The 72,089-nt window shown below is 35.2% G+C and overlaps 1 protein-coding gene across 11 annotated transcripts; it reads right to left on the reverse strand.

Annotated features, from left to right (window-relative positions):
• Positions 1–557: 557 nt before the first annotated feature.
• On the reverse strand, positions 558–56,009 carry SLC38A11 (solute carrier family 38 member 11). Of its 11 annotated transcripts, XM_081052717.1 has the most exons (13): positions 55,919–55,993; positions 55,617–55,754; positions 54,997–55,114; positions 53,143–53,217; positions 46,652–46,786; positions 45,565–45,630; positions 37,376–37,482; positions 35,223–35,302; positions 15,062–15,132; positions 14,060–14,221; positions 10,968–11,080; positions 7,902–8,033; positions 558–1,111 (listed from the first exon to the last, which is right to left on the reverse strand). In XM_081052717.1, the coding sequence occupies exons 2-13, from the start codon at positions 55,653–55,655 to the stop codon at positions 818–820; spliced, it is 1,392 nt and encodes a 463-aa protein (XP_080908843.1). In that variant the 5' UTR covers positions 55,656–55,754; positions 55,919–55,993; the 3' UTR covers positions 558–817. The 11 variants fall into 11 exon arrangements, with proteins under 11 accessions (XP_080908843.1, XP_080908851.1, XP_080908846.1 ...); XM_081052725.1 differs by lacking the exon at positions 14,060–14,221 and having other exon boundaries at positions 55,919–56,009; XM_081052720.1 differs by having other exon boundaries at positions 46,652–46,759; positions 55,617–55,966.
• Between the last annotated feature and the right edge of the window lie 16,080 nt (positions 56,010–72,089).

Raw genomic sequence — 72,089 nt, forward strand, 5'->3', positions numbered from 1 at the left:
TTCTGTAGCCCTTAATCTTCTTGCAATCTTGTAGTCTGAAAGTTCAGATTCCAATTGTATATTCCTGCCAGAACTTCAGATTCAACAGGTCCAAAACTGATGCAAAATGATCTCTCCGGTTTCTGACTCAGAACAACTTGTTGTCGTTTTTTTATTTTCCTCTTTTATAATTTATTTAATGGCACTACCATCATATTCCTACAGGATCACAAATTGGGAGGTAATTTTGATTCCTCCCACACCTTGCTCTATACAGTCAGTCTATTATTCATGCTCTTAACATGGGAGAGACTTCACTCATTTCTCCAGGGATTCACTTCCCTCTAAATAAAGGATGCTGCTGAAATTATAATGGAGAGCTTCACTTTGCTTTCAGAATATTGTCTCTAACAGTTTCCCTTCCCTTCAATTCCATAGACTTTAAAAGACAAACCTTGTGTGTGTTTTTTTCCATAAAGGACACACATACAAAATTCCAACCCATAATCATGTACTTATTTGAGAGTCCAATACTTTGGCTCACATATTGAATAAAAGAATAATGCTTTGAGAAGATGGCAGCAAATGCCAAAGGCTTTATGTTTCCTTTTGCAATTAAGATCAGTGCCATCATGAAAACAAAACATTTATTTTGTCTCATTTCAAGATAAAAATACATTCAACTTTTTTCCTCCTTATCTTTCAGATTGAACTAAAGAAAGCCAAGTCTTAATAAATGCCAAAGTAATAATTGTATAATATATACTAAAACATGTGTGAATGTTATCATGCGGTTTAGAACTCTATGACAACACACATATTTTTAAAAGCAGTCCACTCATTGAAAGATACTGAGGTTTAAAACTGAAAATGGAGTTGTCAATTGAAAATGAGAAACTGAGATGCTAGTGAGAGAGACATTGTCAGGAAAGCAGTAGAACATTTCCTGCCCGTGGGTGCAGTCTTGAGGATTTGTCACAGCCATCACGAACCCAACGACCATTACCACAGCACCAATGGGAAGCATGACACAGGACATAATCTTATCTGAGTGTGTCCTAGGTTCTTCAGAGAGTTTCAGATAACATGCTGATGGAATGATAAAAATTAGGGGAGTTGCACAGAGCACGCCCTGCGTATTAAAAATGAGAAACAAGATAATGTTATCAGATGGAACATTCCTTGGAGAGTTTTTAAAAAATTAACAAAATGTATTTGTCATTGCACATGTTAAAAGTTGCAAAGCCTTGGCTGAATCAAAGGAAAGAAAAATAATTCTAAGAAAAACTTACAAATACTTTTTTTTCATTTCTGATGGTATATTTACAAATGAGAAGCGTAAAACTATAAAATAAAATAAGACTAGAAAAATAATCAAAAAATAATACAGAAAATTAAAAAGATGGTAAAACTGACGCTGGCAAACTTGAAATTTCTCATATTTTCAGTTATATCACATTACCTTATGCTTTTCAAATTACTGTGTACCTACAATACTGTTCCAATCTGAGAGATTTATTTGTCATTGTGTACAAGAAGGAGCTATTGGTAGGTATATAAAGCATATTCTTTCCTCCTAAGTTTGTATGAAAGTAAGTGACTATCTGTATGAGAAAGGTAAAGTATAACCCTCAGGGCTCTGAACACAAAATAGCATTTCTGCGTCATCTTTCAAGCAAAACTAAATACGTTAAGTACTCTAAAAAAATGACAGCAGAACTAAACGACTGTGACTCATTCACCCTCCCTCACATTAGCTTATGGATAAGTCCAACCTGAGGGGGAATGTCAGATTGAAAATTATGGGAAGTGGCTTGTCTATTATAAAAATACCAAGAGTTACTAACTTCAAAAGGAAAGAAACTTTCTCATAGAGGAGGCCAAATTTGCATTAGAAACTTTGCAAATACAATAATGTTAAAATTTAATGCATTTTAGGTAATATATTTTTCTAATTATATTAAATGTTAATTATTAAACAAAATATAATATACATTATTAATAAAATATATTAAACATAATTTTATGACAAACAATATTCTCTTAAGTCATAAAATACAATTTTTTGGTAATACACTCAATAGAAAAAGTGATATTGGTTTAGAATTAAAAGCAAGCTTTCCATAAAAATACGTGTTTTGCTATATTTAAAAAAGTTATTACGGAAATTTGTACATATACAGAAATGTAAAAAGAAGAGTATAATGAAACCCTATAAACCTAACTCCTATGGTTTGAAAGCTTTTGACACATTATTTTGGTAATTTTAAATTTGAAAATTTTTTTCAAAAACATTTGAAAGCTTTTTGACACAAATTTTCATAATTTGGTAAAATCATAGAAAACTGATTTTGAAATTGGATGATGTAAAAGAACATATTATACCTTAATGATAGTTTTAAAAGCAATACTTTCTCAAGATCACCATTTACTAACATTACTGTTTTATACTAAGTACCATCCTCATGCCAGAAATATTACAACTATCATTCCAAAAATAGAATTTGTTCCTCTTTTACAAAAACAGCAACTGTACAGAGAAATGGTCATTAAGGGGGGCACGTTATAAAATCAGACTAGCCAGGCAGCATCTAACATCTAGGAACGCATAGGAGGGACCACATTTCATAGAAAATATTTCTATAGTTGGAAATATTTCTACAGTTGGAAATATAAGATTGAGAAAATACGAAGAGGTATCAAATTGCATTCTAGTTTAAAACATATACAATATAATTTTGCCATTCATAGCACCTAAATACAAATACCTACAATGGTACACAGGGTATAAAGGATACATTTTCATGTGGCTACAATGAAATGAATGATGGATTCCTTGGGTTCTATCGTGATACTTGGGCTCTACTGTGATGTTTTTTATGTTATGAGACATCCTGTAGAACACAGTCTGTGTTTATAATAATTATTACCCTGTGATTCCTTGGAAATAATTTTTGAAAACAGTGAAAAAGTAACGAAAACACAAATATACACATGTACATATATATGTATAGAGAAAGTCTTTTCTCTTTATAGGAACAAACTATAATTCATCCGGAATTGGAGAGTGTAAAAGTTCTATCAGGAGGAAACTGCTACCAGCTGCTGCTAAGAAGCTGTCATCTATCAGTCAGCATTTTGGGACCCTTCCAAACCTAACTTGCTGGGCAGTGGAAAGCAATAGGTGTTCTGTTTATATTATAATTCTTAGGAGTTGAGAAAGTAGCAATTAGTGTAAAATCTATATAGCTGATGTTTGTACTGGAAGAAGTCCAGTTGGGTATCTTGTCTCGATAGCAGTTATTTTCTTAGTATTTGAAAGCTCAGTCTTGCTAGAGGTTGTTGTTAGGACGCAAGATCAAGTGCAAAATGATAGAGAAGTTCCATCTACTATACTCCTTATAAAGAAGCCCAGCTCATTTGATCTATTTAATATAGCCTGGCTGGAGAATACATCACTGGCTATGGAATAACTTTTGAAATTGCTTGACACATAAATACTGTAACTGTTTTTTAAAGAGACAATAAAATATAGCCATATTTATAAAAGGACAGCACTGTCCTTTGATAATAACACTATTGATGCTAAGACATTTTGCTGTAAGAAAGTAACAGAAGGTGTTGAAGATTTTTATTGGCAACACAGGTTGAAAAAGTATCTGAATTCTCCTACCTGAACAGAAACCTCTCAAATGATGCAAGGAAGTTGAAATCTAGAGAATGCTAACATATCTTTTAAATTTCTACTTTGTACTCATGAAATGGATTCTTATAACTTAGAAAGAACCCCTCTCTAGCTCAGGAGGTCTTTGGCAGCATGGCCCATGACTTGCTCACCCTGATAACTATATCTCTACCTCGAGGCTCTCACTGGGTACCGGGCTTGCTTTGTTCCTTCCACCGTAAGCTGCACACAGTGCTTGTTGGGCTGGTTACTCTGGCCACAGGCACCAGCTGCTTCATCTTTTCTCCTTTGTTGCCAGCAGAACCCATAGGGCCCAATTACCGCAGATGGCCTCTTTACTCTAATAGCAACATCACGGCTGAGATGCTGGAGTCTTACTACCAAAAATGGGACATATACTTATTACATTTGCTTCTAAAATGAATCCTGTAAAACTCAGGGTGCATTTGCTTTGGAAAAATATGTCACTGTTGTCCACTGCCATGAAAACAATGAAATAAAAGGGAAGCTAAATTCTAAATGGGGTTTTGCTTTTGATTAAATAACTAATGTGACCCTGAACAATTTATCCTATATTATTTTATTATACTAAGTAACAGCATTTCCCTAACTTTGCAAATTGGAGGTCTGATTTTATTACACATCTCACCTGTGAAGATCATTATTCGACTCGGTACTGATTCAGAAGCCATAATAGAAAATAATTCCTAAAGTACTACAAATATTAACTAAGATAAAAGCTATTAGTTAAAAATTATAAATTTTGATGAAAAACTTTTAGTTTTATTTTATCTCACAGTATTTATTTTAACCCATTATTAAAGTCTATCCATATATATTAAGGATTACTCTTAACCTCACAGGTAAACTCCATGCTTAGATTTTTAATTTAAAAAATGGATAGAAGAAGAAACATACTTATTTTACATAATTTTAAGCCTTATATTTAGGAAACCTCAGACTAGCATAACGATTAAAAATGTGGTTACGGGGTCTGAAAGCCTGTGTTCAAATCTTGATTCTGCCACTTAGCACTAGTGTGACCGATATAATTACTTTGTGCCTCAGTTTCTTCATCTGTAAAATTAATACACATTAAGGGAGATAATGCATACAAAACACTTGGCAGAGAGTAAATACTCAATATATGTCAGCTCACATTGTCATTCTGAAGTGGAACACAACATGCTTTAGTTACTTCTAAAGGGTTGCATGATGTAGCCTGCATTAGTTACTAAAAGAAATGATCCTTGATCTGGCTCTATTAAATGGGATAAATGCCCACACAAAAGTGAGTTGAGTAAAGACCTGAATATGTTATTGGGTATACCAAAAGACTTGTTGATTGGAAAAAAACATGCGCTGATGTGGTCTGAAAGAGAAAGGAGATCCTAGATTATATTAATTCCTACAAAGTGCTTTAAAACTAGTGTAATTGTCTTGGGTCACTAGATCATAACAGACAATTTAGTACTCTTATTTAATATTTTAACAAATGTCTATATAACCAGGTTTCTAAAAATTGAAGGGTCTATAATCATGTTTTAAATTTTTTAAAAAAGTGCTCACAGCCAGCTCATATTTTGACTTTATAACAGATATTTGCCAAATATTCTTCTCTGATTACATTACCAGGATTCTGTCTTAACCACAAAAATTTTTCAACGTAAGAGAGAATATTTAATGGATTATATGCTTACAATTTTGTTGTGCAAGTGTCAGGGTGATTAGCAATTAACAGGTGATGGTCAAATTTAAAAACTAAATCATTCCTGAAAAACTTAACAAAACGTGGTTAAGCTATCAAGATGTGGTGAATGGTCAGGCAGCTCATAAACATTTTCTCTCATATCAAAACCTTACAATATTAAAAAAAACAACAAAAAAAAAACTTGTGAACTCAAATGAGACATTTCACAAAATAAGATAACATCTGGGAATCATTATGTTGATCATCTCCTCAGTATAGCTGAAGAATTACTTTTACTGTCAACACCAACAATTTTTTTGTAACATTTAATTTCCTGATGTTACACTGAAGAATGTCTCCTGTCCAGGAGCATTTGTGGAAATAGTTTCGGAACTGTGGTCCCAAGGGGCAAATCACCCATGAAATAATTTGAGCACTCTGTTCTTAGTACTGTGCCAGGAACAGTAGAGAATGGAGAAGCAGCTAAATTCATTCTTCAAAGAGCTTACAATTTGGCAGGGCAGGAAAATTTATGGAGAATTTAAACAGTACACGATATAGTACACGATACAAGATAACACCTAAATCAAGTTAGTGCATTACGGCAGCCATCATCCATTTACAAAGATCAAAGTGGAAACATGAGATGATTTTGAGCAAACCTACTAGCCTCAGGCTTATGAAAATTGGGAAATAGGTACAAGTTACCTTTGATATTTATCCATCTCTCCCATGAGCTTTGCTCCCAATGCTGGTTTAATAGATGATTCCCCCAGTCCTGAGTGCTTTGGGGAAGTTGCCTATGTCCCGCTGTCCCTGTTGCCTATGCTCTGCTACAAGAACAACTCTAATACTGTGCTCCTGACTGAATCTCCCACTGCCTTTGTCTGGAACTTCCAATCCAAATGGCGTCAGGAAGGAATAATGTCTTGGACACTGTCAATAATGCCTTCACCGATCCTTCAACTCTCAAGAGAATAAGTAAATAATGACTTGGGATCCCACCTGTAAAGCTGCCCTCCCTGTGGTTCATGACTAATACATGCTAAGTGCTGTGATTCTGAGTAGACATTCCATAAGGATTGCAGAAGGGGTTGCTTAATGGCTCTGAAGTGGTAGATCCACTTTTATTCATGTCTTACCAAATGGCATCATTATCCTAGTTCCATAAAGTAGAACCAAGGAGTCAATATTGATGTGTCCCTCTATCTCCCCAATTGAATCCTTCACCAAATCCTGTCAATCTTTTCTCAAAAATGTCTTTTGGGAATCCATCTACTTCCCTCTCTCTTCCTCATCACCTATACAGCAGCTGAACTTTTATGTTTATTTGTGAGTTTGTAAGATCCATGAAAGCATCAATCCTTTCTGATTTCCTCCCATTATTATATCTTTATTGTGTGGCACATAATAATCTCGCTCTCTTTTTTTGTTCAAATATATTTCAGCAACAACAACAAATATATATATATATATATATATATATATATATATATATAGTCAATGAATAAATGAATTAGAAGTTTCACTAGACCTTAAATCTTCATAAGATTTGGACAGAAACGAAAGGAAAATAGTAATTATAGGAAAGAAAAGCATGAGCCAAAGGATAAAAGAAAGAATTAACATGGCTTACTCATAGGACAAAAATAAGATTGACTAGAGCTGAGGGTAGATTTTGGGAAGTAAATGGTTAAGAAAAAAGCTTTCCATAGAAGGCATTAAGGTCAGGTTATAGAGGCAAAAGAGTTTATGCTTGCTCTGGTAGGAAAGTAGAGAATTTTAATCAGGATGGTGATAAATTGGAAGCGAAACTTAAATATGTGTTAGTTGAAGCAAAAAGCCAGTATTAATTCAGATGTGATATGATGAGGACCTAGATTTGGGAGATAGCAGTAGAGATTACAAGGGAAAGTTCTAGAGAGAGAAAACCTATTTTAAAGAAAGAGAATATGGGCATTGGTAAGTGAACGTCGAATGTGGATATCACTCTCTTCATTCACATATTTTAATGAATCGTTCTAGACTTATATTTACTTGGCAAAGGAAATTCCAGATGCATTTAAGTTATAGCTATTTTTAACAATATCTATATATTACAGAAAATAAAATATGAAAGAGTGCTTTAAACCAGGGTGTCTCAACTTCAGCACTTTTGTCATTTTGGATTGGATAATTTTTTGGTGTGGGGGCTGTCCTGTGCATTCTGAGATGCTTAGCAGCATCTCTGGCCTCTACCCACTAGATGCCAGTAGCACCTGCCTACCCAGTTATGACAACCAAAAATGTCTCTAGAAATTGCTGAATGTCCTCTGGGGAAGGAGGGAGAAATATTTCCCCATTGGAGAATCACTGCTCTAAGAGTATATAGTGCTATAAAGCACACATTATCATCATTACAAACATGTACTATCATATAACAAACATTTTTGATCCACTTCAGAAAGTGACACCTTTGTTAAGAAAAATACATCTTAATAAGAAATACAAATGTTATTTTTAAAGAGATATTTAGAAGGGAAGGAATACATCTTTAAACGTACTTACACTGAGTTCTAAAACTATTCCAAGGCAATCAATCAGCAATGACACAAGCGTGGCTGCAGTAATGATAACCACTGTTATGATTATGTGGAAAACTGATGAAAGATTCCCACCAAAAAACACATTGGCAATTACCTGCCAAATGAACAGATTATTTAGACAAAATTCTCAGACATGTGAAGGATTTAAGAGAGTACTTCACATTATAGCACTTAGGACTGTATAAAATACTACCAATAAGGAAATCAATCAAATTTTAAGCTATATGAATGCTTTACCTTTTCCAATGTACTTACACACAGACACATACACACATCAATAACAAGTATTCTTTGTTGAACTAGTAGACAGGCAGTACATGCCATATTAATGTGTGAATAAATATATTTCTCAAGTGTAAGAGACCTTGGGAAGTTACCTTATACTTCTTCCTTAAGTACAATAAGGTTACCACTAAGACAAACTACAGATGCTATTTAAATTATTTGAATGACCTGTAAGAAAGGAGTTACCACAATTTTCTTTAATAATGGATGTGTAATATTCTTTGCTAACAGGAAATTAGTTTTATGTAATCTAATTCTTATTTGATACAGGTAAAGTCTATTTTATCTTGTCTTTCTTCAACAAAAATGGAGAAAAGTTGATCTCCGTTTTCCATTGATACTCCGTTTAGGGAATCAATCAACAGTTACCTATTCTATGTTTCCTATTTTGTGATATGTTTTGCAAAGAGAAAATGTCTAGGAGATGATTCCTATGCTCGGAAATTAACATCCTAACTAGAGAGATCCAAACAAGCTAATGGAACAAATGGTGATCAATTTATGACAGGATAAAGATGATCAAATAGAATTTAGAACTAGAACGATCTTTACTTATCTAGATCTGTCTTCCTTATAGTAATCGGCTTTAAGGCATTCCTGAAATGTGCTTGTCCTAATCTGGTTTGAGGTGGAGCTTGAAATAGGGATAGGATTTAGAGCAGAATTATAGACCCAGGCAACAGTGTGAAAAAGAGCAGAGGCAAGAATAGGAAAGATACCTATGGAGGGCAAGGAGGAGACAGTTTGAGAAAGGTGATGACTGTCTGGAAAAAACCCATGAAGTAAGAGTAGGAAATGGTAGGAGAGGGTCAGAAGTTAGGGGACCTTAATGAAGCCAACTCTCCAAGCTGTGATGAGTAACATTCCCCTTAGACTGGACACCACAGTGACTGCTAATAATTTAATGAGGAATACTAGTAACTTTTACTTGTTTATGATTTTACAATTGGTGATGTTTTTCCAAATATTATCTTATTTAAAATTCATTCGTATAAATGCCTCTAAGATAGGACTGTAACAGTGGGAAATCACTCAGTGAGGCGGGCTAGTGAGTCTTATTTATTAGGGGTAGATAGGCTTTTCGGTAGTCTTGTATGTGGCTGCCTAAGTACCTATGAATAGAAATGGCTTTGATAGATTTATGCCAACATTTATTTTATTTATTTATTTACTTTTACTTACTTACTTACTTACTTACTTACTTACTTACTTACTTATGGTGTGCGGAAAGGAGAAAAAGAGAAGGGAAATAAATGGGTGAGGTACCAGGTTCCTCTGCCTAGTATTTGCTACCACGGCAGAGATCTTGATTTAGTTCTGTCTTTGTGTGGTGGGAGTAGAAAGGAAACACGAGTTCCAAGTACTGAAGACATAAGCTGTGCAGGTGGGGTGACTCAGACTGTCCACAGGCAGCTCACCAGAAACCACATGAGAATGCACCATCTGTTACTGCTGATCTAGAGGTCAGATTTGAACCTAAAGTACTGGGCAGAAGCTAAGAGAAAACCATTTCCTGCTTCCAACAATAGTTAGCAAAACTTTTAAAGGCTCCTAAATTTAAAAAAAAAATCTTCACAAAGGAGAGTTCAGTCTAGGTCTTCCTTACATTCAAGGTGGAGACCTGGCCTGTGAGTTATACGTTTGTAAGCGAGGACAAGCACTAATGTAGAGGACATACATAGTGCTGAACATTTCCTCATTCCATTTCCCTGTGCAGTTCCTTATGCCCATAAGGTAAGCACTGGTCTGCTTCTAGAAGCCTGCCGATTTAGTTGGTTAGTGTATTTAAAGCTCTGTAGGGGTTTCACTTCACACATTAGACCCATTCACATGGTGTACTGTGTAAATAGCCTCTAGCAATAGATCCTAAGACTAATCCTTTTTCAGCAAGATTCCTGAAAGAACCACTGTGAAGCAGGATCATGTTTCTCTGCTAACTGGTACAGTGGATTTTTAGCTGACTTGCATAAGGCACTCCTGACAAGCTATGTTATCCAATGTTACACAAAAAGGATTAGTTCTCTTTCACCTAATCTCTCTACAAATCCAGGAGGGCTATATAAACAACTTAACTTGGAATGGACTTTATAAGTGAAATATACATACATATATATATATAGTATTTATATATATATATGTATGTATATATATATACTATATATACGTATGTATATACTATCTACATTATTTTATATGGTATCTAAATATAAATAAGTATATATAAACAAATAAATGAAATATATCTGTAAAACTAATGGTTTAAACTTAATTTTGCTTTTCCATAGAAAATAAAATAGTTTTAAAAAATAACAAAACTCATCAGATTGCGTTCTATTGTGCCTTTAATCCATGTTGACTTAGAAAACATCTTAGAAAAAGACAACAGTTTAAAACATGTTTTAAACCTTAGTACTTAATTTCTCAGTAAGAATGGCTTTAAAAAAAACTTAGTTTAGCTTTTTAAAGGCTGGCATTCATTTTGGAATGTAGTTGTATAAATATTTATACTTATGCTAATATAAACTAAAGCACCAATTCTGATTTTCAAATCCAACTTTAAAAAAAATATCTTGGAAACACTGAATACAAATTTATCTTTAAACTGATTGAAAAGAAAATTTCATAAATTATATCACTTCTCATGCACTCAGGAATGTGCAGAATTGAATCATTTACAAATCTTCCTAAATAAATGTAGTAGACAGATCACCTAGGTAAAATGATGGAAAGGAATTATGCTTACCTCTCTAGTCACAAAGCACTCGATGGGGTATGTTAAAATGACAGTGACTCCATAACAAAACCTTCCAAATGTTACCAGGTCATCATTTCTGCAATAATTTTCGAATAAGTCTCCTAGAGAAGGATATAAAGTATATTTATTTAACAGATACTAGACATTTCATATAAATATCTAATAAATGAGACATTGGATACTTATTATGTAAGTGAAGCTACATAAACTTTATTTAATTAATACAATAGATTGCCAAGTCTAAATATAAGTTTTTGAATCCCATAACTATATAATTAGCGACTGATATTAGAACTAGTACATGTTCCACTTGAAGATGAATTCATCACTAATAGTTTTCCTTTTATTTTCACTGTTTGTTTTGGTAGACTTGCCTAAATTTGTATCAACTTCTGAAAAGTATTTTTTATCTATTGTCTTCTTACACCAGAATCAACTCCGTTCTTGTGCATTGGTTTTATAAACTTGCTTCTGGTCTTTGTTTCTGGTAAGTGATTTCATTATTTTAAAAAAGGTCTTTTAAAATAAACAAATTTCCTTTTGAAATGCTATTCATAGATCAAGGACAATCTTGAAAGGAAGAGTGGACCATTGCATCTGGGGAGCTGAATTTCCTGTGTATCACACTATAGGGTTTAATCACAAACTGAGGGCCACAGCAAGAAATTCCAAACATATATTATTTTTCATGATATCTGATAAACCCAAGTGTAAATGCACTGATTCAAAAATGTGAAAATAAGAAAGAGCATTATATTTCATTAGTTCCATACCAAACGATGGACCATACATATCTCAGACCAGTTCTTATTTAGAGACTGTGTTTTCTCAGACACCTACCATATGAAGACATACAGGGATCTAATAAGGGCACAAAAGTCATATCAGCAAAAAAAAGTTTCCCAATGTTGAAACAAAGGATATTTGGGTCTGTTTCTTTCCTAAATATAACATGCTTACATTTTAAAATTTTGGTTGCATTTTTCACTAGACTGAATAGAAAATTAGATCAAAGTCACAGACTACCACACTGTTTAAAAAGAAAACAAACAAGAATACTTTTGTACTTTCTTTTTTTCATTAAAAAGCTAAATGACTGCCTCTTCCTAAGACTTAAGAGACTCTTGTCTCCGCCCACCATCCACTAGAACAAATGTGTATTACTTTCTAGTGTCCCTTTGGGGCAGAAGGGGATTAAACCACAGCGCAGTAGTGGTAGAGACTTGTTTCAAGATTGATTGAAAAGGTTCCAGCACTCTAAGAAAAAAGGACGGAGGCTCCCCTTCACTAACCTCTACTGAAAAATGAGCCTGACACCTTTTCAAAAGTTACCGGGAATGTTAAGAACAATCTAGAGTGATTGCCTCCTCTCAAGCTGGAATTTATCCATTGAAAAGGAAAAAGAAAAGAAGCACACCCTTTGCACAAACAAGACTAGATTTGCCTAAGGTGAAATGGCCTAAAGAAACAATGTCAGCTAATTCTAGCTTGAGTCTAAGTGTATTTTAGGGAATTATAGCTGGGGGCTTGAGGGGGTGGGGGAGGGGGGAGGACCCAAACCAACTTGTCAGTTTTGTTATATAAAGATTTAATTATATCTGAGCAATTACCACTGATAAAAACACCAGGAAGGTGTGACTAAGGAAAGGGTTTATGTCTTACATAGAAGGCATTTAAAAATCAAGGTTTTGTACAGATCCTGGCAAACAGTGATACATGGCAATGCTTGAAACACAATTCTTATCAAGACTTTCAAGGTATTTCATTTTTGCACTCTAATAGTACCTGCTTGTACTTACTATGTTTTTTTACTGAATTGGAGTTATGCTAATTACTCTCTTTTGAAGCCATCTTTATTTCTTGAGAAATATTTGCCTATAATCATAGTCACCTGTAAAGTCTATTTGAATGAATGCACTATTCACCCAGATTTCAATGTCATCAGAAAACTAGGCCAAGAGGAACAGGAGGCTGAGACAGCTTTTATTGGGTCACACTTAACCATACTGGGGTAGGCAGCAGGGTAAAATAGAAAAGCAAATTTGACTGGAAGTCAGGATACTTGTTTTCTACTTCGTCACCAGCCAGCTTGGGCAAGTTAATTTCTCCTCTTTGTGTTTTAAGCAGGGAGTAAAGCTAGTTATTCCACTTACCATCTTAGGGTTGTTTGAAGGTCAAATGAGATAATAGACCTGCAAAAGCTGTGAGATGCATGAAGCAGGGCATTCAACAGTCAGAATGCCCCAAATATTACTTTACATAGATGAGTGAATGTAAGGGTCAAAGGAAAAGAAGAGACACAGTGGTTGGGTCTGAGTGAATACAAGAAAAGGGAAGGAAGTTCGATGTGGGGCAGTGGGAGGGGTGGGGGGAGAAGGCAGACAGAAGGGGCTGGTTTTGTGGGAAAGATGTTTTATGTTTAAGGCAAGAATGGGACAACTAAGTAGAAATGTCCTGCAGGCAAGAGGCTGGAGATAAAAAGGAAGGTCTGGACTAGCGTTAAAATAATGAAAATCTCCAGACAATTTGTGGAGAGGGGAAAAAAAGGCAACTTGCCTGAGCCAGTTAATGGGGGGGTGGGTGGGAGGAGTGGGGGGTAGGAGGGCATAGGTAGAGAGGAGGTAGGAAAAAGCAAAGATGAACTGCTCGGAGAGAAAAAATATCAACAGAAAGAATGATTGTATGGTAGTGCTCTTTTCTCTACCGGAGGAAAGAATGTTTAGAACTGTTAAGTGATTCAGAGAGGTCCAAGAGAATCAGAACCAAGAAGATTAGCAGCTTTGAAGACGGGGAGGATATTGTTGCAGTGGAGAAGTAGAGAGGGATGCCAGAATTCATGTGCTTTGAAGTGAAAGCATGGAAGGAGAGAGAATGAGCTACAGAAGTAAGCTTAGCAGTTTAAAAAGGAGAAAATTAGGAAACGGCAACAGCAGAGAGTCAGGAAAATAGAGGAGAAAATGGGTAGCAGAGATAGTGATACTTCGTAGTAGAATATTGGGTATAATTATATCTAAATTAAGAAAGGATGGCACCACACCATATGGATACCCAAATCTGGGAAGACTGCACCTCTCATTTACCTTGGGTGAAGCCAGTAAATGTCAAGTATCCACATGTAGCAAAGAGAATGCTGATAAATAGAGAAACCAAGGTGGACACATGGATGATACAGGACCACTTAGCTACTGTGGGTTCTTCCAAAGAACCATAAACTAAGAAGCAGTTATGGTGGCAAATAAATGCTGGGGGGAAAAAAACAAACAAAAAAAGAGCATTATTAAAGCAAACACTAGCATTCTCTTTACTTTTGAAAATCCATAGGTGTATGCTACTGTGTTTCCCTGAAAATAAGACCTAACCGGAAAATAATCCCTAGGATGATTTTTCAGGAGGACATCCCCTGAACAGAAGCCCTAATGAGTCTTTTGGAGCAAAAATTAATATAAGATCCGGTTTTATTTTCAGGGAAACACAGTACTTTGGAATGCTAACGAACTGAAGTTCGAATATACTAATTTACTGCATATGTCACAAAATCATCTTTCTAACTAACAGCTTTGGGAATGAGAAATTTCATTCACATTAGGCTGTGTAGTTTTTTTCATGTCACTCTTTATATAAAGCAGGCTTGTTCAATTTTCTCTCTCATTTTCCATTTCCCAATGGCCTTTCTAATCTTAAAGAGAAATCTAAACGACACAATATTTTCAGTCCAACGCTTCCTTTTCAATCTGGGATATAATGGATTAGTAATTTGTAATACTTTTTTTTAGTAATTTGTAATACTTTATGTGCAAGGTTTTGAAGTCCATAATATTGCTAGATTTTCAAGTTAAGAAACAAGATGACTTTAACGAGTTTTCTGCGTGAAAAAGAAACTTGTCCAAATTGAAGCAAATTTTAGTGAAGAGTGAGAAAAGTTTGAGCCTAATTTTATGTTGGCACAAACTGGATCATATGCTGCTAATAGGATGTCTAAAACTTAGGACATCTGTTCTCTAGACACAAATATAAACCACAGCACTTTCTCATTACACAGAAGAGTCCACATTGAGAAAGTGCCTTTGGAAACACACACTCACCAAATGACATAACACCAATAGCCTGAATGGCACTGGGTTTTGCAAATACCCAGGCATCTTCTGTTTTTGGTCTACAAGAGAAATGAGTTAATTTGATCAATGAGTAAACATATAAGCATAAGTAGATCAGAAAACAAGAAATGCCGTCACAATATAAATTGAATCCCTTTAAGTCAGAAATTACTAAGGGGTCTCCATTAATCTTATTAAATTGTGAATAAATTTTCCAGGAATATCAATGTTATCTGTTAATCCCCCATTACATGAGAAGACTCTATTTTTACCTATTTAAAATATTCATTACAACTTAATTTTGTGACTTCCCTTACTCATCAATTTAACATTTGTTATGCATTTATCATTTGAGATACTCACTGAGGGAGATAGGACAATTAATAATGCAGTATTCCTCCTCAACTAATCAATACTACCCTTTATTCCCCTTTTACTCATTTTTCTGGGCTCATTCTACCCAAGGAAATTCATAGTTGGCACTACAGTTTATTGAGGAAGGTAGACATGAATATGAATCAATGATGTACTTAATTAACTATGTTCTGGGAACTATCCTATGTTATCTCAATCTTCAAAATAACACTTAAGTACTATTATCACCCTTTAATACATTAGGAGAGTTAAGCTCTGGGTGGTGTCATAACTTGTAAAGCTTTCACAGACAGTAAGTAAAGACGTTGAGATTTGTCTCCTTGGCCTGTCCGTCCCAATATGTCTTCCATCCTGAACTCTCAGTGGCTTCAAATTTCCAGCTGTGGATATACTTCTCTCAAAAAGTTTTTCGAAACATACACACTTAAAATAACTTGAAGAAGCTTATTTCTTAGTGGAATTAAAATATTTGCCAGCCTGTCTTTGGCAGAGATTGGTTTCCCTGATTAACACACCCTCGAGTAACGGTGAAGAGCACAGGCTCCAGGTCAGACAGCCTGTGTTGGTTTTCGGTCCTCTTCCACTTATGAGCTGTGTGATCCTAGGTAAGTTACTTAACCTTTCTGTGCTTCAGTTTTGATATCTATAAAATGGGGATGACAATAATAGCACTTAACTGAGTTATTGTATGAGTTAAGTGATGCAAATCTTCTGAGAGCATAGCATATATTAAGTGTTCAATATGGTCACTCGTATTATCAGCTTCTGTATTAGTATTGTTTTTATTCACTGTCATTTAATAAAATATAGCAAAAAGTCTAAAAGTATCGCCAGCTTCCCTGAAAGGAAAAGACTGTTGCAAGACTGAAAGAATGCATGAAATTGGAAGAGGTGAACAGGGAAGAAAAGTCCTAGAAAAAGTATAAAGGCACTAGGTGTAAACCCATCTCTTTTATGTTTATGATTAACTCTCGATGTAAAGTAGACACAAAAAAGATCCATTTGTTTTGTCAAAGTTAGTGGGATTTATGCATTATGTCATTTCTTTCCACATTCGAAACGAGCAGTTACAGACAAAGGAACTAGCCTGCCGACAAGGGAGACGCCAGCTGTCACAAGCTTTGCTCCTCTTCCCTAGTTTGAGTGGGGCTGCTGCCACCTGCCGCCTCCACTGCTCTTACTGCAATGAACATGCACTGCTAGCAGTGTACCTTTGAAATCCCAATGTGAATGTAGGAAGGTACATAGGTACATATTTTATCCATGGTCCTTACATTTTTTTTTTTTGAAAAGGAAGTACTAACAATTGTAGAAACTTGGAGATCTTTAATTTTCTGTCTGTCTCAAAAGATCTACTTTCCCTGTAAAGGTATTGGCATGTGAAAAAAACTCATTTTTCTCTTTAGTATAGATTGTAGTGGTGTTGTACTTTTCAACTCTTACATTAGTAATGAAAACATAAGAGTTTGATTTTTATTTGTCTTCTTAAATTTTTAAAAAATTTCCTGGTACGGTTCCTTGAGTATATTCCTAGCAAAGATGGAGTGTGCAACAGTACCTAGAGATAATTTGGGGTTTTCTGTGTTCATGTTAATGATCCTGATTTTATAAGCTGGGAAGTATCCAAAAAGATGTCACAGACAGGCAAATAATGTGTACCCAAATCTAGGGAAAGAGTAGAAAGGGACAATGAATATAGCTTTGCTATATTTTATAAAATAGCTTATGATTGAATTCCAGAAACAACCATTTCCACAGGAAAAAAAAATAGAAAGTTCTTTGGTACATTTTGTGAGGCTCTGAAGACTTGATACCCAAAGAGGAAAGTGAAGTTATAGATTGTTGTGACTTTAGACTATAGATGCTGAAATAGAAAATGAAATATTATAAAATGCAATGAAGACAATGTATAAGACAACAACAAACAAACAACATCAAAAAAATACCCATGACCAAGAAGACTTTTTCCAATAAATGCAAGGGTAGTTCAATAACAGAAGAAACTATTAATGTAACTCATCACATTAATAGGTTAATGGAGAAAAAAGAATTACCATTTCAAAAATTGTATAAAAGCCTACAATGAACTATTTATTATGATAAGCATGTGAAGCAAGATGTTAATAAAATAGAACTTCCTTAACCTAACAAGAATATCCACCGAAACTTATAGCAAATGACATATTTAGGAGTGAAAAGTTAGAAACATTACAAATAAAGGCAGAAGCCAGATAAGGATGTTCATTATCATAGCTTTCAGAATACATTACCGGAATTCCTACCTAATAAAATAAGAAGTGATAAAATATGTATAACTAAAAAGTTATAAATGAATTGTACACAATATGATTATGTACACAGAAAATTCAGGGGAATCTACTGACAAGCTATTGGAGTATTCAGCAAGGTTACTGGATACAAACTCAACATACAAAAATTAATAGGATTATAGCACACAAATAGCAACCAATAAAATTGTTTTTTAAATGTCAGTGACAACAAAAATACTAAATATTTTTAAAGATGTCCATAATCTTTTTTTTTTAAATTTATTGGGTTGGCAATTGTTAGTGAAATTACATAGATTTCAGGTGTACAATTCCGTATAACATCATCTATAAATCTCATTGTGTGTTCACCACCCAGAGTCAGTTCTCCTTCCATCACCATATATTTGATCCCCTTACCCTCATCTCCCACCCCCCACGCCCCTTACCCTCTGGTAACCACTAAACCATTGTCTGTGTCTATGAGTTTTTGTTTCTCATTTGTTTGTCTTGTTCTTTTGTTGTTTTTGGTTTATATACCACATATCAGTGAAATCATATGGTTCTCTGCTTTTTCTCTCTGACTTATTTCACTTAGCATTATACTCTCAAGATCCATCCATGTTGTCACAAATGTTCCTATATCATCTTTCCTTAACGCTGAATAGTATTCCATTGTGTATATATACCACAACTTCTTTATCCATTCATCTATTGAAGGCCATTTTGGTTGTTTCCATGTTTTGGCCACCATAAACAAAGCTGCAATGAACATTGGAGCACACGTGTCTTTACGTATAAATGTTTTCAGATTTTTTGGGTAGATACCCAGGAGAGGGATTGCTGGGTCATATGATAACTCTATTCGTAATTTTTTGAGGAACCTCCACATTGCCTTCCATAATGGCTGCACCAGTCTGCATTCCCACCAACAGTGTATGAAGGTTCCTTTTTCTCCACAGCCTCTCCAACATTTGTTACTATTTGTCTTGTTGATGATAGCCATTCTGACTGGGATGAGCTGATATCTCATTGTGGTTTTCATTTGCATTTCTCTAATGATTAATGATGTTGAGCATTTTTTCATATGTCTATTTGCCATTTGTATGTCCTCTTTGGAGAAATGTCTCTTCAGGTCCTCTGTCCATTTTTCAATTGGGTTGTTTGTTTTGTTGTTGTTGAGTTTCATGAGTTCCTTGTATATTTTGGATATTAGCCCCTTATCGGAGGCACTGTTTGCAAAAATCTTCTCCCATTCAGTTGGTTGCCTCTTTATTTTGTCAATGGTTTCTTTTGCTGTGCAGAAGCTTTTAAGTTTCATATAATCCCATTCGTTTATTTTAGCTTTTACTTCCATTGCCTTTGGAGTCAAATTCAAAAATGCTCTTTGAACCCAAGGTCCATAAGTTTAGTACCTACGTTTTCTTCTATGCAGTTTATTGTGTCAGATCTCATGCTTAAGTCTTTGATCCATTTTGAATTAATTTTGGTACATGGTGACAGAGAGCAGTCCACATAATCTTAATGGAATGATATAATTTTATTGAAAGGTACAAATAATTAGAAAAATATACCATATTCACACACATGAATGGGAAGACTCAATCTCATGTAGATGTCAATTCTCCCCAAATTAAAATTTAAATTCAAAGAATAAAATATGATAATGAGAGTGAAAATAATTTTTAAAAAAACCCATAAAAGCAAAACCAAAAAGGTAAAGATTGATACACTTAATAAAATTAATTGAAGGTAAATGTAAAATGTTTGTATAATAAAACAATCCATATACCAAGTTGAAGATAAATGAAAAATTGGGAGATGAGATTTGTCATGCATATAAACTAGAAAAGGTTATTATCTAGTATACTAAACACTCCTGAAAATTAATAAGAAAAAGATATACCAATGAGCAATGGACAGCCATCAATTTACAGAAAAGGAAATGAGAATAGCTAATAAATATGGGACAAGTCCCTCCTTAATAATTAGAGAAATTAAAACGAACCCCAGAAAAAAAAGCATTTTATATCTCTAACTCAACAATAGCAATGTTGATAAATTCCTGGGAAAGGACAACTTGCAATTATTATAGAAGGAACTGTAAATTGTAAAACACTTTGGAGAAGAATTTGGCAATGTCTAGTAAAGCTGAACTTAGTCAAAGCTTGTACGCAAACACTTATATTTTTAGGTATATACCCTAGGCTAGGGAAATACACTTATGCACCAAGAAATATGGATAAAAATGTTCAGTGCTGCATTGCTTATATTAGCCAAATTTGGGAAATAATCTCAATGTCCAGCAATAGAATAGATAAATAAGTTCGTAAGTAAAATATGACATAATCATAAATTTGTGTGTTATAGAACAATTGAAAAGATTCACCCAGTGCTAACTGTAACAAAGTGGAAATATATGGATTGCAATATTAAGGGGAAAAATGGTTATGGATATTTTATAAACATACTATTCAATACTATATGTTGTTATCAATACATAAATGCATAATGTAAGTATAAAAACATGAACAGGAATGATTCAAACCAATTCAAACATAATATTATGTGTAAATATAGCTACTTTTATTGTTTAAATATAGTTACCTTTAGGGAAAGAGAAATGAATCGAATTTTAAATATAATAGTCTATTGCTCATAAAGATTGTAACCAAGTATAGAAAATTATTTCAAAAAAATCTAGGCCAATTTCCTGTTTCCTGAACTTTATGTAATTATACAATGTTTTGTACATAAACCTTCTCTGGATCTGAACTTAATTTTTAACTTTAAACTTCCATAAATATTCTATAACTGAAACTACATTCTTCCTGCTTTCCAATCACTTATTCAATTCATTCAATTTTCAGCAAATATTTGTTGAGTACTATTTATGTGGCAAGTACTCTTATAATCACTGGGAATACTGCAGAAAAAAGGACAGAAGAGGTCAGCTATCTTGGTTTATATTCTATATTGTAACCTAGAACAGCACCAAACAGCATTTTCTGTGATGATGAAAATCTTCTGTATCTATGCTGTCCAATATGGTTACCACTAAACACATGTGGCTTTTGAGCATTTGCAATTGCGACTAGTGTGACCGAGGAATTAATTTTACATTTTATTAAATTTTATCTAATTTAAATTTAAGGAGCCACACATGGCTAGTTGTTTCTATATTGTACGACACAGATCTACAAGGAGTCATGTCGGTAATTTTTGTTTCAAAAAACCTAATTACCTTCTAATAGTCGAAAAGAATTATGGAAATTGCCTAAGGAGGTTTAATTTTTCCTATAGTGTAGCTTATGCCATAAATTTCAGCTACTATTTACCTCTTAAACTTTCTGAGAGGCGAGTTGAAGAATGGGGGATTTGAGTATAACAATAAACAATAAGAATACTTTGTTAACTTACAAAGAACCATGGATATTAGAGAATTTTCGAAACAAACAAGAAAGCAAAAAAACAACAAACTAGGATAAACTGAAATTGTCATTATGAATAGGGACCAGGGGAAAAGACATAGTACACGGTAGTCATATTGAAATGAATCAACTAAATAAAAATTAATTTGTCCTTATGAAATGATTAAATGACGGGATGAGTGCTTTAAAAAAATTTGAAAGAATAATTCACCATAGATTACCTGTAAACAAGGCATGGCTTTCAAATGATTATTCAAATTCAAACATATTAATTAACATATAACTCTTTTGGAGTATTTCTTTTGTACAGAATGAGGTGAGTTTCCTTCTGAAGAAAACCCAAAACAAATACTGCTCTCCAATTTCTCTTTGTTTTAGATTCTGCTGCTACTGTTCATTCCTCTGAGGAACAGACACCAACTGCATTTATTGGTGTGTGTCTAGAGTTTGCAATGGAGGCCTGTAGTTCTGAAATTATTCCACCACAGTCAACTTCCTCTCTTCAGCATGTGTTCAAGTTACCTGCTGGGGCACAGACCAGCTCCTTACCCTCACATGTCTCGTACCTGCTTCTTTCATTTCATGAGATTATTTGCTGGCTACTGACCAAACTGTGCTTAATATTACCAATGAAGGTAATACACAATGAAGGACAACTAAAACAGTAATGAACTTAATTTCTATTGTGAAGAACAACCCTTCTTACTACTAAGAAAAACCAGGTGGAATATAGCAAGCTATCAAAAAAAATAATACGGGCTTTTAGGTCCGAGAGCCTTGGATTTAAATCTTAACTTTATGATATACTAGCAAGGTGACTTTGGGCAGATTGCTCTGTGGCACTGGTCTCAGTCTTCTCTGCTGAGAACAAAGACAATATTAATAATTCTATTTTACAAATCTGGCATATGGGTTAAAATGAATGAAAGACTGTGGCATACAGTGGATAATCAATGTTAGCTGAGACTTTCTTCCACTCTTCCTCACTTTCCTAATGTTATCATTAAAGTAAAAATAAATGTCTTAGTCTGGGTTTAAGGACCTTCAGGAACATGCCGTACACTCTTCATCATGTTACTCATATATGTTTAGAGAATGAAGGGACCTTGCGGAAGGCAAGCTCTCTTACTTAAAATAAGTGAATGATTAATTTTGATAATAGGCATACATGTAACCATATAGGCAGTCATTTGGTTGATAATGATGAAAAAGATGAAATGGCTCATTTATGCTTTAGGTATTCACAGTAAATATTCAGTGTTCTATCCCATACACCAATTTTCTGCACAACTGGATCTGCCAAATTTTTGCAAGTTCCAGCTGCATAAAGCCATTTGAGACAATCTCAGGGTATTTGAATCTGCTTACGTTATTGCAGGATTTATGTCTTAGCCCAGCCATCAGTCTCCCCAGCTAAGCTGTAGCTCTGTAGTGATATGATAAATTTTGCTACCGTGGTGTGGAGACTACCATCAATGAAAGATAATTAAATGTTTGACTAAAAGAAAGCACTCATTAAACCTTTAGATATTTGACATCTAAAACGGAAAGGCAAATTTCCTGATTATTTAATTACCAGATAACATCTTAGACTAATCACTGGAAAGGAAAAAAATATGTAAAATTAACCTTTTACGTTTTTAAGCTTCTATCTACACACATACACACACACACGCACACATATTAATTAAAGGTTACTTTTATTTTTTGTTATATAAATTTCCAATTATAGAAAGGATTTATTCTGTCAGTATTGCAAAGACAGAATTTCTTCCTTTTGTATTTTACAAGGAAAGATTATGAATGAATATATCATATTTTATCATTAATGTTGATAAAACATAAGTATAGTGATATTTAAGTTCATTTCTTGAATACTTAGTACTACCTTCTTATAGAGAGACAAAGCCTACCTACTTGATCAGGCTAACTAGTTTCACTTTCAGGAATTATTTGGAGGTACTGCATTTTGTTTTAATAAGGTGAAATGGCCTTGCACCACGTTATAAAATCTTGAGGTGTGTGTGTGTGTGTGTGTGTGTGTGTGTGTGTGTGTGTGTGTATTTAATAGTTTTGGAAGCAATAGATAATATATATCTCATGATTGTTACCAAATTAAAAACCCAAAAACTTTTACAGAGTGCATAAATAAAAATGAGAAATAAAGAAATATCCAGCAAAACAAGATAAAATCATAGTGTAGTCATTGTTTTTCACACGATATCTCTTCCCAAAGCTTTCAATTAAGTGATAATACAGATGGTACTTGTTCTTCCTTTCATTTCTTAATCTCCCCATCAAGTAATAGTGTAATAGAAGCTGTAAGCTGTAGAGAAGGGGATTAGATCCAGTAATTGGATAAATTCTGAGAGATAATTTTCTAACCATTTTCCTCCCGCACACTAATTCTCGTATATTTTATGGCATAGTGCAAGCCTCACAAAAAAATGAAATAACTTCCATAAGGAGGAAAATATATTTTAAATAAAATGTTTGTACTTAAATCCTCAGCAAATTAATAATTAAAAGTTAAACTTGGACATACAATCAACCATGGTGAATGGGCCACATGAATTTATCTTCTTTCTCTCACCTCAGCCCTCATTAAAATTCTCCTAAGAGAATTCAAAAGAGGGATAAATCCACAAGGGAGAAGACCATGGAGAAAGGGATAGTGGAGAAGACATTTTGTGAAAAGGAAACCAGATGCTTACCTGGTAACTGCAGAGAATGGAAGAAATTACAACCACACAGAGGGAGCAAATGATGAGAAAGAGCTGATTCACTTTGCAAATCCCTTGTGTGCGCAGGACTCAGAGACACCTGAGAGCTACTCAGGATGCTCCAGAAAAAGGAAGAAAAAAAAAGAAAAATGAAAGATTTGAGATCCTGGATAGAGGGTATCTAACAAAAAAAGGAAGTCCTAGAATGACAGTGAGCAGCAAACAAAAATCAGTCCATCTAGAAAGGAGCAAAAGGAGAAAAGGCTCTGGGAGGAGGGAGTCTCAGAAAAAAAAAATTAAATTGGTAGATTATCTTATGTTTGAGCATTTGGAGGAGTAACAAAAATGATCAAAATCAAAAGCTAAACTAGGAGAAAATATTTGTAAAAGATACATCTCATGTTATTCAAAATATACAGAGAACACTTAAAACTCAACAATAAGAACACAATCAACCCAATTAAAAATGGGCAAAAGACCCTAACAGACACCTCACCAAAAAATATGTACGGAGAGCAAATAAGCATGTGAAAAGATACTCCACATCCTATGTCATCAGGGAAATGCAAATTAAGACACAGTGAAATGCCACTATACACCTAATAGAATGGCCAAAATCCAGAACACTGAGACGACCAAATGTAGACAAGGATGTGGAGCAACAGGAACTTTCATTCATTTCTGGTGGGAAGGCAAACTGGTGCAGCCACTTTGGAAGACAGTTTGTCGGTTTCTTACAAAACTAAACGTACTCTTGCCATACAATCCAGCAATTGCCCTCCTTGGTATTTACCCAGAACGGTTTAAAACATGTCCACACAAAAACCTACACATGATGTTTAGAGCAATTTTATTTATAATTGCCAGAACTTGGAAGCAACCAAGATGTCCTTCAGTAGGTAAATGAACAAAGAATCAATGGTACATCCAAATGATGAAATCTTATTCACTGCTAAAAAGAAATGAACTATCAAGCCATGAAAAGACACGGAAGAACCTTAAATGCATATTACTAAGTGCAAAAAGCCAATATGAAAAGGCTACATACTGTATAATTCCAACTATACTTCATTCTGGAAAAGGCACAACTATGGAGACAGTAAAAAGATTAGTGGTTGCCAGGGGTTGGGGGTTGGGGGATGGGATGAATAGACAGAGCCTAGACGACATTTTAGGGCAGTGAAAATACTCTGCACGATAACATAATGATGGATATATGTCATCACACATTTGTCCAAATCCACAGAATGTACAACACCAAAAGTGAACTCTAATATAAACTATAGACGAGGGGTGATTATGATATACTAATCTAGGTTAATCAGTTGAACCAACGTTCCACTCTGGGGGATGCCATGCATATGTGTGGGTAGGGAGTATATGGAAAATCCCTTGTGCCTTCCTCAACTGAGACTCTAAAACTGCTCTGAAAAATGAAGTCCTAAAAAATCTAATCTGGACATCCAGCTAAACATGGTTGAAGAGAAAACTAAAAGCAATTGTTAATTCTAGAAAAAACTAGTGTGCAAAAAAAGAATATAGCTATTTAATTTTGAACACTGTGTTATATCTCCACATATTAAGATATGGTAGAAGAGAAGAGATCATTTGAGAGAGCTCACCTTCATTTACTATATGACAAGAGTGAGAATGCAAAAATAGCACTTACAGGCATATCATGTAGATGTAAAAATGTAAATTCCAAATGATACATCAGAAATAGGAAAATATTTGGTAGGTGGTTGCTCAATTTCATTAAGAGCTATTTTTAACATTTGATTTTATAAAAATATGTAAGTATACATTTCTTTGAGAAAAAATAAATCAAAATGAAAGTTATGTTGGGAAGAAGCAGGATCCTTTAAAATGTCTTACAAAGCTTCAAATAGATTATGGCAACATAATGGAGGCTTGCTATAAGGTTGATATCACTTAAGAAGCCATGTTTGAAGTATTTTAATATATTTTAATACTAACAAAAATAGAGGCTGGCTTATAGCAGTTTGCAGCCGTGGTATGAAAAATACTTTCAAGAGAATAATTGTTTTCCTTATATTAAAAAATCCAGTCATATTCTAGCTACATTTTTTTCCCCTGAGAATTTTTTGTGTGGGGGGAAGGTGGGAGTTGGTTAGGTTTGGGGGAGTTAAATTCATTTTGCGATATTATCTCAGCTTGGATTCTTGGATTCAGGCATTTCATCCTATTTTGAAAGATGAACTCCATCTTATCTTTACAACAGCTGAGTAGCAGTAATAAGGCAAAGCAGTAGGAAGCAAGTTCTAGCAAATAATATCTCCGGTCTTCACAGACTTATGAAAACAAGCTGCAGGGGGATTGCTTCTGATCCCCAGAACACTAGAGCTCCCTCCCATCAGGAGGATCAAACATCACACCTCTCTGTCATACCCACCCAGATTCTTTTCAGCTAAACACAGACACCTTCCAAGTCATACTATCTCGGCAGAGCCTGTATTTTTGTTAAGAAACCTTACATGTTAACCTCTTTAACCAGACACATCTACTAGTTAGGTGCTCTGAGTGGCACATAAACAAAGGCTCCAGTTTCCCGTCACCCCACAAGCTATTAATGACACAGGCAGATCTACCCACTTCCCCAGCTTGGGCATCTGCTGAAAGCTCTCTGCCCCTTCCTGGCTCCAGCTCACTTTCCTTCTAATTCTGTTCTCTAGACAACTGTGATTTACATGAACATATAAAGCTGTTCGGGAAATTTCTTCTTGGGAATCACTCTAAACATCAAAACTGATTCATTTTTTTTTAAAAAAACACAATCTTTGCATAAAGCTAATCTTGAATTAAAATTTACATAAAACAGTATGCTGATTTTTTTTGCCAAAATAATATTTTGGTTTTTAATATGAATCATATAAAAAGCTTACACAGCTTGGCACCACAAACATTACAAATACTTCCTTTTTCTCATTTGGGACACCAACCACCTCTGATTCTTATTCAGTCATCTACTTTTCTATTCTTTTTTCCAGGATTGGATCTAATTCCTCTGTCAACTTTTTAATAATTGGTGTCAACTGTTTTTGTCACTTGGGATTCAAAAGGTAGATAGCGCATGGGAGGGGGCAGGATTTTACTTTTAAACATAATGGAAACTTGTTAGAATTATGAGTGTTGCTTTAGTTCTCTAATATGTTTTCCACAAAACAGAATTACATTAAAATATAATGTGAGTTTATATTAAAATAAATGAAATTTCAGATGTGAACTCCAGATAATTATTTTCCACTGGGGTTCTACTTGTGTTTCACCTTTCTCTACCTTATATGAGGTTGGACAATTAAGTTCTCGAACTCATCTTAGGAAAAAGTGTTACATACCTCATTGCTGAATATTACTACAGTCACCATTGAAGTACTCTCCTTGGGAAGCTATGCACCAATGCCGGTGCTTAGTCCACGCTTCAAAGCAATTCTGGAACTCTTTTTCTGGAATGGCCATCAGAGCTGTTGTCATATTACCCTTGATGTCCTGAATGTCATCAAAATGTCTTCTTTTCAATATTTCCTTTATCTTCAGGTAAAGAAAGAAATCATTGGGGGCCAGATCGGGTGAGTAGGGAGGGTGTTCCAATGCAGTTATTTGTTGACTGGCTAAAAACTCCCTCACAGACAGTGCCGTGTGAGCTGGTGCATTGTCGTGATGCAAGAGCCATGAATTGTTGGCGAAAAGTTCAGGTCATTTATCTTTTTCATGCAGCCTTTTCAGCACTTCCAAATAGTAAACAGAGTTAACTGTTTGTCCAATTGGTGCAAATTCATCCTGATATCAAAAAAGGTTAGCAACATCATCGCAACAAGTTCGTGAACTTAATTGTCAAACCTCATAAACTGTCCCTGCATAATCTTGTTCCTAAACTCCAGACTTGCATTTCCAAAACTATGGGAGGCTTCTTCTTCTCTCTCTACTCCAAGTGTTACTCAAAATCAAGATATTAAAATATTAAAAACATGCTTTTTTTTAGACCCGCTTCCTTTCCTATCCTGGTTAATAACTTAAAAGAATCTGGGGAGGGGTTCTCTTCCTCTGTTTCCATAGCAGCCCGCTCATAATTCTATTAAATAGTCTACTGAAGTTATCTTTTATGTGTTTGTCTACCCCACCATGCCCACAATAAGTTTTAAGAGACCTGAAGAAAAGGATTATGCTACATTGATTTTCTCAGCTCCAATACCTAGAAAAGTGACGGGAACAGTAAGCATTTAGTAAATACTAATTGACTGAACAGAGTCTTCCATTTTCTCCTTTTGGTGGTGAGTTCTGGACCATCTACCACTCTGGTTATCCAAACTGGAAACCTTGGCATCACCACTCCCCCCCAACCCTTCTTCCTCCTTTTCATTTCTACCAGCTTTGCCCTGCCACTGTTCCAGTTATCTTTTGCCTGTTTGCTTGCCTCAGATAGCCTCCTTCCAGGTCTTTCTACCCTCAATTTATGTTGCAAGAGAAGTCCAGTTGAAATGGAGACTAGCTCTGGTCACTCTCCTGCTTAAGAACTTTCAATGCCGCAGCAAGTAAAGAACAAATCCAAGTGTCTTAGCACTACACAAAAAGCTTTCCTTTCATTGGTCAGTCTCTGCCAACCTCTTTACGATCACTTCTTTGCACAAACTCGAGCCAAACTCTCAGCTCAGAATCACCAAAACTCAGAAGCTACATAGTGGGGGTCAGTAGATTAGGAAAGCACTATCTTCAGCAGTCTTTCAAGAGATAATATGGAGACATGACCGTTGTTAAAACTATGATAAAATATGTATTTGAGGGGCAACAAAAAAAGCAACGTAGTTTTTGAGAATATTCTCAATGGTTGAGAATATTCTCAACCTTTAGTTTTATTTGATAGTTCCCCTAACCAATGGCAAACTGTCTGTCCTTCCTAATATTAGAAACTTGAACTTCTGCCATTATATACATCACACCTCTGAGCCTCACACACTTCTGCCAACAATAGCTTCCAACCTTTCCCCACTTTCTTTTTTGACACAACTAATGGCAGTACATTTTTTCAAGCAGCAGATCGCATATTATCTTGAAATAGTACCTGCCTGCCCAGGTCGGGCTAAAGGCCCTTCCTCTGTTTCCACGGCACTTCCCAACAATTCTAAGTATGATATTGAGATTATCTTTCAAAGGTCTATTCTCCCCTTCCACAAACCATAGGTATCGGAGGTCAGGGACTGTGCTTTCGTCATCTTCGCAGCCCCAATATCTAGAAGAGTGACTGGCACCAGCAAAACATTTACTAAGTGCTTGTTGGTTGAAAGAGCAGGCTAAGCAAGCTACTGTAGGTTTGTTCTTTGGTTGTGAATGTATACCAGAGACTGGTCTGTCTTCTCACTGGAAATAACAGACAGGTGGCAAACCTCACTAAGGCAGCCATTTATAAAAATAACTGTGATGGACAGAATAAGTTCTTAACACTGAGCAATCTGGGCTGTTCCTCCAGTTCCACTAACACAGCAACTAGACTAATCTTCTCTGAGAATATACTGCCTTGCAGCTGTTTTTCCTATTTTCATGTAGACCCAACTTAAATGATGGTTCTATTTGTTGCATCATGTAGTCAATCTGTCTGGTAACACTTACCAGTGTTACTAATAGTGCTGCAGAACTTGAAGTCAAACAGTATTTGAGCAAATGAGTTAGCAAATTCTGCTAACATGGAGGTAGCCTCAGGAAATTTTCTTTGGCAGGAAATGTTTCTGCATGAAATTTTTATCATCCCAAGATAATTTTTATTGTCTCATTACTTCAAAATTTTGGTCAGTTAACCCCCAAGTTGAGTCACCTAAAACCAGAAGGCACATGGATCCATTAATTTATCCAACTGATTATTCAACAGTTCTTTACTGAATTCCGATTCTGTGTTAGGCAGTGTGCTGAAACACAGGTATATGGTGTGAAAAGAACAAATGTGACCCCTGTTCTCGTGGCATTTACAATATGGCGAGAAAGACATAAAATACACAACAAACCATAGAAAAGATGAATAAAGATAATTTAACAAAGAGCACAGTTATTTTATTCCTAGGTGTCGATCCCTTTTCACTTTCTATGGTGAAAGTTTCAAATGTAACCAACCAAAGAATTCCAGTGCTGAACCTTTTCCTGTCTCACAGACTCTCAGATGACAATTGAATCTCTGAAAAAATAGAAGGTATTGGGCATGAACACTCAAATTCCCTTCACTGGTCTTTAGGATGAATCTGCATTTTACTCTCCATACTCTTATCTTACTGTTTCAAGAGGAAGAAATATCCAGGCTCCTCAACAAGGATTACTCTATATCATAAATTCCAACTTTTCAAGATCTCCTGGGTGACTTGGCCCCATTTTCTCGCTTGGTCTATAACATGTTCAATATCTCCTATGGTAAGAAGGGTACTTTAGAGTTCTTACTCCCTCAAGCCACTGTTTTGTCATGTCATTTACATTCATTGATGCTCTTTACACACAAATAAAAAGGGGGAGGGACAGGGTTTGCAAAATTCACTTTCCTATCATTCACTTTCACCTTAATTCTCTTTCACCTGGCTTCCACCCATATTATTTGGTTGAAATTCTGGAAGTTTAGCAGAATTTCCTATCACCTGACGTGGAAATCTGTAGTTTGCATCATGCAGTGTATACTCCCAGCATTCTTGCCTTGATTTCCTTTGGGATCATCCTTTCCCCCACCGCCAGCCCATGTGCTTTGGTTGGGTTGACCCTATCCTTAACATCAAGGATAGGCATGTAATCTAAACACAAGCACTTCAACACAGGCCATAATGATAAGGTTTGGGATTGTCATAGGTCCTCATTAGAGCCAATCAGAACTAATAGCGGAAGGAGGTTGGGGGTAACTTATAAGAGAAAGCTCTTTCTTTTTATAAGGACTTGGATTTGAATGGATGTAGGATGAGACTGCTGCTGCTATCTTTTCAAAATAAAGGAAAAGCCTTTCAGAAACTAGAGATAGAACAAGAAGTGAAGCCAAGAAATGAAAAATAGCAATTATGTCTGATTTCACTGACTGTACTCCTAAATCCAGCCAAACCTAATAACAGAACTATCCTTGAACTTTACAGTAAAGTGAGTCAATATAAGTGAGTCATAAATTCTTTTGGCTTTATTTAGTTAGGACCCTGTGGTTGTTGTCCTTTGCAACAAAGCTGGCAATAATTTATGCATTATCAAAACATTCAGTGGCTAGTATTTGACAAGACTAATTATTCTTTTTTTTAAATATGCACTATTCCTCTGTCTTTACCCACTTTTTTCTGATCCTTTTTTAAATCCCCTTTAGGTCCTCCTTTTGTATAGCATTATATTATAGAACTACAGGATTAGAATGGATCCTAATCCAATGGATAAGGGGTAAAGAAATTAGTATGTATTGAGATCCTTAGGGAAGGCACATTTTATGCACATAAATACCTGTGGAAAGTGTAGCTGCACTTTTTAGAATTATGTTTGGAACATCAACCACTCTATTGATTAAAATGCTGTAAAACAGATGTCATATGAAGAGAAAATAGTTATAAATTTGAGCTGCATGCTATCATTTCTATTCTGAATGTAAAGAGTTGAGTATTAATGAGGCACAGAATGAAGGTTTTCATAGCAATAATGACTCTGATTCTAGTTTGAAAAAGAATGGGAAAACTGTGTTACCACGTTTTTCTACTAGCACACTTTCTGAAAAGCAATTAAATTGTCCTGTCACCTCAGTTTTTAGAAAGCACAAGGTTAGAAAATACAATAAAGCTGACCATTATTTCCAAAAAGAACTGAAAGTCATTGGAATGTGAGATATTTGAAATCATATCAAAAAGTGGAATTTATGGCCCTATGAGTTACGGAAAAGGAAATTGAATTGTGTGTTTTATTTTTAAAACACAACCACTAAAAAGGTGTTGCTATAGTAACAAGGTCAATACCAGTAGCCATTACAGACCTTCCTCTTTCCTGATAGTAGGTTGAAAAATCTTTTTCAAATACCACTTTAAAAACCTCATGAAAAAGTATAGCTTTTCTGATCATTCATCTGAACCAAAAATGAGGAAAAACACAGAGTATTGAATTTCTCATGTTTTATGGATTATGAGCATTCGTGGCCATCATATTTTCAGAGAGAAGCCTGCCTGACTAGCTATTATGCCAACCCCTCAACGTGGGGTTTGATTAGCCTAATTGTAAATTTGGACAAACAAAAGTTGTTTGCAGTAGTATTCAAACAGAAATTAAAGGTGGCACAATATTAAAACACACACACACTTCTTTAACATCTAAATATTGAAAGAGTTAAGTAAATAATCCCTGTTATTAGAAAATTTTCAAAGGCTCAGATGAAATAAGATATCACCACTAGAGGAAGGTTAGAGAAACACAGGTCTCATTTTGTTTACAACACAACTAGATATCTCTTTGGTCATAAAATCAATTCATTTAGCCCTACCAGGAAGTGGCCTCTCTTTTCTCTTTCTATTGTATGGAGATACATTGCCTATATGATGATCATTTCTATCATTTTCCACACTAAACAGTGAGCCCCTTGAGAGCAGAGATTTCATTTCGATTTGTATTCACAATAGTATCTTACATAACATTTTGTATATAAAAGACACTGAAAAAAGTAAGTGGAGAATGAATCATGAAAAATAATGACAAAAGAGTAACTAAAATAACACAAAATCACAGGTATATTTTTAGAAAGGATGTATAAGTTAAAAGTGTACTCATGAGTTTAATCTCTTTAAACCAAGAGGCTCTATCTACATCCTTGTTCAGACTCAAGACCCTTAAATAATGATCCAATTGCCTGACCTCTAGACAGATTCACTCAGAATTTCTGCAGGTGGGGACCTGGTATCAGTATTTAAAAGCTACTTAGGTAATTCTAATGGGACGTCAGAAAAATCATTGCTTTAAACTCTTCTCCTGGAGTTCAATTAATGAATAATCTACCTCCAACTTTGAAGTACTCCCCGCCCCAATATTGCCTTATAGTACTATACCAAATCTATGAGACCTTTTATCATAACCCAATCATTTATTCTCTAGGATCACTTTTCATAATAAAAGTTTCAATTAAAATAGGTCTGCCTTGAACAATTAAAAATTTTAGCTAAAAATTAGTATCTATTGTACTCTGTTCCATTTACTTATTAGCTCTTTGTTGCTGTGAATTCAGCTTCTGAAAATCAGAACTGAATAGAGCACCAACATAATTGATGTTAAATAAATGACAGCAGAATTTAATATACGCTTTTGTGCCTTTATGCTTATCCTTCCTGGGCCTGTGATGCCTTTTACAACCTTATCTACCTTGAAAAATTTAATCTTTCAAAACATGTAGATCATATTTCTCTTCCTCCAGGAAGCCCTCCCTGATTCAGAGAGACTATTAAGCACTCCCTTTTTTGGCACTGCGACTGCCCCTAGTTTATGCCTCTGTTTTGCACCCTTATACTGTACTATCATTTCTTTTTCTTTTTCTTTTTTAAAAAAATATGTCCCTTCTCCGTATCTAATTGTCAACAACTTGCAGTAGGTGCTGACTTGTGCCTCTCTGTTCTTTTCTCTCAAGGCACAGCAAAATAGCTATAAACAATAGGCATCTAATAAATGTTTATTAAATGAAAAAATAAATGACCACATTTAAGCAAACCAGGTGCATTTGAAAAACACTATTGTAATGGACTGAATTGTGTCCCCAACAAAATCCATATGTTGAAATCCTAACCCCCAGTGAGAAGGTATCTGGAGATGGGGACTTTGGGAGAGAACTAGGTTTAGATGAGATCCTAAGGGTGGAGCCCTTAAAGGATGAGACACCAGTTTGCTGTCTCTCTCAACTGGCTGCCATATGAAGAAGACACAGCAGGGAGACAAGGAAGAGATTTCTCACTAACTAGCCTCCAGAACTATGAGAAAATAAATTTGTGTTGTTTAAGCCACCCAGTCTATAGTATTTTGTTCCAGCAACCCAAGCTGACTAATATAATTATGAACTGGGATTAAGTTGTTTGAAGAGAATATTAATATAAACATCACAGATTATTATACCTTTCCCTTTTATTTAAATATTTTAAAAAATAGGTGTTTGTTTTTTCAAAGAAAAGGCCATACCAAATGCAGTTAGACTAGATATTTACACTTCCTTCCAAATAAATTTGTGGCATAATTTTTGATCTTTTCATAGTAAACTAAGAAGCCTGACATGAGCATAAACAATTGAAATGAAGTGATTTGACAAAACAACAATTTATCAACAGGATAAAGTAAGTTATCTTGCAACCACATTATTATAGCTATTTATAGCTATAGCTATATTCATCAGGCTTATTTTATTTTTTCTCACATATAACAGTCATTGAAGACCTAGTATGTCCCTTGCACTGTCCTAGACATTATGTCTAACATTAATTTTATTTTGGATAGAGAAAATATTTAAGGTCTCACGGAAACGCCATACTATATTATTGATTGATTGATTGATTGGTTGATTTATATATTTAACAAGTATTTATTGTGCATTATGGGACTCTACATTTAAAGCCAATTTAGTTAGTTTCATCCCAGCATTCTCTTGGGACTATAGATATAAACCAGTCCTTATCTGGTGAATCTAATCTATAATCAAATCATAAAAACTGTGCAGTTTAGATCAGCAGTACCCACAACCTAAATCTCATGGATGAGTAAATAAAATTTGCAGAACTGATACAAAGTTGCCAACATTTTATTTGGCTAAACAATAACATTAAAAAAACAAATAAATACCATTATCAAAAATCACGATCAGTTCACAAATTACAAAGCCTTTCAACACAAAATAATTAAAAAACCTAATCTTAGTAGAGAATAAAGGTTGGCTTTCATCATGACTCCAGTTTGTTTAATGGCAAAAAGCCCCCAAAACATCCAAAATATTCTTTATTCTTCTCATTTCAGCCTAGATTGGTGAAACTTTGTTAAGAACAAATCCGTCTCTGAAGGAGATATTGAAATTTCTGCCATCTCCCACTTTTACTCCTGTGTGCTCTACTTCAATCCTATCACTATTCAGAATCTCTTCTTTATTCTAATTCTCATGGCTGGCCATTAAAATAAACAAGTAAACTTAGTTTAATATCATCGGCTATGCAGGGTCCAAGGGAAACATGCATATCTACTTGGCTGTAATTATTTTCTCTAATTTTATCAAGTACTAAAGATAAACAAATGATGCTTCTGATACCACAATTACTTTACATTTCAGCGTTTATATCACAAATATCTATGTGAAGGTTATAAATTTCATGAAGACCATCCAATAAGCAGCAAAACTTACATGTGTGGACCCAACGAAATTACCCTCGTCATTACAATTCCAAGAATCAGAGTTGTTAAAACTGTAGAAGTAAGAGAAATCTGTGAAAAAAAAAGTAAAGATATTGTCAATATAGCACAGAGAGTATTTTATTGAAAATAGTAGGTATTTCTCTTTTCATTTGTATAATTTTAAATGCAATTATTTACTCATTGATTTGTATAAATTGGGGTGATAATCTCAGGAATATAACTTTTTAACAGTTATTAATATAACTGATTATAATTATTAATATAATTATTTATCAGTTATTTTATCAGTCTTAGTGTTTTCCCTCTAAATAGGAAAGCAAGTATCATACATAACCGTTATAATCTTGCAACATGGATTGAAATGTTTTTAGTGGCTTTCTGATGATTTTCCTTTAGGGAAGTGACATTATGTTTTCTTTTTCTTCAGACCCTATGTTAGTATTGTTTTGTTTTGTTTTTCCAATCTATAATTGCTCCTTCTGCTTCTGTCTTCATCATACCCTCACCCTTCCAACATAACCCCTCCCACACATACATTTTTGTGGTGCATTTGCTTTTTCCTTTCTGTTCCCTAGCTCTGCTAGTCTACTTTTCCTTCATGAATTTGATGTCTCTAAGTCTTCTTTGCTTCTTCCTCTCTCTCCTGTCACTATTTCAACTAGCTCAAAAATAAACTGGTCTGTGTGTGTATGTGCTCTGTGAACTCAATACATTAGATCTAGTATGTTTCTTCTCTTAATTTTAAAAATGGATAAACACATTTTAGACTTTCTTCTCTGATAAGAAAAATATAAAATTGATTTTATTTGATTGTTATTAAATGTTTTGAGTGTTGTTAGTTTTTAATTAGAAAGAAGCTTCTATTATGAGCCTCTGATCTACTCAGGAACAGAAATATTAGGTAATATTCCCGATGTCACACAGCAAGAAAGTGACAGAGGAGAAGCTCAAATGCAAGTATCCCTGATCAGGGCTCTTGTCTACCTGCTTTGCTCATTGGAAGATTTATTTAGATACTTCAGTATAACACTCTTAGGGGACATTTCGAGAAAATGTTCAGGTAATAATATGATAGAATACTAGTAGCTTTCTTTTCATGAATTCTTTGCCTTCTGCTTTGAGAAGGTAACATTTGTGTCTACATTGAACATGTGAATGGAAAACAGTCTAGCCATTTCATATAATTCACCAAAATAAGCACCTTTTGATATACTCTTGTTTATTTCTGGATAACTGTTAGGGAAGGAATGCAGAATAGTCAGAATACTCTGGAATATTACCTACACTATCAACTCTACCTGCTAGGAAGAACTTCTTAGCTGTGGATACACATCAAATATACTGTGAAAAGTAAAATTCAATCAACTGTTGGAATTTTCAAAATAGAATATAAAAATATCATACATATAATGCTAACAATTTTTCATTGGACTGCTTGGCATCATGTAGCTACGGCACCAATAATATTTTGCATAAAATACAAACATTCCTTGAGAGTAAGGAAATAAAATACAGCCAGAAAAGCTACTCTATGTCCATGAGAATATGTGATGAGTTGAATAATTATTTTGTTGGTTTCATTAGAAATAAATCAGCATGTATCTTTAGCAATAGCAATCATAAATATCAGTCAAATTCTCAACAATTAATCAATCAACACATTGACATTTGAATTAGACAGATGAAAAATAGGCACAACAGACATTGTAATTTACAAAGAAAAATTTAAGCCAATAAACAATTCATCCTTACTTCTAAATTTAGTTTAAATTTTAAATGATTTAACCTGCTATCTATAAAAATGATAGAACAACATTTTTTAGTAAATTAGATTTGGTTTAATAGTTCTCATTTTTTTTTCTAAATTTAAAGAAGCTACCTTTATTCAACATAAAGTTAGAATAACAATCTTAAGGAAGAAAAAGAAAGGACATAATTAACTTATACTCATCAATTATTTAACCATCCATTCCCCCAAATAAGCTAAATATTTAACCATACATTACTTTCGCATAAGTATCAGTAAACTAAAAGAATCTAAAGTTAAATACTATAATTAAGAACTTGGTCATATAGTCAGTAGTTGGACAAAATGCAGATAACAAAGTACATTTCTGTGCCTACTTAAAATATAAAAATTACCTTTCCAAGCTTCGCTACATCTCGGTATAAGGACAAAGGCAAAGTAAAAGCCACCGTGGAAAGCAAAATAATGAAGTGGCGACCGATGAAGAAGTTTTCAGGGTCAACTAAAACACAATAAATATTATAACGTGTTCATAGGTATGCGTAGCACACCAGTGACACAAGTAAACAGCCAAACACTGAATTATCAAAACGACTTAAATAACATTACATACTATCTAAAGGACAAAGACTTTAAGAGTAAATAAGAGTAAATAAACTCTTGACATCAAACCATGTAAAACTAGACATAATTCACCAAAATGTAAATACAAAATAACTTACAAAATAACTTATAGTTCAAACAATGCTATAATATTTTACATTGAAATTATTTTAAAAGCCTCCTAATCAGTTTCCTTGTTTCTACCTTCCTTTCTCCCCTGAGAGTATATACTCTTAACCTAGAAACTAAAGGGATCCTTTTTCATGGGCAAAAAGAAACACATTATGTCACTACTTGTCCAAAATCCTCTAATGGTAAAACTGTTCATTCAGAAAGTAAGCTACATGGAGACCAGGCATTTTCTGAGGCTTAAAAAAAAAAAAAAAATCTGTATTTCAAAGAGACTTTAACAAAATTTTAAAAATAAAGATTTAGATAAAAATATTCACTATATTTCAATCCTCTCATAGAGAGAAGCAACTTGTTGGATAGAGAAGTCAAAGGGAAGCTGCTGAAACCTGGTATGCAATGTAGAATCTTAGCTACCATAACAAGGAAATAAGTGTGTGTGTGTGTGTGTGTGTGTGTTTGTGTGTGTGTGTGTGATCAAATACCAAAAATACGTAAACATAAATTAAAACATACTTACAAGGATTTACATATTTTTAAAGCTGTGCTAATCACAGTGTTCGCTTCAGGAGCTATATATCTACTCCAATGAAGACACCACTGCTTAAAATTTTTAGCCCATACTGACTTCCTTCACAGAGCATGTAGTTATATTTTTGAAAGGTCTTCAGTGGTACTAAGTCTTTGTGTATTTATTTCTGCAAAGTTTAAAGTCTGTAGAAACCAAGTCTGTCAAATAAGTGAGTGTGGTTTAAAAAATAAAAAAGAAGCTATTACTCATATGTGGCTAATAAACAAACTTACAAAGAAGTTTCAAGATAGAAATTTCAAAATGGCCTAAATTAACACATACATACATACATACACACACATGTATACACAAGAATGGAATAATTAATCATGAGTATTTGTTCAACTCAGACATAACTAAACAATCATAAAATTGTGAATTAAAACAATAAAACTGGATGCTTAAGTTCCCCAAACCCTGAATTCAACTATTTACATACTCCTAGTAAATGTAATTTAAATTAAATTATCCATCTGTTTCTATTTACTACTCCCCCTATAATATGTTTGGTAGAAAATATATTTTCTTCCCTTGAAAAATTCTAAGGCCTGGAAAAGACTAAAATATACGGCTATGAATAGCATGTAGGAGCCTAATAACTGAGGATCTCCATTAGTGTAAAGGACATTTTTCACTAATGATGAGATCTATTACCTATACGATCTTCTAACAAAAATATACTCAAATAAGCATTTAAAATGTTTAAACAATAGTAAGAAATATTGAACATTAACAGTTTTCAAAAATTTCAAAATCATCCAAACATACTACTTCTGCCAATGTTTCTCATGATTTTATTTCTATCATGAACCAAGACTTTGGTTATCTGGGAAAAGTATAATTGTCCACTTGTTAGTCTAAGATATTGGTGATATATTTCTGAATTTAAAAAAATACGCAGCTTTATTAAGGATTTTATCTACTTCTAAAAACTTTGGCATCACATTAATCTTTATAAGACATATAAACAATCATATATTACAAAATATCACATTCAACCATGTAAAGACACTGAAATAAGAATAAATTGCAGTTTGGACGTCATCAAAATGGCGGGGTAAGGTGAGCCTCTGTAAAGCTCCCCTGGAATCTACAACTGATCGAGCAGCAATAACTCCACAAAGGACTTTATGCACAGTGGACAGGCAAGACGAAGAGGCCCACTACTGAACTGACATATATAGAGCACTTCATCCTAAAACATCAGACTACACATTCACTTCTAGTGTACATGGAACATTCTCAAGGATAGACCATATATTGGGACATAAAATCAGCCTCAGCAAATTTTAGAAGATCGAAATCATACCAAGCATATTCTCTGATCACAAGGCTTTGAAGTTGGATATAAACTGCAAAAAGAAAGCAGGAAAAAACACAAATACATGGAGATTACACAGCATACTTTAAAAGAACGACCAGGTCAAAGAAGAAATTAGAGCTCAAAGGATACATAGAAACAAATGACAATGAAAATACATCCTACCAAAATTTTTGGGATGCAGCGAAAGCAATTGTAAGAGGGAAATTTATATCATTACAGGCCTCTCTCAAGAAACAAGAAAATTCCCAAATAAATAACCTCATGTTACACCTTAAAGAACTTCAAAAAAGAAGAACAAGTGAAACCTAATGTCAGCAGAAGAAAAGAAATAACAAAAATCAGAACAGAACTAAATGAAATAGAGAACAAAAAGACAATAGAAAAAAATTAATGTGACAAAGAGCTGGTTCTTTGAAAAGATTAACAAAATTGACAAACCCTTGGCTAGACTCACTAAGATAAAAAGAGAGAAGACACTAATTAACAAAAAAAATCAGAAATGAAAAAGGGGAAGTTATCATTGACACCACAGAAACATAAAGGATCATCCAAGAATACTATGAAGGAATATATGCCACCAAATTCAATAACCTAGAAGAAATGGACAAGTTCTTAGAAACATATAGCCTTCCAAGGCTGAACCATGAAGAACTGGAAAATCTAAATGGACCGATCATCAGTAATGAAATTGAATCAGTCATCCTAAACCTTCCCAAAAGCAAAAGTCTGGGACCAGATGGCTTCACTATTGAATTCTACCAAACCTTCAAAGAGGATCTAATACTAATCCTGCTCAAACTCTTCCAAAAAATTGAGGAAGAGACAATACTCCCTAACTCATTTTATGAGGCCAACATTACCTGATACCAAACCTGGTAAGGACAACACAAAAAAAGAAAACTACAGACTAATATCTCTGATGAACACAGATGTAAAAATCATAAACAAAATTCTAGCAAATCGAATACAACAATGCATTAAAAAGATTATTCACCATGACCAAGTGGGGTTCATCCCTGGGGCACAAGGATGGTTCAACATCTGCAAATCCATCAATGTGATACATCACATAAACGAAATAAAGGACAAAAATCATATGATTACATCAATTGATGCAGAAAAAGCATTTGACAAGATACAACATCCGTTTATGATTAAAACACTTAATAAAATTGGTATAGAAGGAAAAATACCTTAATATAATAAAGGCCATATATGACAAGATCTCAGCTAATCTCATAATTAATGGTAAAAAACTGAAGCCCTTTGCTCTACGTTCAGGAACACGACAGGGCTGTCTCCGATCACCTCTGCTTTTCAATATAGTGTTGGAAGTCCTTGCCAGAGCAATCAGGCAAGAGAAAGAAATAAAAGGCACCCAAATTGGGAATGAAGAAGTTAAACTATCACTCTTTGCAGATGACATGATGCTATATACAGAAAACCCTAAAGACTCCACCAAAAAGCTGTTAGAAACAATCAACGAATATAGTAAAGTTGCTGGCTACAAAATCAACATGCAAAAGTCCATTGCATTCCTATATACTAACAATGAAATCTCAGAAAAAGAAATACAAAAAACAATTCCTTTCACAATTGCAATAAAAAGAATAAAATACCTAGGAATAAACTTAACCAAGGATGTGAAAGACCTATATGCTGAAAACTATAAGACATTTTTGAAAGAAATTGAAGACAGAAAGAAATGGAAAGATATTCCGTGCTCATGGATTGGAAGAATCAACATATTTAAAATGGCCATATTACCCAAAGCAATATACAGATTTAATGCAATCCCCATCAAAATTCCAATGGCATTTTTTAAAGAAGTAGAACAAAAAATCATCAGGTTTGTTTGGAACCACAAAAGACCCCGAATAGCCAAAGAATCTTAAGAAAAAAGAACAATACTGGAGGTATCACACTGCCTGACTTTAGCTTGTACTACAGGGCTACATTAATCAAAACAGCTTGGTATTGGCAGAAAAACAGACACATAGACCAATGGAATAGAATTGAGAACCCAGAAATAAAACCACATAAATATGGACAGATAATTTTTGACAAAGAAGCAAAAAACATACAATGGAGGAAAGACAGCCTCTTCAATAAATGGTGCTGGGAGAATTGGATAGCCACATGCAAAAAATGAAACTGGACTGCTGTCTGTCACCATGTTCCAAAATTAATTCAAAATGGATCAAAGACTTAAACATAAGACCTGAAACAATAAACTGCATAGAAGAAAAATAGGTACTAAACGTATGGACCTTGGGTTCAAAGAGCATTTTTGAATTTGACTCCAAAGGCAATGGAAGTAAAAGCTAAAATAAATGAATGGGACTATATCAAACTTCAAAGCTTCTGCACAGCAAAAGAAACCATCGACAAAATAAAGAGGCAACCAACTGAATGGGAGATTTTTGCAAACAGTGCCTCCGATAAGGGTCTAACATCCGAAATATACAAGGAACTCATACAACTCAACAACAAAAAAAACAAACAACCCAATTGAAAAATGGCAGAGGACCTGAAAAGACATTTCTCCAAAGAGGACTTACAAATGGCAAATAGACATATGAAAAAATGCTCAATATCACTAATCATCAGAGAAATGCAAATAAACCACAATAAGATTTTACCTCACCACAGTCGGAATGGCTATCATAAACAAGAGAAATAATAACAAGTGTTAGAGAGGCTGTGGAGGAAAAGGAACCCTCATACACTGTTGGTGGGAATGCAGACTGGTGCAGCCGCTATGGAAGGCAGTGTGGAGGTTCCTCAAAAAATTACGAATAGAATTACCATATGATCCAGAAATCCCTCTCCTGGGTATCTACCCAAAAACTCTGAAAACATTTATCCATAAAGTCACCTGTGCTCCAATGTTCATTGCAGTTTTGTTTATGGTGGCCAAGACATGGAAACAACCAAAATGTCCTTCGATAGATGAATGGATAAAGAAGTTGTGGTATATATACACAATGGAATACTATTTGTCAGTAAGAAAAGATGATATAGGAACATTTGTGACAACATCAATGCATCTTGAGAGTATAATGCTAAGTGAAATAAGTCAGACAGAAAAAGCAGAGAACCATATGATTTCAGTGTTATGTGGTATATAAACTAAAAAAACCAAAAGAACAAGACAAACAAATGAGAAAAAGAAACTCAGAGACACAAATAGTTTAGTGGTTACCAGAGGGTAAGGGGGTGGGGGGTGGGTGATGAGGGTAAGGGGGATCAAATATATGGTGATGGAAGGAGAACTGATTCCGGGTGGTGAACACACCATGGGATTTATAGATGATGTAATACAGAATTGTACACCTGAAATCTATGTAATTTTACTAACAATTGTCACCCCAATAAATTAAAAAAAAAAGAATTGTGGTTTTTTCTATATGACCTATTTTTTAAAAGTCATTTTTGATGATTATAATAGTAATAACCAGAAAGGAGTTTCAAAGGGAACTTGAGCCTTATGTATGATGTTTTATTTTTATGCATATATATTCCTATCAGTATATTTTTTTGTAAATTTAAAAATCAATGAAAATTAATAATCAAAATGTTTCTATCAGGGAAAATTAAAGTAATTACAGTCTATCCAACTGTACAGTAGATACCATACAGGAGAATACTGAATTGCCCATTAAGAAAACAGGATAGATCCCTATGTTTTGATATGAGTATGTGTCCCTAACATATTACTAAGAGAAAGAAGCATGCTAATAGAACAAGATGTATAGTGTTATTTTATTCATGTGACTATCTGAAGTTATACCCATTCTCAAAACTCTGAAAGTATACATGAGAAAGGAAGGAAGGAAATGTTGGAAGGATTGTCCCTACTTGGTTCTCCCAAGAGGAAGAGATTATGAGTGTGTTCCAGCTTCTCCATTTTGCTTATCTGTGTTTTCAATATTTTCCTAATAAATATGCATTATTCTTAAATAAGAAAATAAAGTGATAAAAATTTTAAAAATTAAGGGGTGTTGGGGTGGTAGATGAGGGTAAAGGGGATCAAATATACGGTGATAGAAGGAGAACTGACTCTGGGTGGTGAACACACAATGTGATTTATAGATGATGTAATACAGAATTGTACACCTGAAATCTATGTAACTTTACTAACAATTGTCACCCCAATAAACTTTAATTAAAAAATTTAAAAAAATTAATACATGCTCCTTTGAAAAACTTTGGAAAATAACAAAGGAAACACAAATAATCCCATGTATCCCACAATTAAAGGATAACCACAGTTTTTATGTGAATATCTTTTTTCTTATTTTTTCCCTATATATGCAAATAGAAAATTTAAATAATTTAGATCATACTGTATGCATGGGATTATATTCTCATTTTCTCTTAGCATCCTCTCTACTCACATGATCTCAGTTTATGATTTGGAGGCTGGGGACCAGGACAGAAGCTGCAAAAAGTTTAGGGTAACGATAATAATAGCTAACAATGTTGGGTAAGCCTACTATATGCTAGGCATTGTCTGTATTATCTCTTTTGTTTTACATACAAATTCTATGAAGCAGTTGATACTCCAATTAATAATTTAGAAATGAGACTAGAACTCAGAGAGAGCATTAACCTTCTCAAGGTCACACAGCAAGCAAGCAGTGGTTTTGTATGGTCAAAGTATCCCTGAACTCAGTTTCCACTAAACTCTGTGAGACGGATAAGTGGAATTTCTAGTTCTAGGTTATGTTTTACTGTGTTTTATACGTCTTTTAGAATGAGTCATTCAAATACTAAGAGGAAAGGCATGTTTGCATCAATCTCCACTATAATAACAATTATAGAGTGAGGTCACAATGAAATAGGGATACTGTGGCTTGGATGAGAAGCACACAGACTAATGCTTTCTGAATTACTCAGATAGCTGTGACGTGGTGAAAGGCTGAACAGGGAGCGGGGCTGTGGCACATGTTAAAAAGGTCTGTGTGAGAATGTTCATAGCAGCTTTTTCGTAATCACCCCCAAATGGAAACAACCGAATGTCCCCCAACTGTGTGACAGATAAACTGTTGTTCATCCACACAATGAAATACTCCTCAGCACGTTTTTTTAAAGAGCAAACTAGTGATATGCCCAAAGACATGGATGAAGTTCAAATGTACTATGCTAAGTGAAAAAAGCCACATACTATATTATGTTGCCATTGATTTGGCATTCTGAGAAAACAAAAACTATGAAGATAAATCAGATAAGTGGTTGCCAGAGGCTGGAGATGAGGAAGGTTTTGACAACAAAGGGGAACAGGGAAAATTTTAGGTGTGATGAAATTGTTCTGTATTTTGATTGTGGCTGTGGTTATATGACTATATGAATTTGTCAAAACTCACAAGACTACATAATAAAAGGGTTAATTTTACTATGTTAAGTTACATCTTAAAATAAATAGTGGAGGAAAAGGTCAGCTTGCTGATATAAGAAATAGTGTAGTAAAAATAATATATGAGAAAATGTTACCAACAGTTATATGTAGCATAAAATAATTAAAATGTAAAGCATTTTAAGTATAATAATAATAGTTAATAGTTAATAATAGTTAATAATAGTTAATAGTTAATAATAGTTAAATATATAACCAAATATATAACTAATAATAATAAATATAATATTTATTATAATAGTTACTATTATTATTTACTATTAATAGTAATATATGTTACTATTAATATTTACTATTATACTAAATATAGCATAATAGTAATAACATTACTAAGTACAGTATAATAATATTTTTAAACAGCTAAACAAAAACTGAACTATAAATAAAACTAAATTAATACCTTAGGATCAGAATGCATCATGGATATTGCCAGATATCTGAAGTCATCCAACTCTTCAACTTGCAAGTATTTTACTTATAAATTATTACAAACCACATTAACTATGAAAAATTATAGAAAATAAATATATTTACATACCTCCTGGGATTCTCTGGAAAACTTTGCTCAAAGTGTCTCCAGTTATTATGTTGTAACTTATCATAGCTAAATACACAAATAAAATAAAAAGTCATTGAAAACTATATGCTTTTACTAACCAATGTCATCCCAATAAATTTAATAATAATCTGAAAAATAAAAAAATAAAAAATAATGCAGTCACCCACAATTTTCATCTTGAATATTTTGAAAATGATCAGTTATTACTTCCCCAATACTGGCATAATCCTACTACTTTCAAATATATGTTGTGATTACCAATATGTACAACTTTAAAAATAACTAGATAACAGATTTATGGGAGAATACAAATTCATATTAAGAAAAGATTTTCACTTTACAAACTGAATCTTTCCATGGCATCTTTAAATAATAGTGAGCTTTGGTAGTCATTTAAAATGTGATGTACTTGTTAAAGCTCAGTTTCAAAACACTTTTTGAAGAACACATGTATTGCTCAAAGTGAGGAATAATGATAGAAAATAGTGAAGGCTCCAAAATATCCCCTCATTTAAAAAGTAAGATTTTTGGTAAATGTATTCTTAGCTTTCAGTGGAGACATAAGGAACTAGTCGTTTGAGCAACAGCTTCTATATTACTGATTTAAAAACTGAAGTCAATTTGGCCGTTGGTGAACACGAACATTTTATTTATTTAAGAAGTGCTAGGTAACATTTTCACCTTTATGGTACAAACTTTAAAAAGCATATTGGCCTTGTATATGGCTTCCATAAATCCTTAGGTTTTCAAAAAAATGTATTTCAGCCTTAGAAGAAATCTATTGTTTTTCTCACTCACTTTTAATAGATCATTCTACTTTTCACCAAATTAGGGAACCACAATCATTAACCTAATGTAAATCACTCATTTTTTTTCAATAAAATACTCAGAAAACCAATGAAAAGGACCAGGATATAAGGGAAAAATGGCTAAAGAATTGAACACTTGGAAAATCAACTGCTAGTACTCCTTAATGATTACTTAATGACTATTAAAACCATTTTATTCAGAAATGGCAGCATGTTTATGCAAATAAGTATAATATTCATCTTCACATTCATCTTACCTATAAAAGGATACAAAAACTGTAGAATAGAGAGGAGGAGATACCCTGGAAAGCCGAAGGTTTTATTGACCAAAGACTGGTAAGTGTCTGTTCCAGAGAGGGCCCCTCCTTTTATCAATAAAACAAGGGAAAAGTCTGTGGCAAAGTAACAGTTAAACATGTCAGAATGCATTTAATACATTAATACATTTAATACAGTCATGATTTGACTTAAAGAAAAAGGGAAATTTTTAAAAACAGAGTTTAGTTTAATGCTACAATAAATTAGCATGACAAGGCTTTTACCTTTCAAAAAAATGGTAGTTTCCAGTTATATATTTTTCAATCAAGTTGCAAATATACTTAACATATCCATGCAATTAACTGGACAGAAGAGGGTAAGCAGACTAGACAGAGTCAAGTGTCAGTTTTCCATTTTACTCGTACTTCCTAATCTAATCAATGCAGACTACTAATAAGACGTGGCTCAACTATTCAAGCAACAGAATGTAGGTAATCAAATATCTCATAGGCATTCCACGTGTGAAGACCAAGAATGAAAAATGCTATAAGCATTCAGAGAAAAAAAAAGATTTAGAAGACTTAGATCATTTGTTTTGTTTTATAACAAAGTATAACTAGTAACTCCATTTTATAGTTACTATGCTTAAGAGAGCACACTAAAAACACCTTGAAATTTACATTTTAGAGATTTAAATTTCAATTTTGGAGTTGAAATTGAAGATACAAATATATCGATATTATATATTTAAAAGTTAATATCTCTTTTATTTTGTCCTTTAACTCAATGAGTGACATTTAATCTAGCGAATGACTGCTGTTGTATGGTGACGTACAGCTATGACGCACAGGATGTGATTTTTGCTGTCCTTTCTCTTGCTCATGTTTCCACCACAGGTGATTTCTTTCTCTCCTTTAAGTAATTTGGAAATGCATTAAAATACAAAGACAAAAGTACAAATAATTGTAGTATTGTTTCCACCTTGATTCCCTCCCACATCATTGAAATGTCTTTCAACGAGTTCATCAGTGAGCTCCAAGTTGATAAATCCAATTGACACCCCCACCCCAAATCTTAATCTTATTTGTTCTTTCAGTACACCCTTTTTATCCTGTTTACTATTCCCCTCTTTTTCAACCACCCACCCTTGGGCTTTGTGACATTACTTTCTCCTGGATTTCGTCCTACCATTTTGGCCATTTATACTCAGTTTTTCACCAACCTGCTTTTATTCTGGATTCTTGGACTTTTTTCTCACTGTTCAAGATGTCCCACTGTGATCTTAATAATACCCATGGTTTCAATATTCCTACCGATGTTAGTAACATCCTAATTTGTATCTCTAGCTCAGACTCTGAAACCAGATTTCTACAGCTAGGGTTTCCAGGCGGGAATTCTCGCCCATTCTCAGTAATTGTTTTTGCTTTCCCGTTCCCGAATCCTGAGAAAAGCTGGTTGGGAAATCAGGAAAATCGGCTCCTTGAAACCAGTAATACCCACAATGGAAAATAAACATACTACTCACAATGTATCTCTTAGACATTTTTCCTATTTATCTCTAGGATTTACAGATGGGAATTCCCACCCATTCTCGGGAATTTTTTTCACTTTTCCGTTCCTGAATCCTGAGAAAAGTTGGTCAGGAAATAGGGAAAATCGGCTCCTTGAACCCAGGTGGTTGGTAGTATCGGCCGTCACTTTGTGGAAACGATTCATTGTGGAGAACAGAAAACAGTTTATATCTTGTGATTCGGGAACAGGGAAAGCAAAAAAAATCCTGAGAACGGGTGGGAATCCCCGCCTGGAAACTCTACCTACATCTAGCTGGCTAATAAACATTTTACATTGGAGATCTCATAGATATCTCAATTTTAATATATCCAAATTCTAATTTATATAATTGTTCTGGAACTTGCTTCTCCATCTGTAGTTCTCCAATCTGTGAACAGTATCAAAAGAAACTTGAGAATCTCCCTAGAATTCTCATTATCCATCATTCTATATTCTAGTCCATTAATTACTGCATCATAAGTTGTTCAACTCATTTCTAATCTTTTACCTGCTTTATTTTAGGGCTTACGCCTTTATCATTTACTGCCTGGATTATTGTAATAAACTAATAGTTTTCTCATCCACCAATCTCACCTCTCAACCAAAATATTTTTGACACCTGCTAAGACTTTCTCAACATTCCCCCTCTACCAGATGGATCTGACCATAGGATAAATCTGATCATATCTTCTGCTTAAAATACTCCAAAAGATCTTCTAATGCCTTTGAATAAAAATCGACACCTCTCATGAGGCAGAAAAAGTTATTTATTAGCTGCGTGACCTGGGGTGAAGGAATTGACTTACCTGAGTCTCATCTGTAAAGTAAGGCAATACACTAACTTTGATGAGTCTGTGAGGATGATGGTGTTTAATTGTCTACCACAATGCCTGGTGTGTTATATAGCCTACATGAATGAGAACTTGTACTATTTTAAATTATTTTCTACAAGCTGCATGCAGTGGTAGAAAAAGCATTGTATTTGGAGTCCAATAATAATGATAAAAATGGTTACAACCACAACAATACTAGCAAATACCTTCACAACACTTTCTGTGTGCCAGGGCTTTTTCTAAATGCTTTATGCATATTAACTTGTTTAATCTTCACAACAACCCCAAGGAGGTGCTGTTATTAATCCCCATTTAATAGATGAGAAAAGTGAGGCACAGAAAGTTACGTAAATTGCCGAACTTCACAGAGCTAGTAATGGAAGTCAGGACTCAGACCCTGGTAGTTTAGTCCCAGAAGCCATGCACTTAATCAAAATCTGAACTTCCCTGCAAGTAACTACAGGCCTTGGGAACGCCATTTTAACCCTAAGTCACAATTTCCTCCTCCATAAAAGCAGAACGTGAACACTGACTTGATGCAATGAGAGGAATTAAGTGTAGTGGCAGCTTTACGGTCAGCACCTAGCCAGTCCTCAGGAAATGGTAATGATTATCATTACATGAGAGCCTTCATAAATGCCCCTGGAAACCTCTCTACTGTCACCTCCCTCTACTTACATACAAACATCAACCCTATACTTGATCCAGACTGAATCACTTACACAGTTCTCTTTTGTATTTCCACACTTCCATCTCCTTAGAGTACCCTTCCATTTTCTTTGCTCACTCATGTTTTTTCATAAACACTCAGTGTAGGTATCTCCTCCTTCCTAAAACATACCTGCTCCTTTGAGGCTGGGTTAAATGCTGATGTCTCTATCATTGTGCACATTTATATTATGGTATTTTTCATGAAGTATTATAATTGTGCTTTTGCCTGCCTGCCACACAATACTGTGAACGTCACACAAGCAGGGATAATGCTCTTCATTGCTACAGTGTCAGTAAATATTTGCTGAATGAATCGATGATCAATAGAGCAGGAGTGCTAGAAATCTACACAGCTGATGCAAATTAATGTGATAAATGACTTCATACATTTAAAAATATTCTGGAAGCACAAAAGACAGAGGGATTAATTATACTTCTTTTGTTTAAAACTCAGAAAAGCTTCACAGAAGAGTTGAGTAGCACCTTGAAGGATGAACAAGATTTCACCAGGTAGAAAAGAAAAAGAATGCCAAGCTGGGGGACAATCCATGGGAAGGCAGTGTAAAAGCATTGTGTATGTAGGGGATGAAATGGTCCAGAATAGCTAAAACATAAGGCCACACCTGGCAGTGGCAGGGTGAAAGAGAGGTTAGAGTAGTTGGAGGTGAGACTGAAAATGCAGCCTATGACTACACATGAAGGAATTGAATGCAATAATTGTTTTTCCTGTTGTTATTATAAAGTCTTGGGATTTGGATTGGGGGAGTCACAGTGATCAGGCTGAGGTTTAATAAAGATAACTCTTGCAGCAGTAAGGAGTACTGATTAGAAAGTACACAGATGCTAAAGGCAGTAAAACAGCCTTATTGTCCAAGGAAGAGAACTAATAGACTTGAGTAACAGGACGCAAACAATTTCGTAAATGTTGTAAATTTTTGATGAAGAACTCTATGCTTGGAATGAGAATGTTGAGTTTCATAAAAGTTCAAAATGTATTGCTTGAAGCTAACAATTTGCTAAGAATTTGGTCAATAATAAATATAAATGATTTCATCTGCTTGTAAAATACAGGCTATAAAAATATTATCTTAAAAGTTTTAAAAATCTCAAGTATCAATCACTATAACATTTTGATCTCACTCTAAACATACTATATGCAAATTTTAGGTAAACTATGAATAAGTCTATATTATTCAGTAGGGAAATTTTCTTTTAAATCATTATGTATTGACAACAACATTTATTTGACTATAACCAACAAATAAGAAAATCTTAAAGCAATTTAAATAAAACGATTTGTTATAAATATTTATAATTCTTTTTTGTTCCTCACCATTGCACGAACAATGAAAAAGAACTTAGAAATCTAACTACTTGTTGAACTAGACATGTCTCATTAGAGGCCTTAAAAAAACAAAAGAATAATTCTTGAGACAAATAACTGTATAATCACGTATCAATTTTTAAAAATTCAGTATTACACCATACTTGTACATTTTGCTCTTAAAATGCTAATTAAAAAACAAAATGAATCATAGCCTATATATACACTTTTTGCTTTTGTGTGGTTATCCTTTGTTTATTAAAATTGTTTAAAGATTTTCGTCATACAACTAAATTAATAATAGTAACTAATTTTCACTGGTAACTGCACTATATAACTTTGCAAAGGACGGCTCACAGTGATTTCTGATATGTTTATACGTAGTATCAGTTGAAGAAGTTATTCACAATATGGTTTATTTATGTATAATGTGATTTGGCTTTAGTAAACTGTTCATTTTCCTCAAGTACTGAATTCTTAGGTGATATATACATTTAATTTTTTTTAATCTACTGGTTTACAATGTGTACAGAGTTTTACAGTGCACTTAGATCAACCATGGTTATTATGCACGGATGGAAATGAATTATTTGTTAGTGCTGGTTGACTGGGAAACAGGAAATTAAAAACGACAAGGGTAAAATCCTTGGATGGGATTTTTGTGTGTGATAAATGTGCTCATGAACAGAATGCAAATTTTAAACACCAGCAACTCTGAATAAGCACAAAGTTATGGATCCCACATTGCCAAGCTATGGTTTTTAAGCTACAAATTAAGAGCTATAGGAACTAAAAGCATCTTAGGTTTTGGGAGGGAGGGTGGTGAGAAGAAAGTGGGGGAAGAGAGCCCAGTGCCTGTGCAGCTCTGATTTTGGGATTCATGTATACTTGACTCTCTTCCTCAGCCTGAAAAAGAACAGCAGAGTCGAAGGCTGGTCTTGGAAGCCTAAGAGTGTATGAGGGATGGCATATTGGTTAGCAGAAGCAGAGCTGACACAGAGATCCTTGGGCAAATGTTTTGAGGGAGTGCTCTCAGGAGAAGGGGAGTGAGAAGATAGGGCAGGGGAAATAGCTCAGCAGAGATGAGGTCTCAGGTGGAGACTAGCTGCAGCTTAGCCCTCTGTTGTTCTAACTGCATCACACATTGGTTCTTCTTGAAGGCGAGGTTTCTATCGGTCAGTCATTGGCTGAAGGCTGTGCAGAAATAGCTGGAGCTCATAACCTCACAGGAAGTTGGTGCCATTGAGGCCCAGGTCCTTATTCTGAAGAAGGGGACAGAAGGGGTGCTTTGCATTACCTGGTAGAAGGGCATCTACAAGTAGGTGATTACACACAGTGGCCACATTGCAGCAACCACAACAGACATGTGTGATTGCTGCCTCTACCAGAGTGAGCGTAAGGTAGAGGAAAACCCTGTGTTTGTCATGAGGTGCTATGGTGGATGATAAGGCAAGGATGAGGATAACAGGAGATGATTATGAACTGTATAGTCTGCACTTAGACGGGGGAGTGGCAAAACGTGATGTGAACGGACATGTTACATGCAAAGGGGGAAGCAGAAGAGAAGAAGTAAGACAGAACCACCTTATCGCTGCATGAAAAACTGTGGCAGCTTGGGTGCCTGAGCAGGCATGGGCAAGGCAGGGAGCAGCAAGGCTTACAGTCAGGTGGCTGCACAAGCATAGCTGGAAAAGGCTGCTCATTCGTGTGTACCTGCCCATGGGTTTTGTGGGAAAGGAAGTACTGGCATCTACACTTTCAGAGCACAATCTATCTTAGCCTTAATCAGCCCTTTAAATGACTCCCCCATCTACTATTTTCTGCATCAAGTGAAAAGAGCACATGAAAAGGATTTGGGCTTGGTAATACATAATGCTTTTCTAATCTGTTCAGAGGATTAGCAAGAAAAGCAAATCTCCTCAGACATAAATGTCTAAATTCTTTAGGATTCTTTGACGCACCAAAATTAGGAAATTCAATTGTGTTTGTGTGTGTGTGTGTGTGTGTGTGTGTGTAAAACAGTGCTTGTGCAAGTTAAGTTGCAGGAAGGAGCAATTATATAGTATTTTACCTGTAACATATGAAACCCAGAATAAAAGCAATATTCCCAGAGGAAAGCCAGCTTGCTTCATTGAATAAGGCAATCCTGGAAAAACATAAAATGCCCCACCCATCACATTAATAAAACATATAGAACTAGAGAAGTTTTCCCCAATTCCTGTATATAATAGGCTAAGTAAATCGACATATTTATATAACTTAGTTGTAAACAGTGTATATGACTACTAAAATTAAATGTTAGCTTATTAATATTTGTTTCAGAATAAAATGTTGTAAGTTAAGAGCATGTCAAGAAAGCGAGTTTATGAGGTGATGGAATAAGAAAAAGAAAGCAGCAAATGACAAAATAGATGCCAGTTTACACAAATAATGTTCACTTCAGGGTGATGAGGACATATGACCTAGACTATGTCGAGAGTAATGACCCAAAGCTTTTTTCATGGACTGTCTGGGAAATCAGAGAGGATAATAAGAGCAAAGATGGGTAATAGGATATGAAGAATCAAAATGGGCAACGATGCAGAAAAAGGAGAAAAATGAAATGGCAAAAATAATTTTTATAAAGCTGGAGGGGGTATGTAAAATATTTGGTTATGAATTTTTTTGGAAATGGACAATTTTAGATTATGAACAACAAAATATTTTAAAAACATTTAAAATAAAATATAATGAAATATATTCACCCAGAATTTTTATTCTCTGAAAAATGTTCCCTTAAAAAAATCTGAGTATAATTAAGAGGTACTTTTTAATGATACTGACATGAATCAGCTTAAAGTGTTCGTATCAGGAATTAACTCTGGAATTCTGCCAAGTAGAGCTGCCCAGACCTCCAGTGGTACATGGGGGCAGAATTTCAAACAAGTCTTTGTCCCTACTTATTCCTACTTTGCCTCAGGTACCTCCTTTTGATGTACCATTTGAAAAAAAAATCTATATATGGAAACAAGTAAAATAAAGAAAAACATCAACTTGTGAAAGGTAAGGAAAGTAACTCAGTTCAGATAAACGATGACTGTTAGTAAAATGTCAAAGCTACATAGGAAAAAGTAATATTCTCAATCAGTATTGCAGGATTCTGTTTTGTCTCTACTTTTTCTTAAATTGGATGTTTTCAAATAACAATAATAGTAGGCACAGAAAAAAAAACTTTATTACTGTAATGCAATGCACTTAATTTTGTCAGAATTTTCCTGTGCTTTAAGTTGAAAATTATGAGCTGCTTATTTCTTTTGATTGTGATTATTTGGCTCCTTTGTTTTTTTTTTTTAAATCATGTACTTTCATTTAACCAATTTCTATTTATTATTAAATGATATTTAAAAGTAATATAAATTCATGAGTTTGTAATTTAAAATTTAACACTATATAGAACAGTAAGGAAATGTTGCATCATTTAATTTTTTCACAAGATTACGTTGTCACATTAAACTTTTATACCTCCAATATTTCCAAATTGTCTGGAGGTTTTAGATCTCTAGAAGGTCATAGAAGGTGATTCAAGTGATGTTGGACACTTCAGCAAAAGGAAAACATGAATTAGGTAACATTATCAATTGACCATGCAGCCTATTTAATAAATAATTTCCAACATCTCCCCTATGCAACTCCACCTTCATGTAACACATGTGGAGGATGCTGTCGAATGTGGAAAGAGTATGGACCACAACCCCATGTTCAGCATAAAAGAGACTGATGTGATACACATTGCTACCCTGGGGAAAAAGGATGGCTTTTATGACAGAAAATTACCAAGTTTATCATCTAAGTTTTTTTCTTTTAAAAATAATCAATGAACACTAACAACTAACACTAAGAGTCTTAAATTTGGCCTTTCAACGTAAAATGAAAACAAAACACTTACCGATTACACCAGATCCTATAATCGAGTTGACAACATTAAAAACAGCAGCAGACTGCCGACAAGTTTTCCCTTTGTGCTTATGTTCAGAAACGAGGCTTTCCTTGTCATCTAGATCGTGCTATTTAAATATATAAAATGGCCAATTATTTATATATAATTAAACAAATATTTACTAGCCCCCCAAATAGAAAAGTGCCAGGCAAATATGCAATACAGGGGAATAACACGGTATCAGTAGTGATAATAAGCAATGTCAATAATAAAAGAAATTAATGAGGATAATAATAAAGGGTAACAATAACGGCTCGTAGTTCAACAGCTTTGTTGACCAACTCCATCCTAACATGCCCTGATGACGGCCGCACCGAGTTCAGCCAGCTTGCTGCGTGGAATCCCGGGGACTGTAGGGAGCCCACGGTATGATTTTGTGAAATCAAAGGCGTTATGCTGAAAAGTGCCTTCCAAGACAAAAACAAAGCGACATCAGCGCAGAACTTTTTCTGCCAGAGCCCTTTCCGCGGTGCTAGACCCAAACACCTGGTGAAGGTAGCCGACCTCAGGTGCAGAGTGAACGAGACGAGGGCCGTGGCTCCAGAGCCTGCCCCAGCCTCCAGCATTACCTGCGGCAGGACGACGGGCTGTTGCCCCTGGTAGCCCATGGCTGCATCCGGGGCCTCCGCAGGTGGAAGGAAGGTGCGCGGACCTGGCAGCCCACTCTAGCCGGACCGGCCTTCTCCGCGACCTCGCATATCCGGAGTCTGCGCGCAGCGGAAAACCGGAAGCGAGCGGGAAACCGGGAGCGAGCGGACCCACGGGCGCCACTGGCCCCACCCCCACACCGCGGGCTGCAGCCCGGAGCTCCCCTGGGTGCCTCAGCCGGGGGAAGTTCCGCCCCTACCCCGGGACTCGCAGCTAAATGTACCTTCGTCCTCCAGCGGAGATGCTCCAGGATGTTTCTGATCTGGGCAGCCCTCTGTCCTCGCACCCCCGCTTCTTTACCACCCCCCACCCCCGCCCTACCTCCAGCAGCAAAGTACAATGTGTTCCTCCCGCGCTGTCCTCTCCAGACCGTACAGAGTACGATGGCCTCATTTGAGCCCATTACCAAGTTCACTGCTCTTTGGCTGCAGTCTGGTGCCCAGGTAAGCGCAGTGGTACCCCTGCTCCCATGGAGCATCGCTTTCTGTTACCATCACCTCCTCCTCCCTGTACATCTTCTGTCTGAGATGACACATGAAAATGGAGGGCTTCTATTTTACATGGAAAATTAACTTTTCTAGCGTTTTAGCAAACTTGATGACTAAATGTGCTTTATTCACATTTCTCCTGATGACTTTTCAGAAAAGTAGCCTTAAAGAGGGGCAAAGGAAGATGGATTGATAACAGACTCAATTAGTGAATTTTAAAGGGGGATTGTCGGGGTGTAAGTGAATGCGAACGGGAAGGCACCTAGAGTATATGAGCTAGAAAGAATCTTTAAGGACCATCTATTCACCCTCTTAATATTACAGATGAGGAGACAGGCCCAGAAAATATTCAATCACAAAGAGACAATGCATAGAGAACAATTTCAAGGACAGTAAGAGTGGTAACCTAAGTACTTATTAAATATTCAGTTAAATTTGTTCTTTTTCATAGACATTTATTTAAAATTATGACATTTTAAAAATATGGAAATCAAGAGAATTGTAAAATAAACTCCATATGCATTCCATCAACTTAACAAATTTAATATTTTGTCATATTTTCTTCAAATTGCAAAAATAAACATGTACTGTCATAATAGAAACCACTTTGGCATTCTCCATTCCTTTCCCTTCATCCCTAGAGTTAGCCAATTCATGAAATTGGTGTGTATCTTTTCTATCCACGCTTTATATTTTAGTTCATTCATTTGTAGCCATAAATGATGCATAATAATTGAATTTGTTCAGTATTTTACTTGTTTTTAGGATGGAGTGGAGTACTCCACCTTTTTATATGCTAGATCAGAAACTGGAAGTTTTTAACACATATTTTAATGATATTGCTTAAAGCTTTTTAAAAATAATTTCAAAAGTATTATTTGTTTAATTTCAAACGTGCTATATTTTCGATAAGAAAACACAAAGAAAAAAAGAATAGGACACATAGAATCATTGGCAATCCTCCCCTGCAGAGGTAAACATCGTTAACATTTTAGAACCCTACAGTTTACTCAGATTATACAGTGTTTGAGATAGAAGATAAATGCACATGATATGCACATAAGGAGTTTTACTGAGTCTGTCTTAGTCCCAGATAAAGGTCATGAGAGCCAGACTCTCAGGAATGTAGAGAGACTTAATTCAAACTTTTTATCAGATTGTGTAATTATGTAGATAGTATTCTATGCTCATGTAGGATTATTACTTTTCCTCATTATTTGGTTACAGTCCGGGATATGTAGCCTCTAAGAGCACCTAGCTTTCTTAGAAATAATCAGAGAAAGCTCTCTCTTGCCAGAAGTCTGAATTTACAAAGCTCTTCCTGATGGCTAACCTGACTCCTTTCTGACATTGCTAAAGTTCAAGTTTGGATGAGAAAAGAGATAAAAACTTTCAGTCCACATCCCTGGGGAAGTTACTTTTTCCTCAACCTTGGAAAGCAGTCTGAAGAGAGATAATTTTATGGGTTTTTTTTTTTTTGTAAAAACGAATGCTTGATATTCTTCAATATATTACTTTATTGTAACAAGTAGAGAGACTTAGTAGGCAGTGTCTCAAATAAGAAAGACTTTTCTTTCTCTCTTAACTTTCCAGAAGTAGTGATCCTCAGTCTTTACAAGCTTGGAAGGACTGCTCAGATACTTTTGGCTAAATAATCAAATTGTATTCTTTCTTTTTATGAATTAATCATCTTACAAAGTCATTCTTGTAACTATCTTCTATGATCGATACATTGCTCATTATCATTATCTTATTGTGGAACCATTTTACTATTATTGCATAGTTAAAGTATTTTTGTTGTTTTCTAACTGTAATTATTAGAATTATGTAAAGCCATTATAATGCCATTTCTGTTTAGGAGTTAAGGGGAGTGGCGTACAGAGCAATGAGTTTAAATTAGTGTGTCTGTAAGCCCTGGTTTATACAAGACAGTCCTGGTTTAGGCTTACTGTCCCAGTGTGATTATGAATAGCATCTTTTTCATTTTCAAAGTGTCACAGTTTGGATGCTAGGTTACAATATCATGTTACAAAGTCACATGAGAGATAATAATACCACCTAATATCTGCATAACACTTCACAGTTTTCTGTAGTAGTGTCCAAGCTGAGAAGGGATGAAAGACCTAAAAAAAACCATGGACTTTTGGTTAATTCTTGAGTTAGTATAGTAGATTAGAAGTTCAGGCTCTGGAATTAGAAAAGCCTAGGTTTGATTCAAAGCACAAGGTATCTTGGGAAGTTTCTTACTTTTTTGAGCCTTAATTTCTTTATTTGTAAAAAGGGAATAATAATGGTACCACTTTCATAGCAATAGCTGTGAGAATTAAATGAGACAACCTATTTGTATTAGTTTTCTATGGCTGCTGTAACAAAGGACCATAAAGTGGGTGACTTAGAACAACAGAAAATTATTTTCACAGTTCTGGATGCTGGAAGTATGAAATCAAGGTATCACCAAGGCCAGGCTCCTCCTAAATCTCTAGGGGAGAATCTTTTCTTGCCTCTTCCTACCTTTTAGTGGTGTGCCAACGGTCTTTGATGTTTTTTGGCTTTTAGATTCATCATTCCAATATTCCATCTTTACATGGCATTTTTCTCTGTGTCTCTTCACATACTCTTCCCTTTGTGAATGTCTGTGTCCAAGTTCCTCTTTTTATAAGGACACCAATCATATTGGATTAGGGCCCTCTGTAATGACCCCATCTTAAATTTACAATACCTGCTAAGACCTTATTTCTAGATAAAGTCACATTCTGAGGTGCTGGGTTGTTAGGACTTCAGCATATTTGGGGGGCATGATTCAACCCATAATACTATTTTCAAAGAATTTAATTAATTGCTTGGGACACAATAAACTCTCAATAAATGTTTGCTGCTGCTATATTCAAGCAGAAAAATACTTTGTTGGGCCAAAATTGTATAATGTAGAGTGAGTTTTGGCTACGGTCTACTATTTAGCTCTAAATAGCTCTTCTTCCTTTTTCCATCATGCTAGAGCCACGATTTTTGCCTGAACCATAGTCACCTCAAAAGAGGAATAAAATTCACATCTGCATTTGCAGCTGGTTGTGGTTAAGCTCTGAGGATGTAGGTAGGACGTATATCCTTAAATAGAAGGGTAATACCTTTACCTCTCTTTTTCCTCCTTCCTACTAGCTGGAATGCAGAGATGTGATGGCTGAAGCTGGGGCTTTATCCTGGATCTGTTGGAAACTTCATATTGAAGGTGGCTGAGTAACAAGATAGAAGGTGCCTGGGTTCCTGGTGGATATGCTAGACCTGGATTGTTCAGGTAATATGAGAAGGAAATAAATTCCCATCTTGTTTCAGCTAGTGTTATTTGGGATATTCTGTCATTTACTACCAAATATAACCCTTATTAGCCCTTTTAACACCTCCTCAGGGTACCAAGACTATGGTTCTAATAGTCAAAAGGATTCATCCAGTCGATATATTTCTACATAACGGCACCTAAAAGAGGCTCCTTAACTGGGTTCCTTGTGAAAACACCAAGAGGGTTCATTGTGCTTAATTAAACTCTCTATTAATAAATATATATATACAGTTTATTATTAAATGCATTTATAATAAACTATAAGCCATTCGATTCTCATATTTTTGCCTCATTAGTAAACTGGTAAGAAGCGTTGGCTAATATGGCCAGGGCAATACTCTCTCTGTCCATATGATGTAGGTCGCCTTCTGTTTGTTCCCAAGTTGGTCTTATTCTTCGATCCTTAGGTATCTGGTCAGCACTGGTTGTCCAGGTCTTGCTTAAGAGTCTCCAACACTTATCTCAGAGAATTATTATTAGTTTTTGATCAATAGCCTGAGCACTGACCCAGCAAAACTGCAGGTTCCACTCTGCCTTGAGTGTCTCTCCGCATCTTCTGCTGTACTGCTTGTATTTTCTGCATACGTGGAAGAGAATGCAATTTTAAGTGTCTATGGAAGGAAGTGTTCCTACTGGGAATCAAACTCCAGTTTGCCCCTTCATGTTTGCATTCTGGATGAATCACAACATTTACTTCGTGATGCCAGAACCATTTCCCCAGCTTCAGAAGCTGGAGGTGGGTGGCTACAACAGATTAGCCACTTCATGCCTTCTGTAATGTGCAGGATATGATGCAAGACAACAGGGGAGCAAGTGGAGATTTGTCCTCAAATATAGCAATTTTTATCACTCACTGGTAAATATGCCGAACCACATGGCAAGTGACAGTGTTGAAGAAATGAAATTGGGTGCTGTATGCCCATTAGTACTTTTTTAGTTAAGGGCATCTATGACGGGTATGCTAGAATAAGTAAGAGCTGGTTTAACTAATCTGATCTTTCTTTTCCTTTTGTTTTAATAAAGTTCCATCTGCAACATGTCAGCTTTGTCTCAGCTGAATTAAGCTGGGAGAAAGGAAATTGTGTCCCCCTCAGTTGGACTGGCTAGGAGGACCAGAGGCTCAGCAAGATAGTACTCTTAACTGTATCAGCTTCAGAACCTAAAGACCTAGAGAAGAAAATGGGGCGGAACATTGGCAGCCAGAGTGCTAGTGACAATTGTACCTGTGTATCCTCTCCTAGCTGGAACATCACCTTCTCATTCATGACGTGTGACAGAAGTACTCTTTCCCAAACAATGGCAAGTGGGGTTAAAAATCAGGAAGTGGGAGTAAAGGGACCAAAAACATATTTGAGACTAGAGCCAGGATTGCTAATAGCATAGAAATATAGGACTGGCACACTTCTTTAAATCTCTTAATCTGACTATGTCTCCTCCTTTTTGCTCTCAAGTAGTTTGGTTTTTTCCTGAAATACAATACCCAGTCCTTTACTTTGTGCTGTAGGTAATTGTGGACTGCCTGTGGACATGGGAGCTCCTTGAAGGAAGGGACCACGTTTATGTTGCTCTTGTTGGTGATGTTTTTTCCTTCACTGAACCTACCATAGTGACTCATACAATTACTGATGCTCATTAAAAATGTACCAAATATAAGAAACTATCTCATGGGGAATCAGTTAGTAAAAGGTCGTGTTGTTAAGTGAGGATAAGTTTAATATGACCAGCAATAAAGGCCATCAGAACATTTCAGTAATGAGATCATGATGCTCATTTGCCTCTAGGACTCTGAGTCGCTGAGAAAGGCCTGGCTCATCTCCATGTATTAATGCAACCAGAATATTGAAAAGATAAGGAAATTATTGTAAAGGGTAACATGCAGTTGTAATACTGGTTTAAATGTGTCTATTTAATAAATTAGTGCTTTGCTTTTAATTTCAAAATGCAGTATAATATTCTATTATTCGTACGATAATTGTAAGATATGTTAAAATATATTTATTCACAATGCACAATAGTGGGATGGTGTTTTAATGGGACATGAGTTTAAAATATATTATGAGGGACAAAATTTAATCTTTTTAGTGTATCTCTGTAGCTGTAGATATAACTTTATTTAGAGTTAAGATCTAAGTAGGAGACTCTTCAAGCATTCAAGACTCAAGCCAAATGACCCTTTCAGGCACTTGTAACAGGCACTGTCTTACAAATGTTTAGTAGAAATATATTTCGAAAGATATCAAAAATACACAAAATACTATCAGTTGAAGGTAACGATCATCTACTCATGTTTCAAGAAGATTATCTACTCATCCTCTATGAAGAGGGGAAAAATATATTAGACTCCATTGCAAAGCCCCAAACCAGTCACATATTTGATAGGTACTAACTAGAAAAACAATGTATGGTCCACTGGGTATACTTACTTTTTTTTTTTTCATTTTTGAATGTTACTAGTCACAAGTAAAATTTTTGTGCAGAGCACTCCATAATTTCTGAAAATAAGAGATGTCAGCTTTGTACTTTGGAGCCAACCTTCATTTAAAGAGAAACGAGGTAGTATAAGTGATGTGTCAAATGAGTGAAATAAATATATTTGCTAGAGCAATTCAGAGGATCAAGTGATCATAAAAGGAGTATAATATCATTCATAAAAGGCAGGGGTGGGTGGTCAGGAACATTTAATGAAAGGTTGAAAACAGATCAAATTTAGCCTAGCAAAGATGAAATTTAACTTGTAAACTTTACATCCTAACCTTGGATCTAAAAAATGAACTACATAGATATAAGGTAGGAACATGTGGGTTATCTAAAACTCATTTCAAAATGAGTTAGTGTTTTTAATTAACAGTAACTTTAAAATGATTCAACAATGTCATTGAAAAAAGTCTACTGCAGGTGAACACACAATATGATATATAGAAGCTGTATTATGGAATTGTACATTTGAAACCTATGTAATTTTACTAACTATTATCACCCCAATAAATATTAATTAACAAAAATGTCTATGCAGTCTTAGGCTACAGTACTTGAAACATTATATGGAACAAGGAAAGTGGTAGTCCAGGCTATCTATGTTGGTTATACCACACATCAACTATTATTTTCAGCTATGAAAGCCACAATTTGGACAATTTATAGATAAACTGGGACATTTTCAGAAGAGAGATATCAGAATGACAAAAGGTCTTATGAAGCTTTAAATAGCTGGAGAATATAACATTCAGGGGATTAAGGGTTTACACAATATAAGAAATGGCTTTATAATCTAATTACCTAGAGATTTACTGGGATAACTTGAGTGGTAAATTCGTACTGGAGATATTTAAACATAGGTGTGACCACTGGGCAGGGATGTTTTATTATAGTGTTGTAGGGGATGATGAAGGATAGGATAGGGGCTGGGTGTTCTTTGCTTGCAAATAACACAAACTTACTTGAGCTCCTCAGGAATGAGGAGGGGTAGTTGTTAGAAGTATTGATTTACTGGATCTAGGACTAGAAAACTTGGCAGGGTTTCAGAGAGCCTGGATGTTTGCTTTCACTGTTTATCATGGCTTTTGCTGTTGTCGTGTGGGGCGGCCTGTGGGGTCTCCTGTCTCACTCCCCACATAAGAACGCAGGATATTGTGAGGCCAAAAAGGAACACCCACGGAGCCATAGATGAGGGGAGTCATACTACTATATTCACGCTGGCGGCACTATAGTCTCACTGGAGGCTGGATACACACTGTCCTCAACCCGCCATCCTAACTGCAATCCACACTTGCCAGCTCAGCCACCATCTTCTTGCTAGCTCCCATTTTTCTGCTAGCCACAGCAGTTATATTAATGGCCAATGGCTCACTGGTTACAGCCGACGGCCAACTAGCCACAGCTGATGGCCATCCAATCATAGTTGATGGCCATTTACTACCTGAGCCAGCACCTTTCCACGTGAGGCCAAGAGCCTGGAAACTGCACTCCTGGCTCTGTTCCCACAGCTGTCTATCTTTACCTTGTAGAATTTTGGTTTCTCTCTGTAGATCAATCTGTTCTTCTCTTTCAACTAACCAGCTAGTCAGTCATTTCTCCTGGGAAAATTCTGGAGAAAATGAGTCTGACATGTTCAGCTGAATACCATCACTTCTGTTGAGCACAGCCTTTTGAACCGAACCTCCTCTTGGGAGGCTGCCAGCCTGGAAATCAGCTCTCTTTGGGTTAGGTTCCAGTTCCTCATCCAGTCAATGGCCCAACCATTGGACCAGCAACTATGGCTTTCCTGCCAAGCGCTGGAGAATAGGACTGAGGAAAACTGTTTAAAGTAAAGGTGGGCTTGGACAGTGGCCTCAACCATGAGCACTATAAATGGAAATGCTAAGTAGTTTTACGTTTCCTCTGGAATTTGTAATTCCCCAATTCTGTGATACTAGGAAGGATTTGAGTTGGACCATGGTCACTGAAAGGAAGATAAGGAGAGGGTACGGCAATGCCTAATATGGACAATAAGGCAGGCACATGTATTATTGGGGTAAATAAAATAACAAAGAGAAAGGGGTTTTGGAAATAGATAAAAGCAGATTCCAGTTAGTTTTTAAAAATTATTTCTCATGACTTTTTAGTTTGTAATATTGCTTTTAACTACATACTCTCCTCCCATTAATTGGAGAGGTACCATGGGAATACAAAGATATTAAATATTTTTTTAAAATATGAAGTATATTAGTGTTTCATAAAATTAATTATAATATGTTGTAATAAGTGGCTTTATGCTTATCAGTGGCTGATTTCTCCATATAGCAAGCCATGTGGGAAAACGAAGTGAAAGCAGAAACGAAGCAAGGCTTTTTTACTCGACCATTTTTTTAAAAGGCATTTGTTTTCAGTTTCAGTTCATTTTGCTTTAATTTTCCCTTTCTCTGCTGTGTGTCTTTCTCACAGATATTCCAAACTATCTCCTCAACATGCGACTCTATATCTAAGAAGTTTTCTAGAAAAATGTCAGTGTAAACAAAGTGGCCTCTTGCCATGTAGCCAGTCAAGAACTCAGCCTGATTATAAAAAGAAGTCTTAAAATAGTATGGGCAAGAATGATAAGAATCCATGCATGCTTGCTCTAAATACTACTACCTTCTTCAATGTTCTGTCCAAAAGAACCTCCCTCAGAGCTAGAAAAGGAGCAACACGGCAAGTGGCCTTGTTCTCACGACCTTGCTTCTCAGGGACCTGACCCGATGTGGTGGGAAGTTCAGGACAGCCAAGCCTTCCTGAGCCTTTGTAAGCACGTTGTTGGCCTGGCCTTAATGTTCCCACTACAAAGGCAGTAAAAAAAAATGACAACTAAATAATGTAAAACATACTGCAGTGAAAATGTACATTTTCTAAAGGGGAGGAGCAATGAACCTTAAGTTTGGAAATGTAGAATAATAGCAACAGCCAGAGTAAGTCAACCATAAGAAGACTGTGTGCATGTTTTAAAATTTGATTGAAACTCAGAGAAGTTTTTGGTGTGTAGTATGTCCTACTAAAAAGCCTGTAAAATTTCCCCTTGGGTGACTTCTGGGGAAAAATAAGAGTAATCTAATAAGTTTAATGCATATCTTTGCCCATACACACACAAACACACACACAACTAAATGGTGGGGGAGAGTGGAAATAAACCAAGTACACCTTTTCCCTTTAACTTAAATAACCAGTTGCTTTCAGGACACTGTAACTCTTCACAGATTCAGCTACAAGGAAAAACAACTACATATTTTTTTTAGGTGCATTTTTATTTACCTTAGTTAGAAGAAATATTTCCCTTTTTGAAATTCCTTTTGAAATAATTTTCTAAGTGTCATATGACTATACATACTTGTTTTACATAAGTCTCTTTTGTTATCTACTCTCCAACTGTTTATGGGAAAAGGTAGAATTAAAAATAATGTTAAAAAAGAAATGGAAAACACACCAAAATCTGAAATTATTATTATCCCATAATCCATTTGTGATAGGTTTCTGTGTTGATTCCTATGATCTCTAGTCACTTTTCCTAAAAGCTACTGACATCCTTTTTCGTGTGATATGATGCATGGGAGGCAACTTAACTTTTTCAGTGATAATAAAAATAGTCACAGTCACAAAAACATTGTCTTTAGTAGTTAAATGATTCATAGTTCATTTTGCAAGATCCAGTGATCTGGTCCTTAAAGAGGGAGGAAGCCCAAGTCCTGGGGTCTGGGTTGTGGGGAAGCTCAGATCTTCTAGCCTTCTGTGCAGTCAATTTGGCAGCACTCTGTCTCTGGAGAGTTGCATTTGGGTGCAGAAGGCGGTGCAAATATTTAAAAACTTTTCTCCTCTTGTCACCAGTCAGCCCAAATAGAGTCGGCCTCAGATAGGAATCTTGGCATCCTCTTTCTTTCCTCTGCTTTTTATTTTTTTTACTTATTACCTCCACCAGTGTCCTCAATCTATTCTTACCTTCTTCTTTCTTCCCAGAGACTAGATTCCATTCTGGATGTAGCGATGTCGAGTCTTTACTGTTTCCGAGCAGAAGTTAGACCCTTTTCTTTGTGCACAGTGGGACAAGAAGATGAACTCTTCTTCACATAATATATTAATTGTTACCTACATCCTAGCTTATGTTCTGTTTGCTCTTTTTAAGATTCTCTCTTCACCATTTTAATGTTTAATATCTACCCCTGCCCCTGCACACACTTCAAAGAAAGCACCAGCATCTGCGTTTTAACAACGTGACTGTTCCTAGTTGTAACTGATTGAGGTTGTGGAAACTTCAAGATTTTTCTAGGCAATTTGACTGGAACCAGTGATGAGGAGGTTGTGGGTGGGGCCGTCTGGGAATGGTTGGTGGTATTACCTTGTTTGTTTCACAGTTGCATTGGCATAGCAAACACACTGTAATGAAAACTCAACTTTATTTTTGCTTCTCACTTCTCTTCTTAAAATGTATTCGGTGGGAAAATGTTCCCTTGTTACTAAACAGTATTTGCAACAGCCCCCGTAACAGTTAGGTAATAGATTCTGAGGGTCTCATTTAGTAATTAGAGCTTTCCAGGGAAACAGGTGGGCACCTGTAGTCTGGGAGGCAGTGGGAGGACTGGTTGGCTTCTCTTTCTTTTACCAAATGCGAACCTGGCAGCCTGGCATTTGAGAGTTTGGGAAAGACTTCTTTTTCACTACATCTGACTGGTGTCATTGTAAACAAGCTTCTGCTCTCTGGACTTAAAAGAAGAAGCTGTCTCTTTCTCTTGCGAGTTATTTCTTGGGTTCTGAAAACTCTGATACCACAGGTGATCTCTCAATTCAAGTTCCCATCATTTTACCACAAAATTGTTTACTCCCTCCGAAGCTCCTGGGATTCTGGCAGTCCACATTTTAAGTGTATGCTCTGTATGTTTTCGAAATGATATACATCCTTGTAACCATCTTGCCAATCAGGATACATTCCATCACCCCGAGTTCTCTTGTGCACCTTCACAGTTAATCCTTCTCCAACCCTGAGCACAGGCAACCACTAATCTGCTGTCATTACAGATTAGATTTACCTGTGATAAATTTCATGAATTTGATTGGTTGCCTCTTTATTTTGTCTATGGTTTCTTTTGCTGTGAGGAAGCTTTTTAGTCTGATATAGTCCCATTCATTTATTTTAGCTTTTACTTCCATTGCCTTTGAAGTCAAATTCATAAAATGATCTTTGAATCCAAGATCCATGAGTTTAGTACCTATGTTTTCTTTTATGCAATTAATTGTTTCAGGTCTTATGTTTAGGTCTTTCATCCATTTTGAGTTAATTTTGGTACACTGTGACAGATAACAGTATGATTTCATTCTTTTGCATATGGCTTTCCAGTTCTCCCAACACCATTTATGTTTTTGGCTTCTTTGTCAAAAATTGTGTGTCCATATTTATGTGGGTTTATTTCTGGCTTTTCAGTTCTATTCCATTGATCTGTGTGTCTGTTTTTCTGCCCGTACCATACTGTTTTGATTATTGTTGCCCTGAAATACAAGCTAAAGTCAGGGAGTGTGATATCTCTAGCATTGTTCTTAGAAAATTTTTGCAAACAATGCCTCCGATAAGAGGCTAATAACCAAAATATATAAAAAACTCATACAACTCAACAACAACAACAAAAACAAATTGAAAATATTTTTCAATTGAAAAAAATGGGCGGAGGACCTGAACAGGCATTACTCCAAAGAGGACATACAAATGGCCAACAGATATATGAAAAAATGCTCAACATCACTAACCATCAGAGAAATGCAAATAAAAGCCCCAATGAGAAATCACCTCACACAAGTTAGAATGGCTGTCAACAAGACAAATAACAAATATTTGAGAGGCTGTAGAGAAAAAGGAACCCCCATACCTTGTTGGTGGGAATGCAGATTGGTGCAGCTGCTATGGAAGGCAGTGTGGAGGTTCTTCAAAAAATTAAGAATAGAATTACCATATGACACAAGAATCCCTCTCCTGGGTATCTACCCCCCAAAATATGAAAACATTTACTTATAAAGATATATGAGCTCCAGTGTTCATTGCAGCTTTATTTATTGTGGCCAAGGCATGGAAACAACCAAAGGGTCCTTAAACACATGATTGGATAAAGAAGATGTGGAATATATACACAATGAAATACTATTCTGTCATAAGAGAAGATGCAATAGTGCCATTTGCGACAACATAGATGGATCTTGAGATTATTATGCTAAGTGAAATAAGTCAGAAAAAGTCGAGAGCCATATGATTCCACTGATATGTGGGATATAAAACTGAAAACAACAAAGGAACAAGACAAACAAATAAAGAAACAAAAACTCATAGACACACACAATAGTTTAGTGGTTACCAGAGGGTAAAGAGGGAGGGAGTGGGAGATGAGGGTAAAGGGGATCCAATATATGGTGATGGAAGGAGAACTGACTCTGGGTGGTGAACACACAATGTGATATATAGATGATGTAATACAGAATTGTACACTTGCAGCCTATGTAACTACTAATTGTCACCCCAATAAACTTTAATTTAAAAAAATCATGCAAATGAAATCAAATCGTATGCATTCATTTGTGTCTGGCTTCATTAACTTAGCATAATGATTTTAAGATTCATCCATGTCAATGAGTGCATCAGTTCATTCACTTTTGTTGAATACTATTCCATTAAAATTGATACAGCACAATTTGTTTATCAATTTACGTACTTGTATATTTGAGTTGGTTCTAGTTTTCAGCTATTACAAATATAGCTACTGTGAACATTTATGTACAAATCTTTGTATAAACAATTGTTTTCTCTTGATAAACATTCAGTGGAGTTTTTGAGTAATATGGTAAATGTATGCTTAGCTTCATTAAGTGCTGCACTATTTTACTTTTCCATCAGCAATGTATGAGTGTTCTAATTGCTCCACGTCATTCCCAATATGTGATATTGACAGCTTAAAAATATTGGACAATCTAATGGATATATAGTGATATTTCATTTTGATTTTAATTTGCAGTTTACTGATGACTCATGATTTGAGCTTCATATATATCTTCTTTTATGAAATGTCTTTTAAAATATTTTATCTAGAAAATATTACTATTTTCATCTGGTAATATTTCATATTACCCAGAATATGAAAGACCCTGAATAAATGTTGAATTTATACAAATTAAATACAGAAAATGCAGCTCATCAATGGATTTGAATTAAGATTAAACCATCCCCTGGTACTTGTGGCTTACTGACCCTGAGAAAGTTACCAAAGGAAAGAACTAAAACTAATTCTCAAGAATTTAAAATTGTACATTATCTCTTCTATCTACCAAATTGATTTCCAGGTAATATGCTCAAGGTCACATAGGTATTTATTTGCAGAACCAAGATTAGAAACCACATTATCTTATTCTCAATTTATTCCTCATTATATTTAAATCAGGACAAATTTAAAACATTGATTTTTTATGCCATTTTATTGAAATTATGTTTTTATTCAATTACAGTTTTGTCAGTTATTTCTTCCTGTTCATTATTGCCAACTTTAGCTCTGTGATAAAAACCTAAAATCACTTAAAATTTATTTCCCTTCATGAAAATATATTCCAAATTCCAGATAACTTATTTAAAAACAAACCTTTAAACCAGTGTTTATTTTGGGAGTCCTACTTATTAGATATTATCTTTGTTTTCTATCTTATTATTTTTAAAGATTTTTATTAAAAATATAGCTAAAATACAATATTATATTAGTTTCAGGAGTACACCATAATTATTCAACAGTTATATACCTAAGAAGTGATCACCATGATAAGTCCAGCAACAATCTGACACTGTACTATGCTATCACAATATTATTGACTATATTCCCTATGCTGTATATTACTTCCCCATGACTTACTTGTTTTATACCTGGAAATTGGGACCTCTTATTCCCCTTCACCTTCCCCTCCTTTTCAATTTTTCAATTACAGTTTATATTCAATATTATTTTATATTAATATCTGGTGTACAGCATAGTGGTTAGACACTTATACAATTGAAGAAGTGATCTCCCTGACTAGTCTAGTACCCATATTGCACTACATAGATATTACCATATTATTGACTATATTCCTTACGCTTTACTTTACATCCCCATGACTATTTTGTAACTGCCAATTTGAACTTCTTAATCCTTTCACCTGTTTCACCCTGGCCCTCAACCCCCTTCCGTCTGTCACCCCAACAAATCTAGTACCTATCTGACACCATACATAGTAATTACAATATTGTTGACTATATTCCTTACGCTATACCCTACATCCCATAACTACTTTCTAACAACGAATTTGTACTTCTTAATACCTTCCCCTCCCATCTAGCAACCATCAAAATGTTTTCTGTATCTATGAGTTAGTTTCTGCTTTTTGTTGTTGTTGTTGTTGTTCTTTAGATTCCACATATAAGTGAAATCACATTGCATCTGTCTTTCTCTGTCTGACACTCCACTCAGTACAGTACCTTCCAGGTCCATCCATGCTGCCACAGATGGCAAGAATCCACTCCCTTCCACAGCTGAACAATAGTCCATTGCATATATGTACCACCTACTTTTTACCCATTCATCCATGGATGGACATCCAGGCTGCTTCCACATCTTGGTTATTGTAAATAATGCTGCAATGAACATATGAATGTGCATGTCCCCTCTAAGTAGCATTTGGGGTTTCTTTAGATAATTACCCAGAAGTGGAATTATTGGGGTCCTTCTTTGTCTCTTGTTATACCTTTGTTTTAAAATCTATTTTGTCTGTTATAGTATTGCTACCCCAACTTTTTTGTTTGTTTCTATTTTCATGAAATAACTTTTCCCGTCCCTTTGCTTTCTGTCTCTGTGTGTCTTATAGTCTAAAGTGAGTCTCTTGTATGCAGCATATGTAAGGGTTTTGTTTTCTTATACATTCAGCCTTCCTATATCTTTTGATTGGAGCATTTAATCTATTTACATTTAAAGTAATCATTCATAGACATATGGCTATTGCCATTTTATTCATAATTGTGACCTTTTTTTTCCATCTTAAAGAAGTCCTTCTAAGATTCCCTGTAATACTGGTTTGGTGATGATGAACTTGTTTAGCTTTTTTTCTTGGAAGATCTTTATCTCTACTTTAATTTTAAATGATAGCATTGCTGGGTAGACTACCCTTGGTTGTAGATCCTTGCTTTTCATGACATTGAATATTTTGTGCCAATCCCTTCTGACCTGCAAAATTTCTGTTGAGAAATCAGCTGACAGTCTTATATGGCCTTATAAGTTACTAAGTGACTTTCTCTTGCTTCTTTTAAGATTCTCTTTTTATCTTTAACCTTTGCTATTTTAATTATAGTGTGTTTTGGTGTGGGCCTGGTTGGGTTCATCTTGTTTGGGACTCTGTGCTTTCTGGACCTGTATATCTATTTCCTTCACCACGTAAGAAAACTTTTCAATCATTAGTTCTTCAAATAAGTTCTCAATCCCTTGTTTCTCTCTTCTCCTTCTGGTACCCCTATGATGTGAATGTTGTTATGCTTAATGTTGTCCCAGAGGTCTCCTAAACTACCTTCAATTTTTTCGACGATTTTTCTTTTTGCTGTTCCAATTGAATGTTTTATGCTACCTTGTCTTCCAAATTGATGATTTGAGCCTCTGCTTCGTCTAGTCTGCCAGTTCCTCCTACTGCCTTCTTCATTTCAGTTATTGTATTCTTCACTTCTGACTGGTTGTTTTTTATGGTTTCTACGTCTATTTACTATCTCTCTGTTGAAGTTCTCACTAAGTTCCTTGAGCATCCTTATAACCATTGTTTTGAACCCTGTATCGGGTAGGTTGCTTGCCTCCATTTTGTTTAGTATTTTTTCTGGAGTTTTCCCCTGTTCTTTCATTTGGGATGTATTTCTTTGTCTCCTCATTTTGGCTGCCTCTCTGTTTGTTTTTATGTATTAGGTAGGACTGCTATGTCTCCCAGTTGTGGCCAGCTGGCCGTATGTAATAGGTGCCTGGTGAGGCCCTGGCACAGTCTAACAGGTCACCTGCTACATGTACTCCAGGAATGGTCTTTGTGTGGGTTGTGTGTGCTCT

Source organism: Rhinolophus hipposideros (genome assembly GCF_964194185.1).
Source record: "Rhinolophus hipposideros genome assembly, chromosome: 6".
Lineage (NCBI taxonomy): Eukaryota > Metazoa > Chordata > Mammalia > Chiroptera > Rhinolophidae > Rhinolophus > Rhinolophus hipposideros.

What these genes read in the sequence shown, in the direction of transcription:
- SLC38A11 (XM_081052717.1), bottom strand. Translation starts at nt 55,655, where the DNA reads ATGGGCTACCAGGGGCAACAGCCCGTCGTCCTGCCGCAG. An exon ending in CTGGGTTTCATATGTTACAG is followed by an intron (nt 46,787 to 53,142) that starts GTAAAATACTAT and finishes ACTTTGCCACAG; the next exon opens with ACTTTTCCCTTGTTTTATTG. An exon ending in AGTGCTTTGTGACTAGAGAG is followed by an intron (nt 8,034 to 10,967) that starts GTAAGCATAATT and finishes TTCATTTGGCAG; the next exon opens with GTAATTGCCAATGTGTTTTT.